This window comes from Rhipicephalus sanguineus, chromosome 8 (assembly GCF_013339695.2).
Source record: "Rhipicephalus sanguineus isolate Rsan-2018 chromosome 8, BIME_Rsan_1.4, whole genome shotgun sequence".
In the NCBI taxonomy this organism is placed as follows: Eukaryota; Metazoa; Arthropoda; class Arachnida; order Ixodida; family Ixodidae; genus Rhipicephalus; species Rhipicephalus sanguineus.
This window is the reverse complement of record NC_051183.1, coordinates 42972308-43044396: the sequence shown is the minus strand read 5'-3', so window position 1 is coordinate 43044396 and position 72089 is coordinate 42972308. Positions and strand designations below refer to the sequence as shown.

General features: G+C 45.7%; 1 long non-coding RNA gene across 1 annotated transcript; it reads left to right on the top strand.

Annotated features, from left to right (window-relative positions):
* The first annotated feature begins 14713 nt into the window (after nucleotides 1-14713).
* LOC119401786 (uncharacterized) lies at nucleotides 14714-52943 on the top strand. The gene is made up of 4 exons (XR_005185510.2): nucleotides 14714-14898; nucleotides 29339-29475; nucleotides 51128-51193; nucleotides 52807-52943. It is a non-coding gene; the product is annotated as an uncharacterized LOC119401786 (long non-coding RNA).
* The last annotated feature ends 19146 nt before the right edge of the window (nucleotides 52944-72089 follow it).

Here is a 72089-nt window from a genome sequence, read left to right as displayed (position 1 = left end):
TTTAATAATAAAAACGCAAGAAATGCAGATTGATAAGAAAACACAAAAGACATTTTATAGTGATTATGCACTCAGATTGACCCGCCCTGAGGCGATACTGAGTGCCTACATCCGGCCGCCTTGGCTGTGGTCGTTCAGCTGGTTCAGCGGTCCGGTGTATGACAATCAGTAGTTAAGCGACCGCTGCATGGTATTGGCAATGTGTTGTTTTTTCTTTAAGCTTCAGTTTTTTTCTTTTACAGTGGTGAACTGCGCTGTGTATGAATGCAATGGCCACTCGCAGAAAAGTGTGACGGACGAAAATGTGGCGGAGCTTGCTTTTTTTAACGTTCCGAAAGTGGCTACTGACCAGTGTGCGCGAACAAAGGAACAAAGCAAGAATATTTAGTAACTAGTCTGCGTGATCGCTGCTGTACACAACGCCACATAAATCAGGAAATGCGATGAGCTTGAACGTTTCTTCATCTAAAAGTCGGCACTTCAGTACTGCTACCGATGACGTTAAGCATAGTCATTAAATCTTTCGGGCAAAGCGACGGTTTGAAAACACATCAGTGCCCGAGGTCACGCCACCGCTTTAATGCACATTACGTGACGCTTTTGCAAACAAATAAGTGGGCGTAGCCTGTCAACGATGGCCAATCAGTTTCCGGCGGCGAGTGCTCTGAGGCGCGGTTCCTGTACGCAACCGCTGATAATTGTGAGCTTCCAACGCCTTGAATGATTTCAGCTGCTATGGAATTATGAAGGTCGCTGCGTGGACGAGGTAATACTTCATCATCAGCCTGTCTACGCCCACTGCAGGGCAAAGGCCTCTCCCATGTTCCGCCAATCAACCCGGTCCTGTGCTTTCTGCTGCTACGTTATACCTACAAACTTCTTAATCTTATCCACCCACCTAATTTTCTGTCTCCCCCTCACGCGCTTGCCATCTCTTGGAATCCAGTCAGTTACCCTTAATGACCACCGGTTATCCTGCCGACGTGCTACGTGCCCGGCCCATATCCATTTCTTCTTCTTGATTTCAACTATGATATCCTTAACCCCTGACCCACTCCCTGACCCTGACCCACTCTGCTCTTTTCCTGTCTCTTAAGGTTACGCCTAGCATTTTCCTTTCCATCGCTCGCGGCGTCGTCCTCAATTTAAGTTGAACCCTCTTTGTAAGTCTCCAGGTTTCTGCTCCGTAGGTAAGTACCGGTAAGATGCAGCTGTTATATGCCTCGCTCTTGAGGGATAGTGGTAGACTACCATTCATGATTTGATAGTGCTTGCCGAATGAGCCCCATCCCATCCTTATTGTTCTAGTTATTTCACTCTCGTGGTTCGGCTCCGCGTTTGCTACCTGTCCTAAGTAGACGTACTCCTTTACAACTTCAAGTGTCTCGCCCCCTATCGCAAAGCGTTGTTCTCTGCCAAGATTGTTCCACATTACTTTAGTTTCATGCATATTAATTTTCAGACCTACTCTTCTACTTTCCGTATCCAGTTCAGTAATCATGAGCTGTAATTCGTCTCCCGCGTTATTCATCAATGCAATGTCATCAGCAAATAGCAGGTTACTGAGATACTCTCCATTAAATCTTATCCCTAATTCTTCCCAATCTAGGGCCCTGAAAACCTCCTGTAAACACGCGGTGAATAGCATTGGAGAGATCGTGTCTCCCTGTCGTACGCCCTTCTTTATTGGGATTCTGTCGCTTTCTTTATGAAGGAATACAGTGGCTGTGGATGCGCCGTAGATGTCTTCCATTATGTTTATATAGGCTTCGTCGATGCCCTGATTCCGCAGTGCCCGCATGACTGCTGATGTCTCCACCGAATCGAATGCCTTCTCGTAATACTTAATATGTATGAAAACTACATGTGGCAAAACATTAGCATCGTACTTCACCTCTTCTTCCTTCAAGTCAACAGGTTCAGCAACGTCGCACGGGCACACCTATCTCTCGCGCGTACGAGCTTAGCCCACGCGCACGTGCTTAACCACGTGCTGAGCGGTCGATAATACAAGCAAGCCATTTGAACTCCTTACTAAGCCGTTTTATTGAGAAAACTATCAAAACAACACACAAAGCCAGGCACTTTCGTTGTAGCCGTGCGACGGCGTATGCTTCCGCGATGACCACGAAAATGGCGACTGCCACGCTTACCAATAAGCGCCTTTCAGATGACGTCAAGTGAATACCTCTTATAGGGACAGGATTTGCCTCAAGACTCGGAAACGTTTTGAATTTAGGAGGCTTGTATATTTGTACAGCTATGAAGGCTATGCTTCATGAGCAAGGGACGTATGTCCCTTCCTCATGTAGAAATATGCAGCTGAAGCATTTAGAGCGGAGTAGACGACTGCTGTATTTCGGTTGTGGCCATAATGACGGGGCATTGGAAAAAAAAAAAACCTGCTATGGCTAGAAAAATTTCTGCGTCGACGAGTTTCAAAGCGATATTTTCAAAATTATTGCTGCCGACACAGCGACACACGTATACTGCGCAGATAGTTAAAAAACAATGAAAAAATTTGCAGTGGCTGAGTACAGCTATGCCAGGATATACGTAGCGTTAGCCAAGTGTTCAGCTGACTATTCTTAGCTTTCCAGATTGTCTAGGATTATTAGCGTTCTGTTCATTCTTCGTACGCTGAACCGCTAATTGCCAGGCAACTACTTGGGTTTCCGATGAGATAAGCTTCTCGGCTCTTCTGCGCCGTCGAGCAGTATTTCGCTCTCCTCTATGGCGTTACCCACCTGCAAACGCCAGTCAGAGGCGCTATCAAGCAGCCCCAGCGCTGTGTCAGACGGCGACTGCACAGCGAAGGCGAATAGCTGCGCGCGCGCCGGCGCCACTGTGTCTATGGCTACGACGTCACTCCTCTCGAATGCGGCGCAGACCAGCAGCGGCGAGCCGCGCGCGGCGGTGGCGGAGTCTGCGAGCGCGCCGGCGCGAGCGTGTCTACCACAACTACGACGCCACTCCTCCCGAACGCACAGACCAGCAGCGGCGAGCCGCGTGCGGTGGTGTCGGAGAGCGCGTGAGATGCCAGCTCCGTGACCCAGCTGTGTGACATCACTGATCCTCCCGCATGCGCAACACGGCTCATCACCCTCCATGCGAAATCGCCTCCAGCTAGGCAAGTGTAGCTTGCGCTACAAAATAAAGCTACGTATAATCTGGTGGTTTGAACTGCCATCGGTGCAGTGACGAGTGACATGTTTTTCTCGCTCCTGATAGAGAGAGATAAAGCATTTAATGCTTGGCGTTTTTAACTCCTGACCTAACAAGAACGTAAAACAAAGCATCATGTAGAGTGAATTTACCTCCACGCCTCCTATCTTTAGCACAGAACACTGACCTTTTGTAATTGTCATCCTACTGTCTGGGCGGAGAAGTAGACGCAGCGACTTAACCACCGTTTCGTCTTGTCGTCATCGTCGTTGCATTCGATATTTATTAAAAAAGGTCATTCTCCCAAAGGGCAATGACGTCTCATTCACCTGAACGCAGCACTCTAATGGCTAGTGATTCAAGGGGCAGCGCTGATGTCCAATACTGTTGGGTGCGCAGCACTAAACTTACGATGGTTCGCACTGACGGATAACTTGTGTTTATCTGAGGTAGTACAGTAAAGTCTATCAGATGGCTTCGCGAACCCTAATGTCTCCAGATCCTGCTTGTTCTCGATATATATCGCCATGCCTTGCTTCGTCCCTGTAAGTCTCTCCAGATTTTCCGTTCGCCGTAAAACGCTAATAAATGGAATGTCCGAAAAAGCCACATTCATATGGTTCTGCACTCGTGTGGTTTGGTGACTCTGTCTCTGCCCAACTACACGATTAGACATGTGATGCCTACCTCGCCTCACGTGACAGATCTATGTCGTGATATATACATTTTTTTCAGTAAGACGAGCCATCACACGCCTTGTTATATTTGACAAGACTAATAAAATTTGACTGATTGATTGTTCCTTGGGGTTCCTGCTTCGGCGTACCCTCTTTGTCATGCGGAGAAGTGCAGTTCAGTATTGCATTGCATCCAAGACCAACGACCTATTCGGTCACTCCGTGTAGCCAATAGTGGTAAGGGACCCGACGATTGTCTGTCCACGAATGAGATACACATCGCTAGATGGTACTGACACGCGCTTTCGGTTTTCTTTTTATTGTGAAGAATATTAATTCATAAAAACTCTGACACGCTAGGCGCACTGAATTAATAATATGTGGGGTTTAACGTCCTAAAACAACCATATGATTGTGAGAGAGACCGTAGTGGAGGACTCCGGAAATATTGACCACCTGGGGTTCTTTAACTTGCATCTATATCTAAGTACGCGGGCCTCAAATATTTTCGCCTCCATCGAAAATAGTGCCACCGCAGCCGGCATTCGATCCCATGCCCTTCGGGTAAGCAGCCGAGCGCTATAACCCCTAAACCACCGTGGCGCGGCAGGCGCACTGAATTGAGGCCACGTCTGAATGCAATGGAATCTTCTTGAGTGTTTGCAAATGGCTCGATCAGATTGTACGAATGACGCCTGAGGTGAAGTTCATTACAGAATCAACCCATGCTCAGTGCCCTACATATAGAACGCTTTTTGATGCGCTCAAACATCACTGTTTCTTTAGCTGATGACTAGCGCCACCTACAGCACATCAAGCAGGCCTCATTCTCAACGTGTGCAAGCCTAGCCATTGCTCATTTTTCATGTTCCCACGTGCCGACCGCTTTCTCCGGGCAAACGCGTGCTCTTTGTGAAAGACGTCATGGTGAGGAAGAAGCGCACGCGAAATGCCGACCGCTTTCTCCGGGCAAACACGTGCTTTGTATGAAAGACGTCATGGAGAGGAAGAAGTGCAGTGTCGGTGTGCACGTGAAATGTTTCAAGGCTTACCACACCCGCACATAGCACCCCTAAAGCCCAGTGTCCTATACGTATAAGACGGCTTGGAAAACGGTGTTGCGTTTACCTGGCAGTAAATAAAGAACATGTGCTTTCTTTTTAGGGTAGAAGTACACTTTTTGTGAAAAAAATATTTGTTATGTTCTTTTTTTCTGAGTTTGGACATATATATGGGTTAACGTGAGCACCAGCGATAACGCTGCAATGTACGATCACGCATGTAAAACAGCCGACGTGTTTCCCCGACCATCAGATTATCAACGACCGAAGATCATGCAAGCCGCTACCTTTAAAAGGTTGGTCGCTTGTACAGGGATGTTAATTTGTCTTCTGGGAACAAGTCTGCCGAAAAAAGAGATTTGTCTTTCCGAGTCTGGCACTTAACTTCTTGACAGCATCAAGCGCATGAAAATAAAAAGGTGGCGCTATAAATTTATTTCATCCAATCATCAGTCCATATCGACCCAGACGTATGCGTCTTGTTCAACCGTCTGTTCAGTCGTGCTAGCGATGAAGGGAGAAGTGGACTGGCAAGTATGCATTCATATCCGAATGCTCTAATTCATGTTCAAATAAAGACGACCTTATGAAGAACTTGACAATCGCTTAGACCAAAGCGGCAGTAAACCATCCTTGCAGCACAGTTAGTTCATACTTGAATATTATACGTGCTTTTCTGTGTTCCCGTTCTTTTTTCTGCTTGCACAGCACATATAAAGTTCATACAAACCCTGTATATTCTGCTAATATAGCTGTAGTCTACACATGCTCTAAGCTGCACATGGCTGCTGTATCATGCTAAAGTATTTGCCTAATACTTAGTGCTAGGCTAATTACTTCCACTTAATGCCTTATTTTATCTGCTCCCTAGTTAAAATACCGCGGACATTGGGAGCATATATAAGCGATATAAAAAACAACACAAAAGCACAGAAGAGAGAAGGTGCGCACACAATAAACACAAGGCAAGCAAAAGCGAATCAATGCTCTGCAGTTTTTTTTAGCTGATAGACCTTTCACTTTGGAGTGCAACTGGCTGTTGATTTTTTTAGGGAAAGAGTTTATATGTCTTATAAGACGCGGAATGTGACCATATGGCGGCGTTGGCATTGTGAGACAAATTATGGTACTACTACTACTACTACTACTACTACTACTACTACTACTACTACTACTACTACTACTACTACTACTACTACGACTATTACTAATAATAATAATAATAAGAAGAAGAAGAAGAAGGAGGAGAAGGAGCAATAGCGTCACCATGATTACCAAGGAACAACCAACCCACCAACCATCAAACACGATGGCCTTGCAAAAAGCGCCGTGGGTTAGAAACACAAACGTGACGCACCTAGCGCCGATGGGGATAATGATGGGTTGCGACAAATACTCAAATAGACAGACAGATAGATCCGGAAAATTAGAATTAGACATTTAGTCATAAAGACAGAGAGAGGCAGAGAACGAGGAAGAAGCCTATATAAATAGAAAGCGATAGGTAACGTTGAATAACGAGTGATCATGCTAGATGAAGGTATACAAAGGCGTATAGCATAGTATGAACATAGCTAGCCATATAGACAAGGCGACATAGATACAGCTGATAGGAAAGAAATGATGATGGCTGATAAAGTCTAATATGATTGATATAGCTAATCATGGTGTAACACACATGAAAGGAAGGGAGCTATCGCAAACTAATTAAAATCAACGCGTAAAGGCTTTCACTTTCAAAGTCGTCTTAGGAATTGATAAGGATCACAAATGACTTTTTGTCGCCATATTTCCAGCGTTGTTTTCACAGAAGTTTTTGTTTCTTTCCTCCAATGGATTTATTTTCCTCCATCGGCAATAGCATATGCTTAAAAATAGCGACGCAATCAACGTTCCGTTCAATAGAAGAATAACACGGCGCTATGATCTCCAAATTCGTAATGTCAAACAAAATCACAGCTTTGGTGTTAGGCCCAGTACCTTCTCCTATATTGATGATATGGTTGGTTTTACTTCTATAACACTACGTTTAGTAAATCAAATGTACGGGTCGTGTCTTCTAATTGTCCCCAATAATTACAGAGGTCCAGTTTGTTCCAAAATAGTCTTAAGTGATGCACCTATACAGAACACGTATGGTGGTATAGGGCCGCATATTTATCACCACGTTTATTTTGACCGATGCCAGCTGTTTTGCAGGAATCCTTGACGCCCTCAGCACAAACATTGGCAACGGTGGTTGTATCGTACTAGAGGATGTGACGCGAGCAAATACAATGGCGACAGGGAAAGATGCCTTCTATCATACGTCAATATTGTATGAACGCTTAAAGGACGGAAAGTTTTGAATACCGAGATATCGAAATACATAAAATGTCACACATCAGGGGCGTAGTCTTTACTGGGGGTAATCAGTAGGGAATGTGCTCTGGCGTGCCCATAAGTAGAAACCGCAGCATATATTGAAGACCTTTTGAACTAGTATATGTCGGTTCCGTCGAAACGAACATTCTATGTTCAAGAATGCCGGTACTATTCGCCGCATATAATGCTGAAGACAGTGCAGCAGCGGTGGCGTGAACAGTTCAGTAGCCAGTATGCGCCAACGAAATCCCTGACCAGACGAAATACCTTAGGGAGAGAGCCATGGCGAGCTCCTAGCTCAGGTATAATCTAAGGTTGGTCGCGAGAACCCAGGACGTGGGCCGAGCTCAAGGCATCCCGAACTATGGGGGCTTCTTGGGGGAGAATAAAGCGGCTTATTCTTTACTCAGTCCTGGAAAGCTCTTCTTCAACATACCAGAGCACCGCAGCGTCATAGCGGTGAAACCGGTGTCTTTACTAGTGCGACCTTGGTGTTTCCCACTGACGTCAGCTAAGTACAGATTCCGGCGTCTGCCAGTGTCCCCAGCGAGTTGCAGTGCTACAAAAATGGACTAATTTTCCGCTGGCGGCGCTACAACCGCGCCGTATTTTACAATATATAAGGATCCTTTGTTCGTGATATCTTCGAGCCACTGGCGACAATTTGCGCACTGTAATATATGCCCCAACATAATGAGTTTGAGACATATTTAGCAATGCTTTGATGCTGGGCAAGCTTGTATTTTAACTTCTCACGCCGAATTGTGAGCGATTCTGTCAGTAGTCTCGCTGAGTATTTTCAACAGTGCTATGTGGGATTGGTTCCTAGAGAAAAAAACTATATGTTTTCACACAGGACCCATAAGACCGATTAAACGATTTATACAGGACCAATATTGTAGTATTTATGGCCCACATAACACCTCTACAAGACCCGTATGGTGGTATATAGGACCACATTGTATCACCATGTTTATTTGGACCCCTGCCAGCTGTTTGCAGGAAACCTTGACGCCCTCAGCACGAACTTTGGTAACGGTCATTGTCTTGTACTAGAAAGCGTGACGCGAAAAAAGCCGGACGTCAGGGGAAGATGCGTATTGTCATACGTCAACATCGATACAAACAGTTAAAGGGGAGAAAGCTTTGAATACACAACTATCGACATACATAAATTGTCACACATCACGTGCGTAGTTTAGGGGGGGGGGGGCACTAATATTCTTCCTATTAACACATGAATGAGAAATATTCTCCGGCGTTTCCATAGATGCCCTTTTGAATCGAGAAGAAAAATACTTGAACAGGCGGTGTCAGTGGAGCCAACGTTTCGAGAGTGGTCTTGCCTTTGTATACAGCGCGCTTAGTACCAGAAAGATATCATGCATGCTATTATGCTGTAGATTTCCGCCCACATACGATGAAAAAGTTTTCAGGGAAATGACGTACTTGTCCGAGTTACACAGCTTGTTCCAGGTTTACAGAAGTGTCACAAAGTATCTCCTCCATAGGTTTTGTGTACCCTCTCTAACTGCTAGAGAAGATGCGCTGCGTTTCTTTTCAAACTCTCAAGAGCACATTGACACATTCGTATCATAGTTATACTCTTAATATCCTAAATCCTCGGAGTATAACTCGGAGTATGTCCAGAAAGGCAACATGTCGACCTGGGAACGTCCTACCTTGGCGGAGCGAGACAGACGCCAGCGGAACGTGGAACGCCTGCGCGCGTTCGCGGCTGAAGCTAGGAACCTTTGCCTCCGGTGTTGCTGAAACGCAGTGTCGTATTGTATGCATAAGCACAGGCGTAGGTTACCCTATTACTTAGGGAGCGCACACCGTGCCATTTCTCTGCATAATTGACAACGATCTACTTCATCAACGACGCATAGCGAGAACCAGTGTGTATTATGTGCTTGTTGATGCTATCTTTACGCGGAAATCACAATATGCTGTGTTCAGGTATATGTTAAAAATCAAATACCGCAACGCTAAATCACGATCATGGGCGTTAGTCGTCGCGTTGGAGATGTGCCACTAGGCGTCAGCGTGGGTGCATCCACTTCAAGCGGTGCCATAGCTGCCGAAAACCAGAAGACGTTATACAAGCTCTCATACATCCCTACACAATATGCACTACTGTGAAGACACGTTTCACTTTCGTGTTATACCGATTCCTATGACGGAGGGATCAATCATGTTTTTTTAATACACTGTTTGCCATATCGTATACCTTTTATGGTATGCTTCTTTCTTTAGTTTGATATGGATAAAATGTTTTGTTATTGGAACCAATACCATTGTCCATGATTTAAGAGCTTTAGTGGCTAACTCATCTGCTTGGTTGCCATTAATAAGCCAAAACCTGATTTTGTGTGTTAGTTGCATAGAGTTTACCAATATCCTAATTTCATTAACTCCTACGATACATGCGTCATGTCAGATTAACGTCTGTGTTTCCAGTGCTGGCTCCACATTTATAGCAGTCTAATAAACATTACATTTGTATTCCTATGATTCACCAAGCTATATTGAAGCATTGGTAGACCCGGAGGAATACATCAACGAAAGTTATGTATGATATTCACATGATTGCAACACAAAGTGCAGTTAGTTTCGATAATACTGACGTATGTACTCTAACGTGAATGCTGACGTCACGTCGCAGCATAAGTTACCGTATAAACGTGCCTGGTAAGCCCACGATGTGCACACAGCTACCACAATTACAAAAACACATCGACCCACCCCGTAACGTTTGACTCAAAGCCATAAAGTACAGCATAGAAGTACTCGCCGACTGCTTCGCATGAAACCGATTCTGACAACGCGTGGGATCTGCCGAATTGTTTGCGTTGTTCATGCCATAAAAAGAGAGTCATATTCATCGAACCTTCTTACCCACCCACACCAATTTTGGTCAACATCAAGTTAAGGAGGCGATCACGGGAGCACCCAGACGCAGGCGGTTAGATAGATAGATAGATAGATAGATAGATAGATAGATAGATAGATAGATAGATAGATAGATAGATAGATAGATAGATAGATAGATAGATAGATAGATAGATAGATAGATAGATAGATAGATAGATAGATAGATAGATAGATAGATAGATAGATAGAAACGCACAAAGTGCCTTAGGTTAGCTAAAAATGTTTCGCATTTAATATCAACGAAAGAGAGTGAAATAAGTAGAGAGAGAAAAAAAAGGAAGAGGAAGCAAGCACCGGGTCGTCTAGCGATCAGACACCGCACCACCTGGACAAGCCGCGCATGCGCATTAGCTGAGCGACGTCCACCGACGGAGGGGTCGCGCACAATCTCCGTTCTATGGGGCATAGCCTGGCTGCGTACTCTCGAGGTGGAAGCCCCGCATCTCGAAGCTAGACGTGTCGGTCGACGGGGAGCACGAGCGGCGACGGGTCCGTGCTTCGCTGTGCCAAGCTTTCCGCGACTTAGTGCAAACTGCCCACAATTCTTTTACTTTTCATTTTTGCTTGCATGAATGTCATGAAAGTTTCTCGTTGCCGGTACATCGTCGTCATATGCGCAAATTTTGACGTCGCTACAGCGAATTAAGCATTTTTTGCCTGCTGCTTTGTTACTAAGTCTAGAAAATGCGCAAATGAGGTTCCCTTGCGTCTAGTACCTTTCAGACACTTGTTTATTGCATTTATATATATTTACACACGCTGCACATCTAATTTAGGCCTGTTACAGGAGTGGCAACAAGATACAATGATAGCGAGGCAACAAAGTAAATTCCAAGAGAATACTTTTATTTGTGGCAAACAAATACACAAAGAAAAATAACAATGATTAAAAACGATGCTCGGCAGCAGCAACTAAAATATTTAGTCGTAAGGAAAGAGCGTTAACTGGCAAAGCATTTCTTAGATCTATTATGAACGCAGAAAATAAATTTAAATCTATTACACTCGCAGTAGTAGATGGCGATGGAGCCCTACGCTCAGCCGCCTCGGTTAGGCTAGCAACGAGCGCCATAGCCGAGCAGGTCGCCATAGCTTTAGCGATGACCGACCCCTCGCACACTAGCGTCTTCACTGACTCTCGCGCCGCCATTCGGGCTTACGGAACCGGCAACATCGCGCGTGAAGCAGCCCACATCTTACAAACACGAAAGCACACGGGTTCGCACTGCCTCTCTTGGTTCCCTGCCCACATGGGCAAAGACGTCCATTCCCAACAACCCAACCTCAACGAAACGGCTCATGACCGAGCGCGAGAGCTCACCCGCCGCGACAATCAATCAGCCACCGACGAGCTGGGCCCAGACATACAGTTTAACGACCCCTTACTAACCTTCCACGAAATCACCTCTCACTACCGCAACAACAGATGCCAATACCCATTACCACACACAAAGTTCGAACGTGCGCAAGCGGTAGCCTTTCGCATGCTACAAACAAGATCGTACCTATCACGCGGCCGACTGAGCCATTACAACACAGAAATCACTCCCCAATGCCCAGATTGCAGAGAACTCTATTGTTCACTCTCGCACATGCTATGCCAATGTTGCGCGTTACCTCAGGGACCTCTCACCAGTGAGTCCGGCTGGGAAGAGGCACTCAGGAGCTCCGAGCTCCACCAACAACTGAAGGCAGTCCAGAGGGCCCAAGAACTGGCGGAACGCCATCACGTTCCCGCCCCGACTCGGGCGTCGCCTACGGTAGCGGCTGCTAGGGTGTCCCCCCTGGATCCCCCGGCGGCCTAAACTCCTCAGGACCGATGAACAAAGTTCTTGACTGACTGACTGACTGACTGACTGACTGACTGACTGACTGACTGACTGACTGACTGACTGACTGACTGACTGACTGACTGACTGACTGACTGACTGACTGACTGACTGACTGACTGACTGACTGACTGACTGACTGACTGACTGACTGACTGACTGACTGACTGACTGACTGACTGACTGACTGACTGACTGACTGACTGACTGACTGACTGACGACTGACTGACTGACTGACTGACTGACTGACTGACTGACCTGACTGACTGACTGACTGACTGACTGACTGACTGACTGCGACTGACTGACTGACTGACTGACTGACGCTGACTGACTGACTGACTGACTGACTGACTGACTGACTGACTGACTGACTGACTGACTGACTGACTGACTGACTGACTGACTGACTGACTGACTGACTGACTGACTGACTGACTGACTGACTGACTGACTGACTGACTGACTGACTGACTGACTGACTGACTGACTGACTGACTGACTGACTGACTGACTGACTGACTGACTGACTGACTGACTGACTGACTGACTGACTGACTGACTGACTGACTGACTGACTGACTGACTGACTGACTGACGACTGACTGACTGACTGACTGACTGACTTGACTGACTGACTGACTGACTGACTGACTGACTGACTGACTGACTGACTGACTGACTGACTGACTGACTGACTGACGACTGACTGACTGACTGACTGACTGACTGACTGACTGACTGACTGACTGACTGACTGACTGACTGACTGGACTGACTGACTGACTGGACTGACTGACTGACTGACTGACTGACTGACTGACTGACTGACTGACTGGACTGACTGACTGACTGACTGACTGACTGACTGACTGACTGACTGACGACTGACTGACTGACTGACTGACTGACTGACTGACTGATGACTGACTGACTGACTGACTGACTGACTGACTGACTGACTGACTGACTGACTGACGACTGACTGACTGACTGACTGACTGACTGACTGACTGACTGACTGACTGACTGACTGACTGACTGACTGACTGACTGACTGACTGACTGACTGATGACTGACTGACTGACTGACTGACTGACTGACTGACTGACTGACTGACTGACTGACTGACTGACTGACTGACTGACCTGACTTACTGACTGACTGACTGACTGACGACTGACTGACTGACTGACTGACTGACTTGACTGACTGACTGACTGACTGACTGGACTGACTGACTGACTGACTGACTGACTGACTGACTGACTGACTGACTGACTGACTGACTGACTGACCTGAACTGACTGCTGACTGACTGACTGACTGACTGACTGACTGACGCTGACTGACTGACTGACTGACTGACTGAGCTGACTGACTGACTGACTGACTGACTGACTGACTGACTGACTGACTGACTGACTGCTGACTGACTGACTGACTGACTGACTGACTGACTGACTGACTGACTGACTGACTGACTGACCTGACTGACTGACTGACTGACTGACGACTGACTGACTGACTGACTGACTGACTGACTGACTGACCTGACTGACTGACTGACTGACTGACTGACGACTGACTGACTGACTGACTGACTGACTGACTGACTGACTGACTGACTGACTGACTGACTGACTGACTGACTGACTGACTGACTGACTGACTGACTGACTGACTGACTACTGACTGACTGACTGACTGACTGACTGACTGACTGACTGACTGACTGACTGACTGACTGACTGACTGACTGACTGACTGACTGACTGACTGGTAATAGCGAAGAACGGTTTGATAATGAAGGCGTGGGAGCCATGAGTACAACTTTCGTTAGTAACTACGATGAGGTTATCCTCAGCAAGGATTTAGGAGGAGGTAAAATTTTATAAAAAAATTAATTCTATGTCTGATAACACGATGATAGCGGCCTAATATTAAGAAATTAAATAGCTAGTGTATGAGAAGCTGCGGCAGTAGTTTTGGGTAATGAAACGCGATTTCAAGAACGTCGAGTACGTATGTTTGGCGTACATGCCAACGAGATTCTAAATGCTGTTGGCACGAAAAGAAACTTTTTGCGCAACTATGCTACCTGCCAACAAAGTTCTTCCACAAAAGTTCATCCTCCCATGCGTTATGACTACTCAACGTTTTATGGCATTGCATGGTTCTGGTTAAGACGTTGTTTACTGTATTATTACCGACAAACATAAGCTAGTTTGATCCAATACCAGTGGCTCGTTCGGGTTCATGAAGATAATTTTTTCCTGATTCAACCGAAGAAGGGACCGTATGGATATTTACCGGGGCAATGACTCGAACAGTGTTCGAATGAAAGCAAAAAAAAACGTGAATCATTCGTAGCACCTCCTGGCATTCAGCTTAATGAGCGGAAGTACAGATGGGTCGAGAGAAAAAGCTTGCCGATAGCTGAGTAAAGCAGCTTACGCTCTAAAATGACGTTAGTTTTGGCATATGAAACCTTGTACAGGGGAAAGTTCAGCATCTTCGTCCTAAAAAGGGGATGAAGTGGAAGGTAAATGTTTCTGCAGGGCAGTTTCTTTTTGTTTGTTTGTTTTTTATTGCGTGTAGGTATAGCGTAGGCGTGCATTTGCTCTTTGAATTGTGCTTGCCCTACTATTTCAAACCGGAAAAGCGAGTGAAGCGTGCGAAGCCTGTGACGCGCAAGCCAGGAACAATAACAGGCCGTAGTGTATTTAAGTGGCATGTAATGTATCGAGTGTTCAAGTCAGCGCGATGATATGTAATGTTTTAATGATGAAAGATTTGACGAAAGCCCTTGTGTTATTGTACATATTGAAACTTCTGGGGATTAAGTGTTTAAGTGCAGAAGGTAAGTTCTCATCGCTTTATTGCATATTCACGCTATTGTTGTATGTTTTATAGTTGCATAAGGTTTAGATACACGGTTTTATACTCTCACAAACTTATTACAGAAAACACCGCTGTAGCTTTGTGCCCTTTAGTTTAATCTACTGCTTTCACTCTCTTTCATGCTGAATATGCATTCCTAGCAACAAGCACGCTGCACAAAGCAAAATAACACCCTTATGGGCAAATTATCTCGTAATTACATTTACTGCACCACTTCGTATTCTAAACATTTTATGTCTTCTCCCCCCTGCCCCTTGTGTTGTTGTCTTGTTTCGACATCTTCTTCTAGGTGTAGGTCGCTCGGCGTGCTTCATTACCCCCAGTTTGGTTTGCATCTCTCCTTGGATGATACTTGAATATATTTCCAATGGCAGCGAATTCCACGGTGTCATTAGGACCCATGTACCATATGGCCTTCAAGTGTGCTCGTTGACTTGCTGTCTTTAAACGCGAAATGGGCCCTTGTAGGCCGCGTTGACACTCGGTCCTCTTTTCACCAGCACTAAGTCAGCTACGTCGAGTTCTGGTAATGCTGTATTTTGTCGCTTGTCGAAATTTCTCTTCATTCCTTCATGGTACCATATTACACTTTTTATTGATCTTGCGGCTTCTTGGAGATCAATGTTCTTGTCAATGCCAAGGCTTACGTCCGCAGGCGGATATGCTGGTCTCCCAGTTGCAGCAAATAGAGGAGTATATCCCAGTCCGGCTCCTACTTGCTCTGCAAGTAGGAGAAATCGACGCTTTTCAAAGAAATACTGATCACTGGTCCAGACCTGTAGCGGTAGAAAATGGCATAATACTATCACTCAAGCGAGCTCCCACGGAATGATGAGACGAAGCGCTCCTTCCATGTGCTCCATGCATCACATTCATGTCCTATGACACGCAACTCGTACCATTTTCATGTGATGCCCCCTAAAAACGGGAGCATTTGTTTCACTAGTTGTTCATCGGTGTCCCAGTGGTTCTGTTTACAGGCGTATTCTAAGAAAGTAATCCATCCCTCTGGAGTGCCCGACGAACTATCAAACAATTCTGGTTTCGCAAGCTCAGTAGGATGGCTGTCTCTCAGGCTCAACGCCGATAAAAGTGTTTGAATCATTTGATTTTTTTTTTGAAAAATTGTTTCTGCTGAGCTTGAATCACCTGCGGAACAACGGAGAGGTCTGCATGGGAAGTTGGCTCCGATGCAGCTGGCTTCTCTAGTTTGGGTGTCACAAGGCGGTTGAAAAGGGAGACTTGAAGGTTTCTCTTCACAGACTTTTTTCCAAGAGTTCGTCGAGCGACATAGACGCCTTCTCGCGAACTATTGAGATGAGCTCACCTGTCATCGATGGAAGATCGACTGGCGGATCTCCAGGGAGTGCGTACTTCGTGAAGACCAGGCTGTCTGTGGATGGCTGAATGAAGAAGGTAACCCACATCATGGATTGTCAAAGCCGACTGCGCCAAAATATATAATAAAACCTCACTTATTAACTGAACACAAGAGACTCCACCTTGTTCTATCGAACTTCGTTAGTATCTTCTCCCCCTGCCCCTTGTCTTGTTGTCTTTTTCGACTTCTTCTTCTAAGTGTAGGCCGCTTGGCTTGCTTCATTTCGCAAATATTAGAAAAAAAGACTAATAAATGAGGGTTCTCAGTCTGACGCGTTCTCAAACCTTTGCCCGGGTCTATGCGAGAAAAGCAGGCACAGCCTCCCGTTTCATCCATGATGTAATCCGTGCACAGGTGCCAGCTACCGTCTTCCTTTGGAGCAATGGTAATAGGTGAGGCAAATGGAGACACTGAGGGGGCGAATCACATTGGCATCTAACATCTTTTGAAGTTCTTCCTTTAACAATGCTTTCTTCTCTCGCCTCAAGTTATATGGTTTTTTTCAGAACTGTTTTGTCATAAAGCTGAAATGAAACCTCGAAATTTATAGTCGCCCGTGGATACCCTCTTAACAAATGCAGTTCGGGGTACTGTTGTGGAATTACACTGCTTTTGTTCGGCATCCGTAGGTGGTCCTCTTTGTGTCCCGGCTCCGCTTGTCAGCTTCTTTATCAGCAGACACTTCATCGTTCAAATAAATATTCAATCTCAACCGCTTCATATCTGGACGAGAAAGGAGAAAGTCGTACACCACTGCGTCTAAAACTAGTGCAAGAACTGCAGTTTTAGACTGGTACGTCACTTTCAGACGTACCCACTCACAATACTCTTTCCCGCTTCCATCGTATCCACGTACAAGAACAGACCTTCCGCAGAATACATCTTGATTATTAGCATTGCTTTTCTTAAGGATAGATACAGATACAGACGCCCCACTGTCTATCAGTGCTCGTATGCGTTGTCTATTCACCTCCAGGTATATATGCTACAAGCATCGAGAAGTCAAACAAACAGTCTCGTTTTGTATCTTAGGGTCAGAGTGAGAACCCTCATTTATTACTTTTATTCTAATATTTTCGAAATGCGTCCTTCAGTCATAGACTCCATATCGGTGGTGTGCAACGACTCTCAGTGACTTGCGGCTTGCGAAGAGTTTGGCGGCTGCGCACGAAACTCCATTTCCTGACGGTCCTGTCCCTTGAACATCTCGAAGCGACTTTTCTGTCCTCTCCGTCCAATGACAGGCCATATCTTGGAGTGACTGCCGCAATGTCTCCAGAGTTTTCGGTGCTCTAGCGCTCTCTGCTTCCTCCGTAAATCCTGGGTCCGTGTGGTGCTTTGAAGAGGGGCAATCTCAGAGCATGTGCTTAAAATCGCTCATCGCACCACCGTCGGGAGACAGAGGGGAAACTTCCGCGTACCTACTGAAGACGGAGAGTGTGGGATACAAAGTGAAAATAAAAATCCTGCTGGTGTATTTTGTCACCGAGTACACCATATGCAAGAATCACAAAAATAAAAATGGCAGCGTATTCGAAGCAGTGTTACCTACCAATTTTTAGAAATAACCTACGTCATGGTCAAAATTACCCTACTTTACCCTAAACGTTTTTTTTATTACCCAACATTTTACTCTACGCCCACGGTACCGGCTATACTTCCAAATACGGTCCAGACAACAAATCACTGCACAACACGCGGACGTGCTGTGGCGCTGAAGTCGGCAGTTTGAAAATTGCACTAATGGCATCTTCTTCAAATCACGCCGGTGCCCACCTGGGCGCCCCAGTGTGCCATTTCGTCCAATCACCGTAGTGCCTGGGCAGCCCAGTGCACACCTTTGCGATTTGTCGAGGATGGCATAGGAACCATGAAGGGCAGCAGATGGGAAGCGAAAGCGCTCCTGTATTTGTATGGAAAGAGCGTTGACTTACAGTTGAGAAAAAGCCATAAGAAGAAGACTCATGAGCAAGTTTACAGCTGGAAGTGTAAGCAATATGTTCAAAAAGAACGTTAAGCAAGCGGTCAGAGAAGCGGAAGAGATTTATTGGATAGCAGCAATGGAAAGAAAACCGGCTTGAAGTAACTATAAAAAGGGCAAAGACGAAATAAGCATGCGTACATTTTATCATCATTCAAGGGGAAACGCTTTGCTGTTGAAGCCTGGTCAGCTTGCCTTATAACGCGTAGTTTTAAAGCAACATTCGCTAAAGAAGGAAAATTCACATGCGTGGGGAGTGTAAGGAAACGATGGAAAAAGCTTTAATTGAATGCGAAGATATACATTCGCGAGCATGTTAGGCCACTAGCCTACAAGAAGCCTTGGGGTTTAGATACAACACGGGAGGGGTAAATAGCCGGTTATAAGTAAAATATGACTGGATGACCAGTGGCGGTAAAGCAGGCAGAAAGCAAAAACTAGGAGAACTAAGGTTAATCTGCATCAAAGCGCACACAGTTGGTCTGTGAATTTAAAAGGTTTTTTATAGGAAGTGAACCTTGATACGACTATACAAGATTAGGCCCTAATTTATTGAGAATAATATTTATAATAATAATAATAATAATAATAATAATAATAATAATAATAATAATAATAATAATAATAATAATAATAATAATAATAATAATAATAAGAAGAAGAAGAACCACTCTTCAGCTTGGTGCAACGCAGGTCATAGACTCGCTATAAAGGAAATGCTAATATAATTATCCATACCCTATCGTCGAAAAATCTCGCATGGTCCCTATTCGCCTAAGATGACTCGAAGGTGAACGCCACGTTTTTCTTCAGTCGATTGTATTGATCCCTTAGAATAACAGAGCTGAGCAAGTTGGTAAGTATTCATGCTAAAGAGACAGTGCGTGCAAACACGGACACAAGAAAGAAGTTAAGGTACTACAAACGCCGACTAACAACTGCAAAGGCACATAACGGCGTAAAGGAAAGATGGCACGAAAACTTATCTGTGCATGCCTAGGCAGTAGGTGAACCTATCAATCCAGCACGCGTAGGCGTCTACGTGAATAATAACTGTTAAGGCATTTGAATTCTTCTTTATGCAAGTTCATTGACGGTTTACTCACGCATGCGCTACCGCTATTATCGATGTACGGTGCCTCCGTCATACTGATTTCCCCGCCCTCGAAACATTTCTGCACTTAGCGTGGTTTTTACTACCTCTGGGATCGGAGGCATTGCAAGCATTCGGCAGCTCGGCAGCATCCGGAATCGGCTCGCCTATGACTTAGCGACAATGTCCTTTGATGACGTCATCATGTGGCTTCACCTTACGTGATGTCACAGTGACGTCACTATGACTTCATGATGAGGTCATAAACTATGGCGATCTGAGACATCGCCATGAAGTCATTAGTTGACGTCGTTATATGATGATGATTTTATGCATCACTCGTGCGAACGCTGGCGGTCACTTTTACGTATCTAAGTCTTTGGCCCACATAACTCAAACCGACCGCCGTAGCTAAATTTAAAAGCCCCTCCCAGCAAAGAACGAATGGGAGACGGTGGAGAGGGAAAAAAACCAGCTATGGAAAAATAAATATGCCAGCACAGAGATGTGTGACTTATTATCTTTCTTCTCTGCATTGTGCTGGTTACATGTGAATTAAAACAGTTCCAGTTTTATTCACAGAAACATTTAGTTTTCAGGTCTCTATACGAATGTCCCCACGGAAATGTCACGTCCCTCATGTACATTTTCCGCTGATCGATGACGAGCGAAAAGTGGAAATTACCCTACGCCTGAAAAGAATGTCGCATTCCCGCCCTTCTTCCCCACGCTGCCTGAAAAATTCCGAACGTACCCTACAAATATGGTAATTACCTTGCGGTTGCAATACGGATTCAAAGCAGGCGACGTATTCGAGTAATTAGGTGGCGCCAAAGCACTGCACGTCTGGTTAATTACATGCTTGAAAACTTCCAGCGCCTGCGATTTCATAACGCTTTTCTACGTGTACTGGCCTTATAAATATACTCAAATTAATAAAGTGTGCAATAAGAATCTTCTGCTACCACGAAATCGTTCTTAATTAATGTGCGCAGGGTACGGATGGAGTTTAAAATAGCAATTTCCGTCGGGATTCTTTTTTTTTAAAATACAGCTATTTCATATATCATGCAAAAGGAATCAAAACTCTGCTTGATACGAACAAACCCGTCGCTGCGTCAGCAAACAGGATCTGAGCGAACGCTCAGCAGGGTTGCCAATGGTGGCTACTTTTCGCCAAATTGGCGAATTTGAGAGGCCCATGGCGACCTAAAATTATGAATGGCGACATGGCGAATTTTTGGCGATTTTCGGCTTAGGTCTCCACTGAGTTATACATCCTAAGCTCAGTGTCTTCGCAACGAATGAGCGGCAACATTCACTGTATTTTTCTTGGTTTTATACCTAAGGGTGTTGCTATCGCGGAACGATTCTATTTTTTATTCCAATGCTTTTCGTGCTTTTCGCGCTTGGCCATTGGTCAGAACGACGGTCCGTCCGCATTATCAACGCGATCAGCCACCGCGAGTGGTGGATGATAAGAATAGCATAGAATATGGCATTGGAATCGGGAATAGCATCGTTCCGCGATTGCACCCTAAGAGTAGAATGTACACATTACGCGTCATTCCGTATGTCCGTCCTGTAACTCGTGTGTATCTCCTCAATTCGGCAGGAAGTACGGGAACGTCCCCCAGAGACATTCTAGCAAAATGCAAACCGCGAGGGGGCAGTGTTTGACTATAAGTTAATAGCTTTCGGCGCTTTAAGCTTCTCTAAAGTTTCGCTTCTGAAGGGGCTAGGCGACGGGTTGGCCGCGTGTTCCGACCATTTGTTCCGCCAAGGCTCCAACTGTTCTGAATAGCTTGGCGACTTATTCACTGTTGCAGTACCCCCAATTCAGCTGGTAAAGACTGTTTTGGAATCAGCGAAGAGAGAAGGATACGCGGCTATCTGTGCAATAAAAAAATATTTATTGAGGCGTATTCCACTGTTCTCGGTGAGCGTGTGCAATGACAACAATCGCTATACAACATTTTACATTGCCTACCTGTTCATTAATAACGCATCGGATTGACGCGTGTAGATATAAGTGACTGTAAGAAAGGGTCGGAGCGTCCGGTATCATATTAGTTCCCACTGAAAAGGTGTAAGACTCACTAATGATCGGTTCCTGTAAGACTTCTGTCGTGTTACCTTCAATAAACCTTTTATAATCCTTTTAATTCTTATAGGGGTACGTAAAGCTGTCTACAAACAACGCTTTCAAGGTTTTCGCCCGAGGTTTACGACACATTTACCTTTGAAACGAGCGGACAGGGATGAAAGGATATCATGAGCGTTTCATTCATTCACCCTTGCGCCACCACGCATATCTATCTTGCGGCTAGTCGGAGAAGCAGCACCTTGCACTCCCATGGTGAAGCGGGCGATACGACTGCCATTGAGAAACGTCAATATAATTTAAGGGTCTTGGATGGTACTGTATTCTATTGGGCTATACGTGAGAGGAATTTTTTATTACTAGGTATGACGCACATATCTAGAATGGAGACTTTTTTGGCGAGGTTAATTTGTAAACAAAATGGCGACTTTTGGCGACTTTTTGCTCTTCATTTGGCGACATTTACTCGAAAGTGAGTGGCAACCCTGACGCTCAGTGATCACACCACTCCTATTTAAAGGGCCCCTAAACCACGCACAGGTCGAAATTTAGTTTTTACGTTGCAGTTTGCAGGAGGCCACAGCGAACGCAAGCGGAGTTACACGCATTCGCTTTTTATGGGCGAAGCTCCTTAAGGCGGCACCCGTTCGTCCCTCGTAGTCGTAGTAGTAGTGCGTAACCAGTCGTAACGCTAGTACCAGATCTTGACCTCCAAGGTGGTGCTGGTGGGAGATTTTTTCTGTGCGTTGTTGAACAATAAAAAATTCGCAGTGTGCGCGTTAACTAAAAGCCGAATTCTTCTGTCTCTCATTCCCCATTAGCAGCCATTGGCATGTTTCAGTAGGAAACGTTAGTAGAACTAGAAGTGTAAGTGTTAGCTAAAAGCCGACTTCTTCTGTCTCTCATTCCCATTAGCAGCCATTGTTTACCTCCAAGGTAGTGCCTGGTGAGATTTCTCCTGTGCGTGATTAAACAATAAAAATTTTGTTCAAAACGCCGTTAATTGATGAAATAAACCAACGAAAGACGACAGATGTTTTCTAAAAGCAAAACGAAAGAACGCCAGATGTTTCTAAAGCAAAACGAAGAGACGCCAGCTGCTTAACGAAAGACGCCAGATGTTTTCTAAAGCAATGGTTTTCTAAACAATGAAAATTCACAGCGTACATGTAAAATTAAAGTGAGCTGCAAGTCGTCATAACTCATCGAACCTTTAGTATAAACGCGCCCGATCTCACGTCGGTGATGATGTACAGGGCAGAATTCACGGAAGATTCACGGTTTACCGATGAACCTCCGCAGCTTCCCCACTCATCATCATTCACTCCATGGATATGCTGTGATTTTTTTAGGGGCGTAACTCCTCTTATACCCTTGTCACACGGGTAGTCTAACCACAGTTAAGTACGACGGCCGTTAAGTCTAACGGCTGTTGTACCTTGTCACACGACAACCCTAACCGCAGTTAATCCGCTAACAACCATTTTCCTAAACTGAGGTAGGCAACCCCTGTTAGCGCCGTAAACTGACAACATGGCGGCCCCCATGTCGGACGCGAGCATCTCGGCTCCTAGCGAAATATCGAGCCAAAAGCGTGTCAACTGGTCCGCTGCGACGACGGAGACGTTGATACGCGTTTGGGAAGATAAATTACCGGCTTTGAGGTGCAAGTTTGTCCGTGCTGCAAAATTGTAGTGTGCGTTTCACGAGATTGATACACGGCTGCGTTCGCTCATTGAACAGGGCTTCACGCTATTTGATAGACGCGCATCAAAACACGCTGCTGACGCGTCCGTAATCGAGCGTGAAACCCTGTAAAAGGTGGTGTGTAGCACTAACGCATCCATGTATCAACTAAAGAACGCTTGGAAGCGCTGCAAACGTGTGACAGAGCCTCTGTCTGGTTTACGGTAACTGTGGTTACGTCCGCTAACTGCGGTTGGGCATAACAGCAATTAAGCTTACCCGTGTGACAAGGGTATAAGTCTAACCTTGTCCCATGTCAGGCGTAACCGCGGCAGTATCTCCCGAACAATATAATAGATGGCGCTGTCCCATAGAGATGCATGCAAACTGCAGTTGGGTGACGATATACTAGATGGTCCCATAGAGATAGAAAAATAAAGAAAACCAAAATAAACAAAAAGTAAAAGTAAAAAAAAGAAAAAAAGATATAAAAAACATAAAAATAAAAAAATATGAAAAATAAAAAAATATATAAAAATTTAAAAAATAGAAAAATAAACAAGAAGGAAAACGAAACAGGAAAAAAAATCAAAGCGGCGTATCGCTTTGATTACTGCTGGGCGAAACCACTGAACATTTCACGGTGTACATATGATTGCTTCAGGAGCTTCGCCCAAGCCCTTCATCATTCACCCGTGGATATGCTGCAATTTTTTTAGCTCTTTCCTTCCTTACGCTGCGTTCGTCGGCTCGTCTGTCCACCCACGGCCGCTAATGGTCCACCTCTCCGAGTGCTCTTCCTCAGCGTGCGAGGTGAAAACGCAAGGAACGCACGCACCTTCTAGCAGAAAACAAGTTTTAGGGGCGAAGCTCCTTAAGGCGGCACCCGTTCGTCCCTCGTAGTCGTCGTGGTCGTAGTAGTGAGTAACAAGTCTTACGCTTTGACCTCCAAGGTGGTGCCGGTGGGAGATTTCTCCTGTGCGTTGTTGAACAATAAAAAATTCGCAGCGTGCGCGTTAACTAAAAGCCGAATTCTTCTGTCTCTCATTCCCCATTAGCAGCCATTGGCATGTTCCAGTAGGAAACGTTAGTAGAAGTAGAAGTGTAAGTGTTAGCTAAAAGCCGACTTCTTCTGTCTCTTATTGCCATTAGCAGCCATTGTTTACCTCCAAGGTAGTGCCTGGTGAGATTTCTCCTGTGCGTGATTAAACAATAAAAATTTTGTTCAAAACGCCGTTGATTGATGAAATAAACCAACGAAAGACGCCAGATGTTTTGTAAAAGCAGAACGAAAGAACGCCAGATGTTTTTCTTAAAGTGTAGTAGTAGTAGTTATATCACTGGTAGGTCTCTTCGTATACCTCCCATAGGGACGCGTAATTCAAACGTTCTGCGACTCTTGCGCCGAGAGCGCCAAAAAAGCCGTTGAGTTAGGGCCCTGGCGAGTGGAAGCGCTGTAATGGCGGCGATGACGCAGCGGTTACGTAACGATTGCGTTTTTACGTCGTCGGGGCAACAGTAACAACGGCCGCTCGCTTCTTCTCGCCCCCCCCTTCCCCCTCGCACTCCTCGCGGCGTTTTCCTTTTTTTTTTTTTTCGGGCGCGCTTGCTTTTTCTCCTCTCCCATGTCGGGCGCCGTTTTTTTTGCCTTCTTTCTTGGCGGCTCCTTTTTCTTCGTTCATGCCGCGCTCCGTTTTTTTTTTTTCGTGTGCGTGGCGCGTTTTTTTTTTTTTTTCGCGTGCGCGCGTACTGTGCTTTGTCACGCATTTATGTTTTTCTGTCCGCTCGTGGTGCGCAGTGCGTTTGAATGCACGCAGCCTGCATGATCCAGAGCATAAGGGATGACTTCCACCCACAACATATCTGTGACTTCGTTTTATTGCTCCGTTTCCAAAACTCAAGATTTGCACATAATGGGGCACGATACAAGTTCCGGAGAAGAAGAGAATTAAAGAATGCACAGTGTGTCCATGATTAAACAGCACACAAGTTCATTGTAAAGTTCAGAAATTGGAAATTAAAAATCGAACACACTGAAAATGCAGGCCCTTTAACGTATACACATATAAGTAACACGATGTGTTTAGTACAATACTGACCAAAGTGCACAAGAGCTGCTGATGTGACAGAGTCATGAAATTCAAAGAAATGTAGGCGAAATGTAAGTGCATGACAAAAACAATAAAGATGCGCAAAATACCTAAATATGGAATAATATTGCAATGAACCACTTATTAACCACTGTACTAATACGAAACACAAAACAACTAGATATATATAAGCAGTACATCGCACTAAAAAGGGAAATACACATTATTTGGCACTTGACCACTACTTGACAGTTAGGTGGCGGCAACGGCATGAAGGCGATGGTCCGTTTATGCAGCAGCACATATAACATTCGAAGAAACGCATATTACCCAATGGCCAGGTGAAATAAGTCTACTACACAGCTTTTCTTTCACCGCGAATACAATGCATAGCTGTAAGATAACGTCACTGAAGTGAGAATGTCATGCCCTGTACACTGAGCACTTCATTGAGATAAACGCATACAATAAAATTCTGCATATTGGACACTTGCAATACTCAAGGCTCACCAGAAAAAAACAACTCTCATGTCTACACATGAAGGTTCTTCGAACGGTTTTTCAATAGGTAATTACAGAGGTAATACATAAACACAAAGAGTACTTTTTCAGCTGTAAGTACATATATTGAACATAACATTCACGCACCGAAAGAAAGCACTGGGGGCAGAGTAGAAAGCTGGTGCACTTGAGGTTGCGGATCGAGACTTCGCAGAGAGCAGATTCTATAGTTATTAACCCTTCCTTGGGCAAACGCGTCACTTGTGGCCTTCTCCATAATTCAGAAAACGTTTACGTCCTGCAGAAAAGCAGTTGCAAACCGAATTCAAACGACAAAAATTACGCAGTCATATCACGCAAACGTAGTTTCGTCGTCTCGGTATAGTGCAAGTTGAGATACACAGACTCAGAAACGCGTATTTAAACGAAGGCGAGTGATAAACAGGCCAAAAAATGCAAAAAGCACTTCCAAGGAAGCAGTCATGTCAGAAACGCAGAAGTTAAACTATGAGTCTAAAGTGCTTTATTTTCGTTACTTCTTGGTACAACGATGCAAAATCGTGCTCTTCACGATTCAGTCACGTTTAAAAACAACTGTTGTCCAACTGCGATGAAGCTATATATGTGTGGCTGCGAACGCAAACCGCATACTCACCTATAGTTTTTTCGATCAGGGAAGAATCTTGCGGAACTCGGTCTTGAAGTATCCGTGCACCGCTGCATGATGTACGAATGGCGTGTGCCGTTAACCATCACGGCGGCAAGAGAGCAATCCACGGAAACACCGCAAAAACTGCACACGCCGGCCAACGGTCGCTTCATGTAACGGAACATCACGAAACTTCACATCAAGGCCGGCGACTACGACGGGCTCCGATGTGGCGGCGGCAAGCACGGCTGACCATAACGACCGCTCCAATAAGTCTCAAAAGCGAACAATGATCCGCCAACCTCAACGAGAGACTTGCAGGTGTCCCCCAAGCATAGCCTGCCTGCACGGACAGCCTGGTGCCCGCGCTCAACGCTCGCTTCATGCTACAACGGAACTTTCGAGAAATTCAAAACTAGCGTTGCGGCGCGCGCGCGGCCTCGGCGGCCGGCGCGGGGCGCACGGCTTTGCCGGCACGGCGGCGGGCTGCCATTGGCTGCTTTCATTTTGACTCGCCATCGACTCGAGCGCCAATTTCGCCTTCAGTTATCGCACTTCTGGTTGGAAGCTCAGTTAGGCTCAGATTCAAGATGGTGGTGATGACGTAACGATGACGTAATTCTTTGGGACGCTTGTGCGGCAGTGTTTCCGACCGTTGTATGTAGCCACCTCGCCCGATCGTCAACGGGCGAGGTGGACCGGCAACGGCGCGAGGACCCTGCCGTACGAGAGTTAAATCACACTAAAAGACATACTTTGCGGGCGATACACTCTAGTGAGCTTTCAACTTTTCGTCTTAATGTACATGATAAAGAAATTATTTCTACGAAAAACGCAAGGCACACCTTGAGCAATATGTTTGGTTTTGGGACGCTAAAAATGGAACCATGAGGCGATGCGAAGCCGGAGCACTTGCACGATCGCGTTCCGTTGGCTTTCGTTGGGCATGCTACCGACCTCGCGTCGTGGAACGCGCGTCCTGTCTTCCCTCTAGCCTTGCCTTTAATTCGCACAGTGCGAGCGGGGAATGCGGTCGCTCTTGGCGCTCTTTCGCTCGGGAGCGGACTTCTTCCTTGCATTTCACCGATCACAAGTGATAATGAAGGGACCACGTAAACCAACAGTACAATAAAAGTTTGATGTTTAATATATACACGATGTTTCACACTTTTTATATTATGTACTGGGCGCATTTCACGGAAGAGTTTCACGGTTTACAGATGATTCCCTCCGTAGCTTCGCCCCACTCATCATCATTCACCCCGTGGATATGCTGTGATTTTTCAGGGATGCATATACTAGCGACAATATTTTTGTTCGCGCGCTGACAGCGTCCGTTTCTCACAACGTCGCGTAATAGGAGAAGTGACGCACGACGGCCGTTGCAGATAGCGGAAAGGCATCGTAGAGGTGCAAGCCAGCGCCTGTTTATGGTTTTTGGGCATTTTAAAACAAAGAATAATCAAAATGTACATTGACATCTGATGAAGAATAGCTGAATTTATAAAAAAAGCTTGCAGTAACTACAATGTGCACCTAGATGTTTTATGCGAAGCAAAAATACTGAATTATGGTGTTGTTGATTGAGAAAATTTTCAAAGAAATTTTCCACTTGGTTCTTCTCAAGAGCGACCATTTAGGAAACCTTTTGAGGGCAGAATACCATGATGAAATTTCCCTGACTGATGGTAAATGCCAAACGTGATTGGGAACGCCAGCATTGATTCCGACGCCCGGTTGCGCATACAAAACACAGCAGCGCGATTTCGAAACATATGTCATTTTGTGCACTGTAGGAGAAAAGAAGCTATGAGCCAAATAGTGATCTAATGAAGCGCCCATTTGTAAAAGCCTGTGAGCTATATCAGCTGCTTTAGCATTGCTTTTTTGGGGCCTAGTTTGTGCCTGATTGAGTAAACCGCTGGGCGGGAATATTTTGTGAAATGGGAGAGCACAAAAGAAAGGTAAATACCTTATAAGCGCTTGTCCCGTGTGTAACCTTGTTCTGTGCCGTGCGCTGTATGCGCTTTAACATTCCGTGAATAAAAACTTGGCCGACGCTTGAGCTTCGCATTGAAGACTACAACACGATAGCCTTATCGGGTCCCGTGGGCATCGTCTTTTCAGCTGCCAGCCTGCCTTCGGTTCTCGGTGCATGCATCAACGGTGCCGCAAGGAAACGAACGTTTGTGCACGTAACATTGGCCGTTTCAAACTATTCTACAACGCCTACTGCAAGTGCTATTGCGCAGTGCCCACAACGAAATAATTCTTCCTTTTGCGAATCAGTGAACGGCCCAGTACGCGTCCGTAAGGCAACACGCGAACCTAGGCAGCCGCCCACTTTGTTCATGCTTTTGCTGATAATGTCGATTAAAGATGCCTTAGGGCTTTGTAACGGGTGAGCCTTTTAAACACCCAATCATTGTGGAATTTCCAAGTTTTGTCGCCTGGCGCGATTCTACGCTTCTGCCACGCAGTATTATACATGCGTTAAGGAGAGTGCTCCCCCTACATGACATTCATACACTGTTTTTCTTTTCGACGCCGACACCGGACTTTCTGCGAAACGAGCTCCTTAACGTCATTGCGTTCAAAGCCGAATCGCCGGTATAATATATACTTCAACGGCCTCCTGAAACAAATTTTTAATTCCATGTCAGAAATGTTCATTTTCGAGCATTTCAGATAATGATGTTGCTTGGATGTCGGGGACAAAATTACGCGATGAAAACAATCACAAGTTCGAGTGATAGCCAATCTATTTTCGTGTTATTTAAGAGGAATTGAACGCTGGCCTTCTTTATCGACGCGCGAAAGGGATATTGATGAGTTGATCTGTGCGCATGGTGCTGTGTACATAGAGAGCCCTGATTTGGAATAACGGTAGAAAATAGTCACTTTGTCATTTCAGGAAACACTGCTACAAATGCAGTCAATGTGGATGTCTACGCCCTCTACGATTTCGGTCCGAATCAGCTCTATGAATTTCAGCAGGGCCAAGATGTTGAGTTTAATGCAAGAACCTATTTCTATGCCCTATTTATGAAGGTAAAATGGTGCGACCATTTATTAGTATATAGAGGAAGTGCTACTTATTTCACCAGTGCGCACAGTATATCAGTTGCAAGTATTTGATGGTAGTATGGTATGCGTGCTTTGTAACTTTACTGTCCAAACTGCACATTCCTATACTCTAATTTGTTAACAAACATGAGTACGTGTTAACATACGGCGCGCATGCCGCCTTCACAAGAAGAGCTCGCAGGCGACGCGGGAGCTCGGTCCAATAAAGCAAATAAAAAAAAAAACTGCATGAAATATTAGCCTTGAAAGAAGGGCGTGTTTTTTGTGTCTCATGCTTGCTAACCATATTGGTGACCCGGACCATGAACACCCGCTCCTTCCGACGGCGTCTCGATCACCCAACACGGCGTCGCTATTCCTCATTCCATACCAGTGGCACATTACGCTGCCAAGATGCCGCTGTAGAGCCATCAGAATCTCGACATCTGGTTTCCTCAGGTAGAGGCAGGCCGTCAGGCCGCGCCCAGAACCTTCCGCCAGACTCGCTACGCCAACCTATTAGTCGCCTTCTCAGGTGACGTTCCTCTCCAGGTACGTGATCTCTTAACAGCACCTTAAGCTCCGCTGCCCTATCACACCTTCAAGTCCCTTATCCTTAAAATCATGAGAAACATAAGATATCTAAGTGGTGCTAGCAAACTTACATCAATAAAACATTACCTTAAAACAAGTAGGAGATCCGTCCAAAAGCCGACTAATTAGGCTTAATGGGAGCCGGTCTACAACATAACTGCCTATGCTCCCCTTCTAAATACAAAGCGAAAATAGTCTTCCTTCCCTGCATTTCAAAACAGAAAGCCATATAAAAAGCAGCGACTGACAATATTTTGCGCAAAATAACTAAAAAAAACATGTTTATTACATTTTTAAAAATGTCGAACAATGAATACTGTAAAAAAAAATAACAGCAAAAATAGAAATGTATGCTTTGAAATTTTGGACGGCAAAATGAAGAGGCGCTAAGATTTCCGGATGAAATACTGTAAATAAATCTTTGACCAACATTTTCTTCTCCAGAGAAATCTTCAACTTCAGAATTAACAATAGCAGAGTAACAAAAAAGCACGTCATTTATCAACCCGTTTTAGTGTTTCTTAGTTTAGCTAGGTGGCGTAGCGTGTAAGCTGTACGCGAAAGAGCCCCATTCTCGGTCAAAGGTAAAAGGAAGACGCCGACCAAATAAAGTATTTTAAAATAAAATACGTCGCGGCTCCTGTAGGGGGGGTGTGGCTCTTCCAAATCCTAGATTTATTGCTAATAATCATAGTGTAGAACGAATAGATCCTGAACTTGGCCCCCGTATGGTACCTGAAACGTCTTGTATTATAAAGTTCTTTATGTATTTGGTCGGCGCCTTGCTTTTACTTTGCAGCAAGAGCATTTCCGACCTGACAAGTTTTCGTCTAGCTCTTGATTTCACTACACCGTTCTGTTACGAATGTCATGCATCTCCTTTATCATAAGACGCTACGCCAGTACTCATTCGCAGAATTTCCGGTGTTGGAGTCGTTGGTTGTGAGCGAAAAATCATCGTCTTGTCCGCGACTGAAAAATCGAGGAAAAATGCAAATAAAATATATAATAAAATGCCGTCGTTCGGATGAGAATCTAACCCATGCCATCTGTAAGGCAAGCAGGTGTTCAACAACAGGAGCCTCGCTATTGCTCGAAATTTCTTAGGGAAAAGAACCCTATATGAATGTCATCTAGTGAAAGGAGTCTCCTTAACGCATGTAATATTGCTTTGCAGAAGCGTACAATTGCGCCAGGCGTCAAAGCATGTAGATTGCACAAACGGTGGGTGTTTTAAAGGCGCATCGATTACAAAGCGCTCAGACATGCTTAATCATCATCAGCTGCCAAAGCATCAACAAATTGAGCAGCTGCATAGGTTCGCGTTTTGCTCTACGGACGCGTAGTGGGCCCTTTGCTGATTCACTAAAGGAAGAATTTTGGCGTAGTGGGCGCTTAACAACTGCACTTGCAGTAGGCATTCTAGGATAGCTTGAAACGGCCAATGTTACGCGCACAGTCGTTCGTTTCCTAACGGCACGGTTGAAGCATGCACCGAGAACCGAAGCCAGGCTAACAATTGAGAAGGCGATGCGCACGGGCCCTATTACTCTATCGCGATGTACTCTTGAAGGCGAAGCTCAAGGGTCCTCCAACATTTTTGTACTCCCAGTCCTGTATCAGCTGTTCATGGCTTACAGTATTCATAAATAAAAAAATAAATTAATAAACGAATAACTACATCAATAAAGTAAAAGTAATATCGTTTACTTGAATAAAGTGCAAAGAGAAATAGCTATCGTTTTAGCGAGATACATTTTCTTTTTATTTTCCGGTTACTTAAATCGCGAGTGCTTATCTGTCACAGCGCCATTGTTAGTGAGTTCGTTTGGGGAGCCATATATGTTTATACAGGTGCTGAGAAGGGGTGCAATAAAAGTCAACTAGCTTTATTTTATTTTACAGAATAACGCACGCCTATTTAGAGGCCCTAGCAGGAGTGGATACAGGTACATTCAACTGATGCATTATACATAACATACAGTTAGATCCACAAAAGAAGCCAAGCATTGTACCAAAAAAAAGGCGGAATGTATATACATACGTAGGCATCAAAACGCCAAACACTGTTCCACGCTCCTGTAGCCAGTGTTAGGCAGTATTAAAAGACCACAGAGTCACGCTATTATTAACCAGTATTAACCATGCACTTGTTAAGAGACGGTGTCATTTGGGTCAAAGTGCGCTGCTCACAGTGAAAGACATTGATTCAAAGTTGAAAAACCACACCGGCACAAACTCCGGATACCCGCACTTAAACGTTGAACTTGTTCCACATTACCTCAAATTAAATAATACTGGAACATGTGGGGCTAACAAAGACAAGATGCGTAAGAATAAACCGTACATACACGGCAGGTTTTGATAAATATGCGATCACGAAACTCATACTGTACCGGTGGAGGCGCATAAACCTAAAGAGTCCTTCATAAATGTACGCCAGATGGATTACGAGAACACTGTTCTAATAATGAGGCGGATGCTCCACATCGTGGCGATCGATTTTATGCGGAGAAGCAGTTGCCAAGTAGCAGCCCATGTCGGATTTTAAAGGGTTCCTTACCAGGTGACATAACAAATTTCAGTTGGACACTGGAAGTTTTGGCGCGCCCAAAAAAGAGCATTATGCCACAGGAATTTTTCTATTCGGTCCATTAGAAGCTGAACTAATTAATGCTTTGAGGCGGCGCGAAACCATGATGCGAGGAAGCGAGCTTGAAACCCTTGCCGCTCTGCCCGTGTAGCCTTCGCAAGCCAAACCCCTTCCCTGCCCTCTTCGGCACGCGAACGGGAGGATCACATGACGCACACGCATGAATACGTCATGTGCACACAATGTCACGAGCACCACTAGAGCAGCACTAGAGCACCACCCGCCGCAGCAACCGTGCCCGCACCCACCGCAGCAGCCGTGCCCGCACCCGCCGCAGCAGCCGTGCCCTCGGCGCCCGCGACGGCGGACGAGAGCCCTCGGCGCCGCGACGGCGGACGAGAGCCCTCTGCGCCCGCGACGGCGGACGAGAGCCCTCGGCGCCCGCGACGGCGGACGAGCCCTCGGCGCCCGCGACGGCAGGACGAGCCCTCGGCGCCCGCGACGGCAGACGAGCCCTCGGCGCCCGCGACGGCAGACGAGCCCTCGGCGCCCGCGACGGCAGACGAGCCCGGCGCACCCGCGGCGGCAGGCGAACCCGCAGCAGCAGACGAACCCGCACCATGGCCAGTCGGAACTGTTCCCCAGCCGATAACAACCGGCTACACATGTGGCGGGGCCACCCTCTCGCGCCAGTCAGCTGTGATGCGTCCAACGCACGATTGTTGGCGTTGCGTCGACCACTGCATTTTGACCACCCTCACCACCGGCAACACCAACGCATCCCTCTGCTTGGCTCGCTGCCGCGAGCCACGCACAATCATCGTGGTCCTCGCCCGCTGCATGGTTCGCAGTGCCGTCCACCGGAACTGGTGGAACTCCTTACGCCTCCCGGACTTCTACAAGCCCTGAGGGCTCTCCACTCCGCAGGGGGGTGATGTGGCGACACAGTCTGCGCAGCCACCACGCAGCCTACCCCTCGCTATCATTTCGCTCGGCGTGACACGGCTGCACGATGCGCACCACAATCCGATAAGCCACAGCGCCGAGCAGAATCAGTCCGAGGCATACGTCACCGGCGGCGCCTACAAAACTCGGCTGCAAGCTACCAAGATCCTCCTTGTTTATCTAACAGCGAGCGCAGCATCGGCATGTTCGCCCCGCTGCTACTAACACGTTAATAAACGCTATTATGTTTCATGTTGGGATGCTACGTTCCTTCGGCACAGCATCCCACAAGCGCATGACGTGCCCGAACCAGCCCGAACCCCCGAGACGCGAGCGGTGTTGTGGTGGCGTTCTTTGCGCTTCATCTCTGCAAGTTATGACGAATGCTACCCTCGCCGATCACTTCGCTTCCAACCTATTACTGAGCACAAAAGCTGCGACAGTTGTACGGGCGCGAGACTGGTGGTGTACTGCACGAGCATCTAGTTAGACGCGGGAGGATAAATGAGCCTGATGAGTGCTGGAACACGGTAAGGAAATTAGTTGTGCGAGCAAAGTGCGAGAAACGAAGGTAGAATAGTCTCGCATCTCACTGCAATTCGCAGTAAACATTAAAAAAGAAAACGCACACATTCCGGTTCTGTGTCTTAAAAAGTCACAGTTTCGCCGCAAGGGCGAAGCAATGAATGCGATAGCAAGAAAAGCGGCCCGTGATGGGGCAAGGTTCTCCCTGCGTAAATATTAGAAGAAGCGAGCGAGCTGGCCGACGACTTTTAAATGCGCCCGTTGCGCTCCTCGCGCCATCTCGCTGGTAATGAAGGAACGCTTATAAGCGCCTGCCGTCACTTGGTCCTGCCAGTGTTAAGGGTGTGTATATAACGCTCGCCATTAGCTACCTGAAGGGTCTACACTTTGTGGCGTAGCGGTTAGCGCCACGCGCTGCGGGTCGAGAGGTCGCTGATTCGACTCCACGTTTCGGAAGCATTTTTCTGAATTATTTTTCCTTGGGACTTTTATATATATATACATACTTATACATATACGGAGCATGACGGCGGTGACGGCGACGGCAAAACCAGCCGATATTGTCCATATAATTGCTATTGCAATTAAAATGCGAAGCATTTCTTAGGGAACCTATGGCACTTTGAGCGTTTCTATCTACGTATCTATGTATCTAGCCGCCTACGTCTGGGTGCTCTCGTGATCGCCTCCTTAACTTGGTGTAGACCGAAATTGGCATGGGAGGGTAAGTGAATTTGACGAATACGACTGGCTGGTCATGACATGAATAACGGGACAATCCTGTCGCGTACGTCGTCAAATCCTTTCCTTCAGACACGTGTGGCACATGCCTGTTTACCACGGGCCGCGGTGTACGGGTATGCGCCACAGCTGGTTGGCAGTTTACATCTACCGAGGAACGGCGAGAAGCGACATTGTTAATTTAAATGCGAGAGTGTTAACAAAAACCGACATCGGCAGCGTTGACACGACGAATGGAAAGAATGAAAATTAGGATAGCAGCAGGAATCGAACCCAAGCATTATGCGTGGCAATCAGGTATTCTACCACAGATCCACGCCAGGTCTATAAACTGGTTTCTAAAGACAGCCTAAGCAGGTATAATATCGGTGCAATATCGATTGTAGATGTGGTACTGGCTGTCTAATTTTAAAAGAAAGCAATAAACACTATATATGTACTCTTACGATACAGGTGTCATATCAGATTAACGTCGGTGGTTCCAGTGTTGGCTCCGCTTTTATAGCAGACTAATGAACATTACATTTGTATTCCTATGACTCAGCAAGGTATATTAGGCATTGCTCGACCCCGGAGGAAGACATTAACTAAAGTTACGTATGATATTCCCATGATTACACCATAAAGTGCACTTTGTTTTGATAACAATGACGTATAGGGAACCAGCTCTCGAGTTTCCGCGGTGCGGGCAGCGCCGCCCTGGTGGTCAAAGCGCGCATATCACAGCCGCTCCCGCGGACGACAGCGGCGACTGGTAGAGGCGATGTGGGCGCGGATCGCCGAGACAAAACAAAAGTACGCTGGCACTACTGTTGCGTATTCAAGTGCCACAACACGTAGAAAGGAAGGAGGATGTATCCTTCTACGTTTTTTTTTCCTTTTAAGCCACATGAATAAAAACGGAGGCGGCGTTGCATCCAGGCAGTCAGTCTGAGCAGCATGTATGTTCTGCTTTTGCTCTCTTCTCATGTGGCGTCGGGTTGGTTTCGAAACCGAATTGCGCGTATTTCCTAGATTTATTCGATAGGGAAGACGGCTAGCAGTGGAAACCAGGGCCAAAGAGCAGAATTTAACCGCTGTTTTGGCGCGTATAAAACGAGCATATTATGCAGCATATACGGCATGTGTTTCAATTGTCTCATCTGACCACCACCACCAAGCACATTCTGATGCCACCATGTGAAGTGAATGATACGATAGGCAAGCAGTCTGCATTATTTTCAAACAGGTACTCAGAAGGAATTCTGACTTATCTACAAGATGCGTGCGGGTGAACGTTCGCCTAAGCCGCTGAACTATTACAAAAAATATGCACACGATGGATACTCGATGCTGAGATGCCTCCGTTTAATTTATTTGTGCTACACACATAGTATAATATAATTCTGAGAGTTTTACGTCCCAAAACCACGATATGATTATAACAGACGCCGTAGTGGAGGGCTCCGGAAATGTCGAACACCTGGGGTTCCTTAACGTGCCCATAAATCTGAGTACACGGGCCTCAAACTTATTCGCCTCTATCGAAAATGCGGCCGCCGCGGCCGAGAATTCGATCCCGCGACCTTCGGGTCAGGAGTCGGGCACCATAACCACTATAGACCATCGTGGCGGGTTTTGCTGCAGACAGGGTTCTTATTAGGAATAAAGCAGCGGACTACTCGAAGCTTAAGTCTCTGCTGTCAGCCGATGCGGTAAAGCTTCTTTCTGCATTGACTGCCGTGGCGAACTGACATCGGAATTTATGTCTCGCCAGAGAAGTTTCAAATGTCTTGTATTTCTGGTCGTCGCATAATTCGCCTAACGTAGTCTTTTTTATTCCGCTTGCCTGTGTCTGCTTAGAATAAAGGTGTTTGATCAACATCGATAATGGCGAGAGTTTGACGTGCCAAACATGGTATGATTATGACGTACGCCGTAGTGTTGGAATCAGCATTAATTTTGACCGCTGGGGGTTTTTAATGTGCACAAAAATCGCAGTACACGGGTGTTCTTTGTATTTAGCCCCCGTCGAAATGCGGCAGCCGCGGCCGGGATTCTATCCCGCGCACTCGAGCATAGCAGCGCGACACCATACGTGCTGTGCTACCACGGTGGTTTGCTTTATCAACGTCCGCGCGCATACATGCTGTGGACTCGGCATACATACCACGGCAGAAAAAAAAATGACGCAACTACCCCTTGCCTCTATTTTTTTTTCATTTTTACTGCAGAATTGGGCAGTGTGGTATCGACGCAGCACGCACTTAACAATGGAGGCTTGTAAGCCAGCACAAACTTGACACAAATCCCAGCACGCAGCCAGAAAATGATGACGATGGAGACGCCATCGCGGCATAGCACTGTCTCTTTGACACCGTATGCATAGACGTAGTCCGCTTTGTAGACCGTATCTCTGTTTTTCAGTGTTTTTGCTGTGAAAGTCGCCGTCAGACGAACTTATTTTTTTCTAAACCATAGTGCAGCATTTCTGACGCAATGGCTGTTCGAACTGTTCCCACCAATATCGCGGGAACGGCGCACGCGCGTGCGCTCACCGCGATACACTGCAGCCCGCCGTCTGGGCGCGAGCGGCTGTGGTATATTGCGACTCCCCGCCAGGGGCCCTTTTTCGGCGCGCCACCTATCCAGCGCTGGTCTCCTATATGTACTCTAACGTGAGGGCTGATGTTACGTCGCAGCATAAGTTACCCTTTAAACGCCAGTGTTGGCATTGTAGACGTGTCTGGTAAGCCCACGATATGCACACAGTTAGTACACTTACACAAACACCTCAATCCATCTCGTAGCGTTGGGCTGAAAGATATAAAATACAGCATAGAAGGTATTCGCTGACATAGCATAGAAGGTATCGCAGTGTCGCGTGCTATTGTTGGCAACGTCCGAGCACAGTCGTCTACGTAGAGGACCGATGTCACAGCACTACCGTCTACGTAGGGCCATTTTATCGTGTACGTCATCCCCTCAATCTCTGGGCGAGTGCCCGCAAAAAGAAGGGCAAGCTGCGTTCAGCTTTAAATTTGACCCATTTCCGCGGAACCTAGCTTTGCAACTTTTTGGCAGGCGTGATCGTGAACGCCCAGTGTATGCATTGCGCTCATCAGCTAAAAATTCTCAAACCTGGTGAGGGGCCCTTTAAAGCGCAGCTCTTAGGCTCCCGTTCCTGCATTGTTCGCCGTTGCCTTCGACGTTGGTGGCGTAATCGCGCGAACTAGTCCGTGCCACAGAAATTAGGCAAGCCCCACTACCCTGTCCAACGGAAACGAAGTATGTGCCACAGAATTTCATATAAAAGTTGTAATGTTTCTGTTCTATAACCTCCCTTATTCTGAAGTATTATAACATTTGATAAAGCCACTCAATTCTTGGCCAATCTCCCACAATGTGTGTGAGCAAGAATTTGAACAAGAATTGGGCAAGCACAGAAGAAGACGTGCGTTGGTCGAAGGCGCTCTTTTGCCAGCGTCGGCGAAACCACTGAACTTGTTCAGTGGCTTCAGCGCGAAACGAATGATGACATGTTTAACCACATCGAAGTAGCCCAGATGTCAGTTCGTCTAGGGCAGAGACAACATTTTCATCGCCACAACCTGCACACTATTGTGCGAGGATCTGCATATCATAAGTAACTGTCGTAGGCATATTCGCGCACCGCTTGACTATATCTCATAGGTGGACAGTCGAGGTCGAAACTCTAGAGAACACGGGAGATTGCAGGAGAGAGGGCCGCGCTCCCTCTTACGGCTACTTGCGAAGCTCGCGACGCGCACTGCGCGCGTCCTTCTGTGCCTCCCAGCCTGTTAGTTCGCTCGCTTAAAGTGCGCGCGCAACCGAATGCCAGAAAACGCGCAAGGTGCCAATTTAATACAGTCACCACGGAAGCACCGAGCCTGAGAGGAAACTTTTCTACTTGAGAAAAACTTCATCCTGCTGTATGGTCGAGGACTAATTTTTCCCGAGCTTGCCAGAATCTCATTTTTTATTCCACGCGCATTGCCTTGTAGCTTTGTACTACGAACTGGTGACGCCAAGTTCCTTGTTTCATTGCGCATGTCAATGGGCGCAGGATACTTCCACCGAGCACGACAACAAATTGCAGCATGCATGAGTTCCGCGAATAAAAGCTGCTTGGTAATCTTATCATATATGCGCATCTGAGAAAAAAAAAACACCATCTCCCGATAAACGGAACTATGTGTGGATGCGAAGCAGTGGGAAAATGGTTAGCTTGAGCGGGAGATGGTATAATTTTATTGAGAGTACGAATGAGAATGTATGAGAGACAACGCCGCTCGACGTTGACGTTTAGATTCGGCTTCGCGTTGCCACGCCGCCTCGAGATCCGGCTTCCCGAGCCCCGAGTTCAGGGTCCGCTTGCCGCCGTTTACGTTTCCTTTCGGCTACGCGAGCCCAAAGTTCGGGATCGCCGCTCCCGTTCGGACCGAGCGCTCATCGCGGCGCTGCACAGGAGAAAGAATTAGGCGCGCGCGCTCTGTCATTTTCATACCGCGGGACTACCGTGGCACCCCCAGTGGAGTATGCAGCTGTCGCACCACCTATCGTACGCGCCGCTCCGTAGAGTAGATGATTCCTAGAGGGGAGAGGAGGGGGCGTAGGAGAGGGGAGAGAGAGAGGAGGGGACGCGCATGCGCAGTGGTGGGTGGACAACGCGGAACGCGGTAGTGAGGGACAAAGACCCGCCATAAGCGGCTCCGCATCTAAAAAACTGACGCAAAGCATGTTTCCCGCGCCGCGGAGTGTCTAGCAAGGCGAAAAGTGTGGCACACCGAGCGCTGCCAGTGCAAGCTACGTATTTTCGTCGTGATACCGCTGCTCGGTGCTTGCGTGGCGACTGCAGAATTGGCAACTTGCGCTCTCCCTGGCGTGCTCGGAACAGGGGAGTGCTCGGAACGAGCTTCGAAAAGTGAAGCCCAAACAGGGTCGATCCGCTTGTGGCGCTGCGATCGGTAGTCTACAATGTTTCGTCGTTTAAGAGTTGCGCGCGGCTCAGCCGAAGTGGTACAGGGATAGAATGCCCGTTTACCAAGCAAAAGGCCCGGGTTCAAATCGCAGCTGTAGATGGTGGGTTTTTATTCTTAGTGTCAGCTTTTATAGCTGTCTTGGTGTTCCTTTGTTTTTTTTAAAAACTAGCTTCAGTTGCTACGTGCTGCTTCAAAAAGTAACGCAAAATGTGAAGCAAAATAGAAAAAAATTCACAGTGAGCGAATTTATATGTAGCGCCACCACGCTGGATTCAACAAATACGTAAGTATGGCCTCCGAGATTTTTGCGAATTCGAGACCCGAAACGAGATTTCACATTTTACGTGACTTTTTGTAGCAATACGTAGCAACAAAAGCTAGTTTTAAGGAACAAAAGAAAACCAGTACAGAAATAACACTAAGAAGAAAAGCCCACCATCTACAGCTGCGAATTGAACCCGGACTTTGGCGGAGCCGCGTGCCACTCGTGAACGACGACACATTGCAGACTACCGATCGCAGCGCCACAAGCAGTTTGACCCTGTTTGGGCTTCACATTCTGTACGTCGGTGCAGCGGCCGTTGCGAGCACTCCCCTGTTCGAGTACACTCTAGTTCTGGTGCGCGCGCACTTGGAGGGAACGAACACCAGGCTGGCAGGTAAACAAGGACGTGCGTGTGCATTGCGCGCTCTCGAACTTCGCAAGCAGCTGTCTGAAGGCGCCACGCCGCTTTTTGCCATGCGCTCCCGTGTTCTCTAGAACGTTGATCACGACTGTCCACATGTAATGTTTATTACACTGATATCAAAGCGTATAACCAACACGGCAGACACCATTGGAGTTGTCCTGACGCTTGTATAGGCTTTCTTTACGAAGCAGCTTGAAGCACTGGCGTGACTGTGTGGTACCTTTACAGCCATGCAGATGGCTGGGTTCAATTCCCGCTTGTGCAGTGATTTTGGTTGGGCTGCTATAATCCCCTCTGGGGTGTTGTAAGTATGCGTGACCCCCCAAAAGTTCACTATAAGGCAACAATTTGAATTTTTGTACTCCCATGCACATCCATAAACGAGGCGCTGCATCTTTCTGTTGAAAAGGTCTGCACTGAGAGAGCACTCGCAAGGATCATGGCTGCCATCACATACTCATGACGAAGGTAGCGGTTGTATGTTTACATGAAAACTAAAGGCGCGTTTCACGTGTAGTGGCCCTACACGTACTTTAACATTGAGTTTAAATATGTTGTAGGCTATAAAATTCATTATTGCTTTGTAGATTATGCGTGTTCAATTTCAAAATTTGTCTTGTTGTTTTCTTGTACAAGAGACAAGAAACAAAAGGATGTTGGGGCTCAAGGCATATAGCCTGACAGAGGACCCGACACCTTTTTACACAGTTCATAGAGCAAAATAAATAAAAAATGCAGCTTTCGCGGCATCCAGACCATCATAAACAAAAGAAGCAATAGAGAAAAAAATATCTGACAGAAAATGTGATGTTACATTGAATCTGATTGACTATACAAATCTTTTACATAACATAGTAAATAACAATATCTCAGGAAAAAATTAGACTAGAACATTAGAGAGATGTGATACATAACATTTTTATAGTTTATACAATACATGCAGCACAAAAATTCTCACGCCTGACTACTATCATTGCTAGCATCAGTATTTTTTATGATCCATCAAACAGTATGTTTTCCTGCATTAGCACTTCTTTAACTTGTACCTTGAAAGATTTTCTGTGCAATCAAAATCAAGCTTATGTTCCAATTTGTTTAATGTGCAAGTTGTTTGATAGGTAAAAGTTAGTTTACCATAATTTGTTCGTGTTCGTTGCGGATGGCGTAGGTCTTGGTGGATAGGATAAGTGTGTTGTCTGGCTCCTTCGTTGTGCTCATACAATTTGTTCTGTATATGGTTTGTAATATTTTCATATAATAAACTTGATCAGCACGAAGCATCTGATATCTTTCAAATAAAGGTGCTGTCTTCAACTTTGCGTAATTTCCTTGGTGTTTGCAGTAGAGGCGGGAGAACTCTTTTTATAGAAGTACAAGTTTCTTGTAATTAGTTTTAGTAGTTGCTCCCCACACCAGAGCTCCATAGCACATCTTAGAATAAAAGAGGCAATTGTATACCTGTTGTTTCAGCCATAGGGGAATGAGTTTAGAAATTCTGTGCATAATACCAATACTTCCTTCACACAGATCTATTTCACAAGTTATCTCGCCTTCATCAAACATTTTTGTAGGTACTCCTTTAAGATATCTGAGACGTGGGTTGATGTAGGCTGTGAATCACCTGTGGCGCCTACCACGGGCCACGGTAAGCGGGCATGTGCCACACGTGAGTGGTGGAAATGACTTCATGACGTACGCGACAGGGAGCTCACGTTTTTTATATCATCATCCGGTATTCCCACAACGCGTGGGATCTGCTGAATTTTTTCACCCTATAGACAAACCGTTCCTCTTCCTTTTACCGATAGCCAATGCACGAACTCGGCGTTTCTGCCTGGTTAAATGCGATCGACATCGGTTCAAACTGCGCATAAAGCTGATGTAGACTGTAGTTCCTGCACCCAGCCATGCAGCATTGCTTCCATTCCACCACTCCATTACGCAGACATAGCGGCAACATCCAGTGCGAAACAACAAAGTTTGTATTCCATAAGGCTCGACCGAAAAATACGATAGAAAAGATAGGACGAGCGCTTGCTGACAACACAAACGCTTTTGTTTGAAAATTACATTTAGATGTTTCACAGTTAGCTGATATCAAGTGAAGAGCGCCAAGCACAAAAATATACGTAATTAACGTTAACTTCTCAACGCAGCAGTGTATTTCGTGTACCGTTGATACTCAGTATTTTCGGCATATGCAGTTTACTAAGTTACTGAGCTCAGTGTGTTCAATCCTGTCCGCGGCGGTCGAATTTTGATGGAGGCGAAATTTGGAGGCTCGCGTGCCGTTAATAACAGGAGACGGTACAAATTTCCGGAGCTCTCCACTATAGCGTGCCTTGTAATCATATCGTGGTTTTGGCACGTGAAACCTAACAAAATAATAATAATAATAATAATAATAATAATAATAATAATAATAATAATAATAATAATAATAATAATAATAATAATAATAATAATAATAATATTATTATTATTATTATTATTATTATTATTATTATTATTATTATTATTATTATAGTCCCGCACCATGGCTCCCAGTCGGGATGCATGCTTGCTATGCTCCTGCCCGTTTTTCGGTAAGCAGCAGTTTTTCCGCTGTGAAAGTTGCTCTAAACGCGTTCATGCGAAATGTGTAACCTGGCCTGATGAAGAGCTGCAACTCCTGAAGTCTGGATCGCGCTCATTTTGCTGCAATTTATGTGATCTGAGCCGTGCTTCTGGTAAGCCTAGCGAAAGCAACTCGTCGGGGTGCAGCGGTGAGCATTGCAGTTCTCAAACCGGTTCCCTCTCCACGTGTACCCCTCCGGGTGACGAACTCGCCGGGCTGCGCCGCCTCCTCCTCGACGCATTGGAGGGAATCTCGTTCCTCAGCGACGAGGTATCCCAACTACGCGAAGACAACGAGCGGCTCCGTAAGGATCATTCCCGCGGTGTTGAACAACAAGCTCGCGTGGTCGCCTCCCTTCGTGCAGAGGTCCGCTTCCTGCGTGAGGAGCTGACGCGCCGCACGGCCGCCGTGGCAGTGAAGGCACCTGTGAAACCCCCAGCGCATGTGACCGTTGACCCGTCTGTGACCTCCAAGCAACCTGCGTTCTCCGAACAACCCCTCTCCAAAATTCTTTCATCTTCGACTTCGCCGCCAGCTGACGTAGACACGTCGGAGCGTGTCAGTGTGATGCCTGTGACAGCCTCTTCTGCAGCGGTGACTGAGGGTGAAAGAAAGAAGAAACCCGCCTCGTTTGGAGTTATGAAAACATCCACTATATCTGTAGCTCAACGGCCACAAAGGCCACAATGGCCAAAGGCCATTTTTGTTACGAAGCTGAGCCCGGACACCACTACTGCTGACATTAAGAAACATATTGCTTCATTGGATCTGTCTCCCATCTCCTGCCGGCGACTTCAAACAAAGTTCCAGTCATATTCTTCATTCTATATTGAAGTTGACGAGGAAACACTACAACGCCTGAATGACCCTTCGATGTGGCCCCTCGGATGCCTCTTCAAGCCATTTCGTGGGGAGCTGCGCGATGACATGCTTCATCCCTCTGAGATAGTGACTGGAATCCAAAGTGCCGTGTGACGTAGACATATTCTACCAAAATGCTCGGGGTCTGCGTACCAAGACACTCGAGTTTTTCTCTAATGTTCTTTCGTCTGCTTTTCCTATTATTGCTATCTCTGAAACCTGGCTAGGCGCTGAAATTCCCTCATCGGACTTTTTTCCCCCGACCTACACCACCTTCCGCCGTGACCGAGATTTCAGTGAAACCAAACAGAAAGGCGGTGGCGTGCTGATTGCCATTGACAATTCACTGAAATCCGTTAGACGGAAAGACCTAGAAACTATCGAAGAATCGATCTGGCTAGAAATCAACCTTGAGCGCCGTGAAAAATTGTTGATTGGATGCTTCTATTTACCGCCCAGCATTTCCCCTGCCTCGTTTCACGATGTCATGTCTTCTATTGAACTTGTGATATCTTCTCATAGTGGGCACAGAATTATTGTTCTTGGGGATTTCAATGCACCTGGAATTGACTGGAGCACGCTTACCTTTTCTCATTACAATCATTTCACAGAGAAAAAGTGCAGCCTGCTCTTGGACTTTCTGGCGTTTAATTCCCTAGTGCAACGTAATTCAGTCGTCAATTCCAGTGGCAACGTCTTAGACCTGTGTGTGTCAAACGATCAACCCCTTGAAGTTTCCCGCTCCAACATCTCTCTTGTACGTCCGGACAAATTCCACCCACCACTTAACGTAAGATTATCTGCATCAGCCGAAACAACGAGCTACAGCAGTTACGTAAACAAATCTCCAAGATTTGCGTTCAAGCGAGGTGATTACACGGGCCTCTATCATCACTTGTCCACCGTTGACTGGTCACAGGTTACTGACAAACCGAATGTTGATGACCAGGTTGATCAGTTTGCGGAGCTTGTACTGAGCAGCATGCGTAATTTTATTCCCCAATACACACATAAACAACGTAAATATCCCCACTGGTTCTCATCTGAACTTATCAGTGCACTGAAGCATAAAGATCGCGCACACAGGAAATCTAAATGTTCTCCATCGAGCGAGTGGAAGGAAGAGTTCAGCTTTTTTCGAACTCTCGCTAAACGCCTATATAAACGGGATCATAGTTCGTATATTGAATTCTTAGAAAAAAGCGCTTCTGACAGGCCAGCTGAGTTTTGGAAGTATGTACGTAAACGGTCCAGCAAAAGCGGAGAGTCTTTCAGACTACTAGACTCAAATGGGGTAGAAGTGCATGCCGTCGCTGACTGTTTTGCCGCACATTTCTCATCCGTTTATAAGGCCTCAGACTCTAGCACTGATATCAGACAGCCTAAGGCAGTTCGCTCACCCAGTGCTTTGTCGCTGGATGAAAATCTTATCTGCGAATGCATTAAGTGCTTAAAACCATCCTTATCATGTGGCCCAGATGGCATCCCCTCCGCCATACTAAAAGCTTATAGTAGTATATTTGTCCCAGTACTGACTACGATATTTAATAACTGCCTGGACACTTCCACATTTCCTAGCATGTGGAAAACTGCTCGTGTTTTCCCAGTATTTAAGTCGGGCTCTAAAACAGATGTTTCTAATTATCGCCCGATTTCTCTACTATGTGCCACATCAAAGATCTTCGAGCTGGCTCTTCACAAAATATTGTCTTTTAGTGTTAAAAGCTCATTGATTCCTAATCAACATGGTTTTCTCGCTGGCCGCTCAACTACCACAAATCTTGCTAGTTTCATGACGCAGATCTCCACACCTATTTCTCAGAGAGGACAGGTTGACGTACTCTACTGTGACCTGAGCAAGGCTTTTGACGTAGTCAGCCACACACTGATTATGGTTAAACTTGCGCAATTTGATGTTGACTTGTCGGTTGTGAATCTCCTGCAGAGCTATCTGCTCAATAGATATTGTTATGTAGCGGTAAATGGCCAAACGTCTTCTTTGTATAAAATGACTAGTGGGGTCCCTCAAGGGTCAGTATTAGGCCCACTCCTATTTTTAATTTACGTTAATGATGTTTCTTTTGCCATTCGTAATTCTTCTTTCCTCTTGTATGCCGATGACATCAAGATTTTTAAGGAAATTCGTTCAGTTAACGACTGTCGCTTTCTGCAGTCAGATTTGCGCTCTTTTTCCGAATGGTGCAACGCTAATAACCTTTCTCTGAATGCCTCGAAGACAAAATTCATGTCTATCACTCGCAAAACATCTAGCGTGTCATTTCAATACTCTGTCAATTCTGTGTCCTTATGCAAGGTTTATGAAATCAGTGATCTTGGTGTTGTTGTTGATAGCACGTTAAACTTTTCTGCTCACGCTAAGCGTGTTGCTTTGCGGGGTCTTCGCACCCTAGGCTGTGTTTGCAGATTGTCTAGAGAATTCCGTTCTCCTATGCCCTTCCGAAAATTGTACACCGCGCTATGTCTTCCTCAACTGGAGTATGCGTCCGTGATATGGAATGGCATTGCTCAATCCAGCGGTAACACCATTGAACGAGTCCAGAAAAAATTCCTTAGCATATATAACCATCGCTTTGCTAAAAAATCTCGTTCAAATACTGCTGAATTATTATCATTGCCATCACTTCACTGCCGACGAAATCGTTCCGATCTGTTGTTTCTTTACAAGCTAGTCCACGGTATCATATCCTGCCCTGTACTTCTCAATTGTGTTAATTTTCGAATTCCGCGTAAGTTAACCAGAGAGAACAGACCGTTTCATGTACCCGCCTGCTTCTTCCAACACTCTACCGTTCACAGAATACAAAGTCTCTATAATGTTAATTTTCTTGATCTTGACATTTTTCATAGTCCACAATCATTGTTTTTATCCGAGCTTTGTACTGTCTTGACATAGTATGGCACAATGTACAAAGTCTTCCCTTCTCCGCCTTTCCGCATAGTTGTATATATGCAATCTAATTTTTCATTCCCCTTCAATATTTCTCGTGTTGTCTTATTTTACTCCTCCCCTTTTGTGTTCATTTCTCTTTGTCTACGTGTATTTGCTCTTTTTATTTCTGAAGACTGTCTGTATTGTATAGTTTATTTTTATTGTTTTTTTTTTGCGTGCGCCTGCACAAAGACCTTACGGTTGTTCCTGGGCACGTTAAATAAATGATTGATTGATTGATTGATTGATTGATTGATTGATTATTATTATTGTTGTTGTTGTTGTTGTTGTTGTTGTTGTTGTTGTTGTTGTTGTTATTATTAATATCAGAAACGATGAGGCCAGTATGAAACTATGTGACTGGTTGGAGGAAGACATTTCCTTCCATTTATTTAATCAGCGCAAATCTCGTGCATTAGTTAAACCAGTGATGGGAGTAGGTAGGTGAATTTGCCAAGTGTTTTTAACGATAGGATGGCTCGGAGAACCATTTGAGTTGAAATTCCGTTAAGAACGATCATCGTAATTGCATCTCGCCGCTGAGGCGCGGGAGTTGGCCGTGAGTGATGCGGACGTACGGTGAAAAACTTAGGTTTATTTACAATAGGTGCAATATTAGAATATGGTGAAAAAACTGCAGATACACATAGTTTCGGCCGGCAGCATATCGTACGCTGCGGACCACGGCCAGGAGAAGACGACCCGTCTTTCGATGGTTGTGCTTCTTATAAAGATTTACAATACGTCACTTCTAGCCAATCAAGAAGTGGGGCGAGTGATGTCATGCTCATCCAATCGGCAGTCCCAAACAAGTGGCGTCACTTTCGGCCAGTGAGAGACCTAGGGCCGTGTTGCTGGTGGACTGAACTCCTTGCGGCGTTGATCCAAAGAGCCCGCGCCTAGACATGTAATGCCTCCTTGCATCATGTTGCATCACGGCGAGGCCATCGTCCCCGGGTCGATGAACGTGGAACATGAACCACCTCGGCTCCGGCGCGAAGGCGTCGCCTACAGGATGACTCACACTCCCATGCCAGAGAGGGAATACCGCACTTAACCGCTGAAAAGCTGAATGCTGAAGCGACCCTAATGCAAGACTTAAGGGTCTGGTAGTAGCACATAAGGGTGCGGTAGTGACCGATTCTTCGGTAAACATGGGCAAACTGGGTAAAATTTGATAAAGAGATACCACCGGCGTGACACGTTCGACTCCAGCATGCCGCAGCAAGCGTTTGGCGCCCACACGCCAGTCCGTGCGACGTCACTACGCGGGAGCGGCAACGGGGGAGCTGAAGCCGCTGATGTTACCCGTGAACATAGATGCTACATTGATTTCAACGACCTGCGCAGCAGTAGTAGAGGGGAGACGCAACGCGAAGGAACGAAGGGTTCTTACGCCGTTGTGCACCAAGTGTCACTACAGTCCAGATCAGTGTAGCTTCTGTGAGCAAGGCTTGAGCCCAAGGATGTGTAAGTGATGTCATGTGTTCGACGCCAGTGAGCCTACTACTCCCCTTGCTGTGCACCTCACTAAGGAACGTCAAGAAGACCAACCGGTGACGCAAGTACCCTGTCCTGTGATGATGTACGTAAGGCAAACGCTGTGCAACCCGGCGTTCAGCTCAAGAAACCGGAGCGAGGAACGGGAGAGAGTGTGCGGCCAGGAGGATGTGCCGTGAACACACGAGATGTTCGCGGTTCTTCCGCGAATTTTAGGTTATGACACAGCTTAATGTCCACTCTACCATTTACAACGCTTAGCCTAGCCCATTCTTTCCTTTTTATATACGTTTTCCGCGTACCTCTGCTCTGGTTCAATTCCTTGGTTTAACGTTGTGCCTGGTTGAGATCCGCTCCGCTAGGTGCCGTAACGATTCCAGCAGTGTAACTGATGATTATACAAATTTCTAATAGTTACATGACTCCAGTTTTGATTTATGACATAGCTTTCCTATCGTAAATTCGCCCATCTTCCATTAGCATATCCGCAATTAGGATGCACTGTTGACCATCATAATGGTAGATATTGTAGTGGACATCATCGAGCTAAGGTGGATGTTGCTTTGTGCGTCGCTGTATGCACCATTGATCCTGCTTAAGCCCTACCCCCACCTGTCTTTCAATCCCCGTTCGGGCGCAGATTAATAGCCCGAACGGGGATTGAAAGACAGCAGCTCTTCACATCAACAGCTGCACACCGTAAGCGTCTACTCTGTGCCGGAGGACACACCTACCGTTACACCAAGAGTAGGGCACACCTATTGCTGGTGTCATTAGCTGCTCTGTTTCAGTACCTGCTCAGCGTAGTCAACAGGACGCAGAGGCAAAGGTTTCTCACTTGCTCGGGGGTGGACACATCACCACCCAGCATGCTTACACCATGTCCACTACAATATGCATCATTATGCTGCATAATGGTACATATTGTAGTGGAGGTGGTGTAAGTATGCTGGGTGGTGATGTGCATATTGCACAATATGCACCATTGTGCAGGACGATGGCCAAATTTTCAATAGGGTAATGTCCACTCTATTATACACAACTGTTAGCTTTATCCACACGATCCCTTTTTTCTATATTTTCATTTTCGGACGACTCGCACCGGCGCTACACAGCGTCTACTGGAATAATGCACAGTCACTCGATGGTCGTGCAATAAAAATATGTCGGCGCACTCTATAACGAAGTGAGGAAATGCATGTTCCTGACTGCTGTATGGAGTAAGTCACAATATTTTTTGTGCGATTTAATTGCTTAATTAGGCAAGATTAATTAACCAACTTCTAAAGCAACGAAGGTGAGCAAGGATTTCCAATTATAAATATGTAAATCGGTTTGAAACGCGTCCGCTTAGGCAGTATATAACGTCCCTTCTATTACATATTGGCGTGTTTTTTTTTTTTTTGCTTTTCTGCAGGTGCCTGCGAAACATCCAACAAAATGCCACCTGATATGGCCACTTGCGCGCCGTTATTGCAGTGTACCATAACATTTCGCGCGCAAACGACCGTAACATTTGTCTGTGTGTGCTGCCGCTTAACAGGCGGCAGTGCAGCGACGATTGTGGCAGCAGTGCGATGCCGCACCCGCTGCTTTCGGCAGCACAAGTGGTAACAGCTGCTTCTGCTTAATGCTGTCATGAACTACAGCGAGGGAAGCCTATTACACGCAGAACGTCAGGGAGTACTGCAATCACAATACACGAGCAGGCATGTAACGTGGTATTTTTTAGATGCGAAAGCATCTTATCCTCGGGGCAATGTCCGTTCTGCGGCGTCTCCACCCATACTGCGCATGCGACAACTCTCCTCTCTCTCCTAGCGCTCACGCGAGGAGAGGGGGGAAGTTGGCACTCTCCTTCGCAATGGCTCCATGGACGCTCGCGAAGCCGAGCGTAAACGGCAACGCCGGCAAGCGAATCTCGAAGCTTCGAGGATGCGAAAGCGCGCGTTCGCTGTGCTTCCGTCATTCTCTCTTTTGCAACGGTGTGCGGAACGCCATGAACGAAGTCAACGTCGGCGCTAGTTGCAGCGGAAGCGCCACCACCGCGGAGCAGAGAAAGACTCGGGAAGCCTAATGAAAACGTCAGCGTCGGCAAGCGGTAATTCAAACGCCTCGACAACCACCGTCTCAAAAGTCACATAAGAAAAACGGAAACTCGATGCGCGCATCCCACCATGGTTGCCCGTAGGGGAAGATAAAGTTTTGTATTTCGTGGGCAGCTGCAAATATGCAGAAAAGCACGAACTTCCCATAGATAGAAAGGTCGAAACTGCCCAATCTACTTTTCGCAAGCCGTGCTACAACCTACTTATGCGAATTGCTGGGCCATCCTCGATGCGTCGAAAGGTGATGAATTATTCTTGCCTCATCATGCAATTAAGGTGAAAACAAGCAAGATTGTGACTTACTCCATGCAATAGTAAGCAACATATATATATATATATATATATATATATATATATATATATATATATATATATATACATATTAGGAAAAAGGTGTACGCTTGTCGACGTTTCGATCGGAGACCGATTTTATATATATATATATATATATATATATATATATATATATATATATATATATATATATATATATACCAAATATAGCATTCACAATCGGAGTATTTTCTTCCAGGTGCAAGAACAATTTTATAACCTTTCTGTCGAGATAACGCTAACACTAAAAGACGCGTCTGCTGCGGTAAGACTTCTGTTTTATTTTCTACTGATAAAACATTAAATGAATTGCGAAAGTCAGCGAAGGTACCTAATGCATATAACAATCTGGACATGCTGTTTGCATATTACTCTGGCACTGATGTACGCCATTCAGCCATCAAGATCACTGTTGTTTCATAGATACATATAAGTAAATGCACCAGGTCACCAAGTCAACCCTTGCAAATTAGTAGCTATTCGTAAAGCGATTTGCCGATCCACCCAACGCTGTTATCACCGCGAAATATTGAATCGCAATGTGTGTCATTTCTCGCTGCGCAAGCCGGGAATTTAAAGGAACATCACTTTTGAAAAGTCCAGATCTATCTTAAAAATTCGTTGCCCAAACGACTTTGTGAAGGCAGATGACCAGCGAAGCTGTGAACCACTCGTATTCATTATTTCATTCATTTATTTATCGATATATTCATTTATGTTTTTAATTTAGTGTACGCGCTATTTATTAAATTGCACATCGAGTTACGTAGGTCACAAGTGCAGTGATACGGTTATTTATTCATTTACACTTTGATTTATTTAGTCAGGTAATTTTTAGCGTCGTATCAATTACATAGACACCCTCGACGGTTGGTTGCCGTCAGCTTAGGCGTCGGCGTCGATTCCGTGCTCCGTATAAAAATCCAAATCGGCAACAACACCCCCCGCACTGTACGTTCTATCCGCGAGTAAAAGCTAGCTAGCGCTGGCGAAGAACGCGGCTGAAGCAGAGATGAAGCGAGCCGGACATCTCTATCGGGAGGAGGGCGCACGTGATAACATCAACCCGCGTGCGAGGCCTGCCATCGATTGCTCCTCAAGCAGAGAGGAAACGCCCAGGACGTCTTTCGTCAGGCGAAGGAGCATGAAGAGATTTCTGGGGAGGGGACGGAGCGAGGTCTGCATCGCTCCAGCAGCAACTGCGAACTGTGATCATAAGGGCGCGGTTGCGAGCGCTGGCGCAAACTATCTCGGAAGAAATCAGCAAACGGTTCGTATACATTTCTACGTGCTGTGATCTCACCGCTTTGCCTTTGTATGAAAGACTGCACACTTTCTTTTCTTAATGTGAGGGTAAAAGCCTTTCATGATGATGCTAATTTTCTGTTGAGTAGACAACTACTCATAGTTACGACTCACCTAGTTATATACAGCTTGGCTGTCAAAACGAGTGCGCATTACTTCAAGAAATACGACTTATATTGAACATTTAGGGGCAAAGCCCCTTAGGGGCTTGGCTTGTCGGTTTGTAATGTCATCAGGGTGTGTCATGCAGAGACGGTGTATCATAAAAGCGTATGCGGCACAAAAGTCGGGAACTGAAACCGAGCATGTAGCGAAGAATAAGAAGAAGATTAAAGGGAAAGAGAAGAAGCACCTTAAGGTAAGCTGCAATCCGACGGAGTTCTCCGATGACGTTAGTGGAGTGGAAACACCCTTGCCTACATGCGCGGTTTCAGGCTTAGTACCACTAGTTCCTCATCAAAGAAATTTCTCTCAAAACACGGCATGTTTCGCGCATCCCTGGGTTTCACGTCAGGGGAGGTGAAACACCTTTGCCTACATGCTTCCCACCTCCCCAGTTTTTATTTCTTTCAGAATAAGACCTCGTTGGTGTATAAAGAAAAAACAGACGAGAAAGATGTAGTCGATCGGGAACAAACACTGAAAAATGTCGAAGATTACTGGAGAAAAAGAAATCTGAATGGTCATGATGTCGTATACCTTTTTGTCTCGTAAGTGAAGTATCATACATACTTTCATTCCGCTACTAGCGAAAATCCATCGGTCATTCTAGCCCATCACAACAGTGGTCTAATAACTAAAGCATCTGAAGCCAACAAAGGATAAACCCAAAACGCTATTAATGCAGCTATGATATACGTGACTAAGATTCCATGTATTTTTTGTCTGCGTCAACAAAGGAGGTGAGTGCGGACATAACCCGGATATAGTCCAATACGAGGCCAATCCGCGGCTTATAGTTGAAGGAGAGTTCAGGCCCTTTGACAATGAATAATAATAATAATAATAATAATAATAATAATAATAATAATAATAATAATAATAATAATAATATAATAATAATAATAATAATAATAATAATAATAATAATAATAATTTATTCAACGTGCCCAGCCACACCCGCAAGGTATTCGCGCTGGTGCACGCTAACACAGACTGATAAGCAATACATAAGAGGAAAGTACGAATACATAAGGCCCGTGTACTTAGATTTAGGTTCATTTAAAGAACGTCACGTGGTCGAAATTTCCGTGTCCCTCCACTATGGCGTCCCTCATAATCATATCGTGATTTTGGGACGCTGAACCCGAGCTATTATAATGAAACTACGAATAAAAAAGCGAGAAGTTACAAATACACTAAGTCAGGATCACTAGGTGAAAATCCAGTAACGCAAGACAAGCAATAGAGAATGACAGTTTTTAATAGAAATCACATACAACGATGAATATGGTTGAAAGACGATGAAGAACAGGATTTGTGTAATGTGGGGAACTACGTTAAAACAGTGCATGGCACAGTCACAGCGAAAGCTAGAGGAGCGGCCTTTCCAGATCCCGTTGTAATCGCTCTTGTGCGACTATAATAAATACAGTTACAAGGTACCTAGTATGCCAGAACTCATCGTAATTTAGCGAAGTAAGGAAGCACCTACTATGTCATTATTAATCATTCTTCGAAGAAGCGAGATACTTTATCTACATCGGTAAGGCATTATGTGTACTTTGTTGATGCTGTGGCTAATGCGGATGAGGCTCAGCTCTGTGTTATGGGTGGGAAGCTTTAAACTACCGACTCTTTACGCATTTCGCATTGTGTGCATTTTGCTCTACATCATCATCATCATTTCTTTTTCCCTATGCTTTTTACCTTGTGTTCTCATTGGAGGCGGCCAGGAAGAACACAGGGGCGCGCTCGCGCTCATCAGGACAGCTGGTAGTTTGGGCGTGGCTTCCGACTAGTAGAGGTGTCTGTTTTGGTTAGGCTCCACGTGCTCTCCGAGGGCTCCATCCGACCGGTGGCCCTGAGCTTACAACATTGAAGATTTGGAATTTACGGACGAAGACGCGTCTAACATTGGGGCAGAGATTTACGCTAAGCACGACAGCAAACCAGGGTCTGAAATTCCCCCCAAAAACGCATAAGGCGAGCTGCCTTGCTCCCGTCAACTACTGCACCCAGCTCTTCTGTCCTACTCGCCACGAAGGCTACAAAAATGCACATGGGTAAATAATTACAAGTCTAAAATTTTAGAAATCATGTGGGAATGGGGCGAGCGCGAAGCATTTCCGCTGGAGATGAAGGTAGTGTTCACACCACTTGATATTTTGTCGGCAGTCGTGATCTTGACTATAGCGGTCTCCGACGCACTCGTGCTAGAAAGTACCCATTACACGCAACAAACTGAAATTGTTTTCAGAACAAAGAAACGAAGAAACCACTTGTTGCCAGCAATCAGAAAGGATTGGTCAACCCTGACTAACCTTGTTCTGCCTTTTAATGACAGTGTGATGCCTCTTCATCGCTTTGAGTAGCTTCGAAGTACTCTGCATTTTGCAGACAACGAGTTTGAGCACAGTAGAGAGGAGTGCAACTTTGACACAGCCTACAAACTGCGGCCTCTCACAGTGTATTGCAAGGGTCAGATGTGGCTGTTGCAAGCGCGAATTGCGCCAGTCTAGTATTAAACACTACGCGATAAGTTTGCGCAAAGTCTGTGCAGTGCCCTTGTGCTTTACGGCTGCAAGAAATTGTTTTCTAGGCTTCCATGCGGCAACAAAGTATCGACCACTACTTTAGCGTGTCGGTACCCTTAAGGTACATAGGGACGTATGTGTCCCAGACTGTAACTTTTTTCTTATAAATACAGTTACCTTTTTAACTGTTTTTTTGTACTTTGTAAGGCCAACACAAGCAAAATACATCGCTGTATTATGTTGCCAGTCTGTAGTTTTCTTGTGTACCTCAGGAGGTTAAACTTACAAGATACGACTTCATATTTTGTGTCGCCGGGGACAGGAAGAATGACTGAAATATGTAAAATTTGAGATCATGGAAGTTGTGACCTGCTACATTCAAGTGCTGTGCCACATCTTTCGGTAATTTGCTCACCGTGTCCAAGCGATGCCCGCTTAGTGGAATATTAGCAGGCTGTCCTGTTTCGACAATGCACTGTTCGTTACAATAGGAATATTCGATCATGAAGTTAACGCTTGAAGTAGTGCGGGTAAAATTAGGTTTTATGTGAAGGACGTAATCACTTCCGGTGCTGTGCCGGAAGTGATTTCGCCCATCATAATAATATATACAACTTTCTAGTGAAACTGTCACGACCACACTTCTCAACGTCAATAGCGATGCTAATATTCTTGCAGCCTAAATCCACACTACAGAGCTCACCTGAACCCCCATGATGGGACGTTAGCATACAAAACAAATATAACCGCTTATTGCGCTGCTGCACATTACAAGAACTGTTCCATACACAAAAACAAGAAAAAATAAGCAGGCCCAGCACACACCTTTGCGACATTTCCGAATAAATAGAGTATACATGAACAGTGTATATTTAGAGCTACCTTATGTTTTCTTGAACTCAAGAATCGACTCCATTGGAACACAGTTTTTTCAATGCTTAAATTTCTTAACTTCAGCAGTAAGACTGCGTGTGACATCGTGTCGAAAGCTTTCTGAAACTTTCGAAAGAACCAGTTTGTTTTCAACTCTTATATAATCCACATGCTATGTAGTGATACAGCTCCATTAATTGTATCGTAAATGAGAAAGTTCTTCGAAATACCTGCTGTTTATCAAGGAAGAATCGAAGTGAATTGAATTGTCGCATCAAAAGAGAATCTATAATGTGTTCATTTAATGTTCAAGGGCAGTGTAGGGATGAAATTACGCAGTAATTCTATAATTTTTACCCTATGCCACCCTTAAAACAGGTACTGCCCCAGCATCATGCCGTACCTCGAAAAGGGGCCGCTCTCCGAGAGACTTTTTGTTCTCGAAAAGGGTGCCAATTGCGCCGACTGAGCGTGAGGAAGTTTCACTTCGAAAAAAAATTAAAACATTCACAGGGAATGCGTAGAACTTCCTAAGAATGTGAACGCTAATGCCTAGTTGGGCCGAGATTGGTGTGGTATGAAGGTATATTTACCCGCGTTGAGGTATACGCACCGTGTAATGGAGTTTTCAAAAAGCGACAGCAGCACCAGAACACGCAGCCTAGCGAGCAGCAGGAGCCACACTGTGCATGTCCCCGACTAGAAGCGAAGGTTACTTGCTCGCTTCTCCAATTCTAGACCATGCAGCAAGCGCGCTGATGCGCCTTTTCAATCGAAGGTAACATTGACTGACCTGTGAAGCTTGTGCTCCAAAAAACCCTCCTCAGCCAAAAAAAAAAACCTCTTCACTGACAGCTGGTCCACACCAAAGAATTAAAAAATAAACATAAGTAAGCCTTCTCTCCGGGGCTGGAGAAACTGTGGTCCCCCCGGTCCGAAAGCGAGTGCCTTGACTACAGGGCCATGCGACCATACTTGCCCAAGTACACTCAACTGAAGCATACGAATACGTTATACCGATGGTGTAAAAAACAAGTGGAAAGCAGTTTGCACGCTTCATGGAAATACTTCGTGTAGCAGAACTGAAAGTGATCTTCTGGAAAAAGCGTAAGGTCGATATGAGGCATTGCATATATGAGGAAAATTCCGACTGTGAGAAAACTGAATTCCTGAAAAATGATTTTTTACTCATGCGACGCCGCCAAAACGAAGTGGACGAACTGCACGCGCAGCTGTCGCATGCATTGTTCGGGGCGCATTTGCTGTACCACGACCATAAAACACCTACTTTAAGGCTTTTTGCTGAGAATAGGCGGCCCTTTTAGGACGAGGTATGAGGACAAAGCCTATGTTCTCACCAGAGATTTAGTAAATTACTTACCTTCGGAAACACCAGTGTTCACGCTGCCGACGCGACACGCCGGATTTTCAATATTCATAAGTAGTTTAACGCTTTCCGGTTGTAATAGTGTTACTCCCCCTCCCCCACTTTGAAGAATTCAGCACCTATTCATCCCCACTAACGCAGGACACCGGCTTTTGTACTCATAAGCCATAAAAGACTCATAAATCAGTTAGATGGAATCGAATCTGTGAAACCTCCTGCCGTTTCTTTAAAACTTGGTGTGCGTTAGATGTGATGCTGTATGCGATGTTGATATGCAGATCGGGCGGGCAAGTCAGATTTAAATAAAATGTTAGGTGGTCACCAACGTATATTAAAGAAATTAAAGCCAGTTCAACACCTGCGAAATCTGAGCTAACAGCGGAGCTGGCAAGCAAGCGCCCCCACTTGAGGACGCAGATTGAGTTCTTTCTTCATGTTTTATGTTCTTGTTCTCTTTCTTTCCTAATCTCTTTGTACACTGCCCTATCCCCTTCGTTCCTTCCTCCTAACCTTCACATCGTTCCTCCTTACTCTCACTTCTCTTTCCCACCTCTTTGATATACTAAAGTATGCATGGTTATGCAACGCTAGGAGCTGCTTGACACATACCCACTTTCTGTGGCGCAAACTCGATGAGTTTTATGTCTACAACGGCCTTCCTCTGAGCTGAAACACTTCCACTGTTAACATTCGATAATCATGCCCTCTTCTATATAGAAGGCCCTGCTGTATTTGGTCCTCCGTTTAACTTCTCCGAATGCGTTTGTTTTACCATATAGCTATTCTAATTTGCCAAATCACTGATGCACAAACAAGGTATTGTTAGCCGAAGTTGATAGATGAACAAACCCTGGATAGACCTATTAGCCGTATGCTGTAAGCTTTTACATGCCTTGCGAATAAGCTTCGGTCGTCAGTGTTACCTTGTTCATTTATCACGAAATAACTATTGTATATAAATTCGCAACACTTCCCCTGGCGAGTGACGTCACTTTTCTCATTTGTTACAATAGTTGTGCGAGCACAGACACATTAGCCTTTTGTTGCGGGTTCGAAACGTTTTCTATTTTCGATCCTAAAGTGGGCATTTTTATCGAAAGTAAAGCTGAGCGATGTTATGAAATTGTGCGATGACACGAAGGGACATTATAGCCGCTAGAAGTCATCTTAATGATTGCGGTGGATACGTGTTCCAGGCTTTAAAAATGTGTTACTTTCAGAAATATTTGCAGTCTGATGATATCAGCGCTTTCCTTCATAATACACCTATATACTTTAACGTAAGTCTCGCAAAGTAGGTCGTTCGAACCATGCAGAATTTGTGCTGACTTTCTCTGTTATATATCAGTAGTAATTCCAGAAAGAACAGAGAAAGTGGCTTTACATAATGAACTCCCGTTAATACTTTTTCGACAGAAACCGAACGACTAAGAAAGGAACCGAATCTGAAATCGATGAAGGTGCCGCAGGTATGTAACGAAAAATTTATTATTCAGACAGTAATAAAACAAACCTTGTAACATTTTTAGCAGTGCCCGGCGACCCATCTTGAAAACTTACACGATTTAAAAAGAAATTGCTTCTTATGTCAGCTCGCTACCTTTCAGCATTTATGTAGCTTTAAACTACAAATGCCTGCCTTAATATCTTGGAGGCGGACATTGAGTAGCCTGATAAATCTCCGACATTTTGGCGATCATCATTCAAACCTTCTGCTAAAGAATAAATAAGAAAATGATTGTTAACGATGGATCACTGTTGTGGTTCACTGGCTCACTAGTGACGCGACGGTTCACTAGTGATGGCTCATCCTTTTCGTGGACAAATCGGTCGAGTTGTTCCCCTACTGAAGGAATACAGAGCACACATATGAACATGAGCTTGTGTCAGTGACACATCGATTGTTCTCTTTCAATCTGAGTTGTCCTTCTTTAATGAACTACTCCCGTGATGTCATGTTTGGGGTAACTTGTCCACACCACTGCGCATGTGTGGAAGTTACCTGTTTTTCAGCCTACGCTGGCAATAAACAGTTGGTAGTTTGGCGCTCTTCTGTCTCTTTCCTCCGGCCCTTTTTCATGTTTCTAGCTTCGCGCCAGTTACGATATGTTCAGCAAAATATGCATATATATATATATATATATATATATATATATATATATATATATATATATATATATATATATATATATATATATATATATATAAAGAGGAAGGCACAGTGAAAAACAACATTTTTCCGAGCAATCCAAAGATGACATTATGACATTGCGTTCGGGTTTAAGTACATATTCTCGCAATAGAGACACAGATGCACACACCGTCGCGATTCGTTGGAACGGGTTAAGGGGAGGGGCCAGAACAACAACAACCGCAGAAAAAGAAAAGAAAGAGAGAGGGGGAGACATACATACTGACATACGCAGTGTCGCAATTTGTTAGAACTTGACAAGAGGCGGGGTCAGAACACACAAACAAACAAGAAATAAATAGCAAATATACAGGGCGAAAGAAACATGGCTACCTGTGTGGTTCAGGAAAAAGAAAGAGAGAGAGAGAGAGAAGTTAACGAGTAAGAAAGGCAAGAACGCGATTACCGCGCTTTAGCGCGGTAATCGCGCTAAAGCGCGATTAAGGGGATATCCGTACACTTCGGGATGAAAGAGAAATATGGTCACGAACGCCGGATGTCAACGCAGAGCGCGTGTGTCTTTGTTGAGCCTGTTATCTTGTAAAAGCGCGCCGAAAGTCGTTAAGTGCGTGCCCTTCCGCGCACCTGAGGGAGGGGGTTCGGTTGTCAATGTCAATGTATTGAACAAATTACAACTCCTTTGCAGGTACCCATAGGGTTCAGTGCTATCAACAGCCCGCTATAATTTAACGGACATCGCATGAAAGCCGATATAACCAACTTTTTCGTGACGTTATGGCACAGACGGGGTTTCCTTCGAGCGTGCGCTCCAACGCTATCGCATTAAAACATTCAGGCGCCTAGTCACCACCACGTATCTTACAAGGGCTCTAAAGAGAAACAATTCATCGGCCTAGATCAATAAATTGTGCTCTGAGAACTCTAATGTCCTCAATTTCGCCACGTACGTTTATTACTAGAGGATAAAATTAAGTTCAAAGTTTAATTTTTACATTTCGAGCAGGAATCTCCCGCCGTGATATCACGGATTTCAAGTGTATTTATCGTATTTCGGCGGCATTGGCTCAACTCAATTACCCCGAACTTCGTATTTTAAGTATATGGCCCCCTCAGAAGACAATGCACTTCATTTTTACTGATTAGGAACTACGTAGTCCCTAGTAGGCGCCGTCAAAACATGCGACGTCACGGCTAATGGTGCGGAAACTTCAAGGCGGCGTGGCCACCCATATTTTGTTTTTGCGCGTTTTTTCGCTTACTAAGCGTCTTCTCGCAGCAAGCGTGGTGATTTTGGTATCGTGAAAGAGTACTTTACTAATATGAGAAAACTCCTTTTGCTCTTTAATGTCCCTTTAATATTGACCATGCTGTACTCCGCGCACATGCACGCAATAGCGGACTCAAGAGTCGGATAGGGCTCTCGCATACCTGATGACAATAGGGACAGCATTGGTTTAGTGTCCCTGTAAATGATCCCACAGAAAAACCACTGTTGTATTTTCTCTTTCACCGTTTAAGTGACACATTGCAGTGATAGTCTGCTCACAACTTTCTTACTCGGCCCGTTCGCTCATCGCTCCATTCGTTCTTAGAGCCTTTGCGGATCGGCAACTTGGCCTATCGCCATGTGACCGCCTACCTGACCTGCATCACCCGGACATGCATTCTCCAATGCATGGACGGCGTGAGAGGCTCCAGATCTCTCCAGCCCTCGGGTCACCCCCACGATCTTTTCACTAGGGAGGTGCGACTTAGAGGTCAATAGAATGCCGCGGTAGAATTTGGCATCGTGAAGTTCATATTCGTACTATCCAAAAAATACCTTCCTCGATTTTCAGAACTTTCCGTTTTAACGCAATAGTTCAAGCATGGTCGTAACTTCGTAAAATCGAGCTTCGATTGTACGAAGTTACGAAGTTAACGCCTAACGAAACATCAGTGAACTCTACGGAGGGATGTTTCACAATCATGATATGAAATATCCATTGAATATAAAAGGAAGAATGAATTTTTTATTGAATACTCATTCGCTTTGTAGCAGGTGCTATTTCGGTGCAATGATACGCCGTAACCCTGCAACTGTAACACGTTCATTAAATGCTGTAGATACTCCACGTGAAGTGACGCCAAGAAGCCACTCTGGTTTAATATAACCCTAATACCTAATGACAAATCTGAAACAATGCTGCTAAGTCTACGTGATATGTGTACTCCACCACTGAAAGATATCTCTTTTTGAGATGCTAAATAACTGAAAAAAAAAATAACTGCTGTTCTATTAACCCGCAGTGACTGCAACCAATGGAACGCTTTGTAGCAGTAATCCTAATGCTGCTGTGGTGCGGCACATGTTTGTGAATGAAAAGTTTCATCAGAGACCAGCAAAGGCATTGGCTTATATGTACGTAATAGTTTTCACTTCCTTTGTTATTGATATATATATATATATATATATATATATATATATATATATATACCCCTAAAACAGTACCCACTAGAAACACCCTTTTTTCCCATGATATTCTTGCCTCTGTTCTGGAATGTTTTTTGAACTCATTCCTCATTGCTATACGGATTAGCCTGCCAGCGGTTATATAAGCTACGGCAAAAATCAGTGTTTCTAATAAAGAGACTTTCTAACATCTCCAAGAAATAAAAGCCTTGTGTGTTTTGATACCCCTGGGGAAAGCAAAGTGTTAGATAATTATGCAATTCCAACTACATAAAAGCCTACCTAATAAAACGAACCTCAGCTGTACACTAACTTACGCATACCAAAGCTGTGCGAAAAGGAACTATTCGCATGTTTTGTATAACTGGTACCAAAAAAATTATGCTATAGCACTGAAAGTGGAAGCTGTAGGAATTGCGGAGCAGTGATTCACCTGTCCTTCAGCGAAGAACTCAAACAGCGTGTGTTGAGGGGCTAGTTCGCATTAATTTATTGTGTAAACTCAAACCGCGCTTGGGCCGGGACTCCAAAGTACAAGTAGACAGGACGAACGCAGCCTCTGAGCGTCACTGAAGGATCTGCGACGCTCGCGTTCAAGGGCAAGCGCGCCTTGGCGTTCCAACCGCGCAGCCTGCTAGGCCTCCATGGCGGGAAAGGAATCCTTTATTTGTGATGCTGTGGCGCCCTATTCTCTCCTTCTCTCTGTCGTCATCTCTCTCACATCACTCCTTCTCACCCTCATTTCACTTTTCCGTTCAATTGCTATACTATACTATGCACGGCTGGGCTATGTTCTGCCCTCTCCCCTCCTCCCCAGCCTCACTTCAATTTCCCACTTCTTGCTATAATTGACTATGCTAACATGGTTTTGCCTGCTTGACACCAAGAGACGACATTAGATGACAGCACACGATGGCAGCATACTCCCTGCCTCCTTTCGTTCCTCCTCACTTAGACCTCCCATTCCCGCCCCTTTCCTATAGATGGTTATGCTATAGGTGGCTGTGCTATACCTGGCTCTGTCTGCCTAAATGCATACATGAGTCTGCTATGCGTTACCCTCTCACCTCCTCCTTTCCTTCTTTCTCACCCTCACTTACGTTTCCCACCTGCTTGCTATCCATGGTTTTGCCTGTGTGGCGCCATACATCACAATGCTGTGCTTAGCCATCTCCCTTCCTCGTTCCCATCCTACTCACGCTCACATCGCTCCTCCTCACCCTAGCTTCTCTTCCCAGCTCCCATGCTATATATGACTATGCTTTACATGGTTTTGCCTGCCTAACGCCATACATGGCAATGCTACGCTGCACCCTTTCCTCTCCTCTTTTCTCTTCTCCTCAGCGTCTCTTCTCTTTACCGCGCCTTTGTTGTACATGGCTAGCTTAATAATGCTCTGCTTGACTAACACCATATGGCTATGCGATGTTTCACCCTCTATCCTAGTCCTTTCTGTCCCCCTCAGCCTCTCCTCATTTTCCAAGCCTTGGTATACGTGGCTATGCTATACCTGTTCTCTCTGCCTAACGCAATACATGTCTATTCTATGGTTTACCCTCTCTCTTTCTCTTTTTCATCCTCCTCACCCGCACATCACACCTCTATCTCACTTCCTATTCCCGCCACTTTGCTACACATGGCTATATTAAGATTGTTTTGCATGCGTGCCGCCAAGCGGCGACATCAAATGACAGCTTACGATGGCCTCGCAGTATATTCCTCCTCCCCCCTCCTTCAACTTTCCCCTTTTCCTAACCCTCACATCGCTCCTCCTCAGCCTCACTTCCCTTTCACATCCACTTTTCATATATGGCTATGCTATACGTGGTTTTGCCTGCTTTACGCCAAGTGACAGCATACGACGATTGCATACGACAGCCCGGGCCCCTAATGTGATCTGCACTTACAATATGCACTTGACATTCGTTCGATGATGCTCACAGCTTCTTGACTTTGACGCACAGATGTGATGTAAATCGCAGAAGTGCGCAGCCAGATGCGAACAAGAGTGGATGTTTCTTCATTAAGAATGCAAAAGACCCCTAAGTGTTGCTAAGAAGACTTCCAAGAGACTTGAAGAGATGACCTGTGGTAGATAAGGCATTTTTGTCTTTTGTCTCGGTAAGGTATGGCAGTGCACATTATTTGCGAAGCTGCCAACATTCATATCGTAATAACAGCTGCTGCGCTGTTTACAAGGCTAATAGCCTGAGAACAAATTATTAGCCTCACAATACGTTGTTTTGAAATAATCGCCTAATTTTATGCATATTTTTATATATGTTCTCGCTACCTCTTTTATTTGCATCATACGAATATTTCCGGACACTCAGAACCAAAGTGCACTTAGTTTGATGGCACGCGTGTTCTGAAATGAGCTCTGTCATCGCGGAATTAAGTTGTATATGCCTTGTGTACTCCCCGGCTAGAATTGACAAATTGCATTCAGTATGATAACGTAAATATAGAGATACATATTATTCATTTTTAGTAATTATAGGTTACCCTGTTTGCTCTTTCTAGAAATTATTTCTGCATTTATAGGTAATTCAATCGAAGGGCTTAGGTTATTTCATCTTTAAATGACTAAGTTTCCTTGCGCTGCTCGCAGAGACGCTTATCGTGATACCGCATAGAGCAACTGATGTCATTTTCTCCCTCTATACTCCAGATCTCTATTTTGTGGTGATTCATGATATTTACAAATTTTGGCTACACATCCTGTCCTTTGCCACTAACATGCGATTGAGGCACTGTAGCAGACTTGACAGTTGACGATGATATTCACGTTAAGCAAAAACATAGGTAAGGGTATATACCACATTAAGGAGCGTAAAATGTTTTCCCTTATTTTTCGCTCCAGACGCCATGGTCAGCAATTATTTACTTGCCAGTACAATTTTCAAAACAGTTGTGATACATTCAGCCGTGTGAAGAACATTCATTTTATCTCCTTTTCTCCACACAGGTTAGGTGCCCTGCCCTTTCGTTTTTTCGCTTCTCTCAATAAAACCGAATTCATGAAAGAGATAAAAACAGTGCTAGAGTAAGTATTGCAGATATATGTTTATTCCTCCATCACGCTTTTTCGCATGCACCTATAAACATGTTCACTTGGGGCTATTAATGCTAAAAACGTTTTATGGAACATCTACTGCTGCGCTCTCGCTCTGCTGCGCATGGACACGCTCCAATTTCTTAGGGCAGCATAGTGACTGCCGTTGCTTAACAGCGCTGCTGCTAAGATGTAATCAAGGAAATAAAATTTCGGTCGTCAGGTGCAATACAGCACGAGAACATTCATTGAAATGACATTCTTCCATGAATTCTCAATCTGTCACGTCGAATTGCTGTGCTTTCCAATGCGTGTTTACGTGTACAAAAAAATGCTTAAAATGAGCATCGTGAGGCTAAACGTGGGCCCGCAAATGCAATTAGCTCCTGTGGAACTTCAGAAATTTTCTTCGTATAAGGCTCTAAGAGAGTTCTCCAGGAATGACGCTGTAACACTTAGCACGTTTATTTCGCTATATATGTTAAGTAGAATGTTCAGAAATACAAAAAGTGAGTGACAAGTTATCTGAAACTAAATAATTAGAACAGCTAGAATAATCAACCACTTAAATAATTTGTTACTTGCCAAAGCATCGCTCAACCAAACAGCGCTCCATGGCTGAGGAAACGCTGTGATTGTGCTGATGTTTCGGCACGTAATGGAACTTGATGAGGTAAAAACCTTGCGTTTGAAACGCAACATGCTTGAGACTTTATCTGTACAGAGGCGTGATACATATCAAAACGTAAGCCCGCAGGCAACTCATGAAATCTTGAAGTCATACGCAATAAAACGGTGGTGATTACTGATGATTATTGAGAATAATCGCTACAAGGTAAACAGTCAGTGCCCTATATGAAATATCGTGCACGCTGCCGACACTTGTTCTGCATACTGCGCGTATCCAACCTGGTAATACAAGATCACAAGGAAATGTTCGAAACCAAATAACTAAAATTAACGGACTCTCAGTAGCAGCGCCGCTCTCCCAGAAAAAAAGTCCAACAGGACAACCCACTAGATAGGATTACCCATTACAGAGTACCAACGCTTCGCTACAATTATCCCGGGTACAAACATGAAGCTGCCTAGCGAGCTAACAGCTTGACACTATGAGCGGGTCATGCCAGACCTTGAGGCGCTCCACGATGACAATGTCGCGCGCTCGCCGGCGCATGCCCGAAGATGGTTCAATGGGTTCAATCAGGTAAGTGACCGGGGATGTGCGTTCGATGACATGGCAGGAGCCTTCGTGTTAGGGCAGTTGTTTTGAAGAGAAGTCATTTGCAGTGGCTGAGACCAAGAGCCATACGAGTGGTCCAGCAAGGAACGTGTGCGCAGAAATGGTGGTGTCACCGCGATTGCTCTTCTACCGCTCGTGGTCATGCGTAGTAATGGTCTTCGCAAGCCCGCGACACTCTTCAGCAATTCTGGCTGCGACAGAAAGAGACGTACACTCTGATCGATCCGCCTTTTTTGGAAGGAATGTGCCGATTTTGTGCGACGGGTGCCTGCCGTAGAATAAGAAAAAAGGATGAAAAACTAGTTGTGCTCTGAGGGGCGGCATTGTAGGCGTAAGTGACAAAGGGAAGAATGGCATTCCAATTTGTGTGATCGGTGGCGACGTACAGTGGTCAACTCTCATGTCTATAACGCCGGAGCGTCGTGCTCGGAACTGCATGAGCGACATCTACAGCTTGAAACGGGCCACATCAGAGCGTGCGCAGTGTCACTGATGCGCTCGCCATGTAATTTCCGTCCTTGTTATCGTCGCGGCCGCGACAACTGATTTCGCCGTCAGAAGCGCTGTCAACCGTATAACGCCTAAGAAAAGAGGAGTGCAATCACCGGGTCGGCGTGTACTATACTGCGCACTTATTCTCGGTTCGCAGTATCATATCATACCGACAATGCGTCGGACAATGGATAAACTTATAAGTGGACGCAAATATGCTGCTGGGACAATGTGACCGCGAACGGCAAATGAACACGCAGCATAGCTTTCATCGCGCGCTGACAACGGTTCCCTTCGCTTCGTTTCCTTCTTTTCTATTTTTTATTTTTTTGTTTTTGTGATAAACTGGTGACAGCGCTTCCAACGGCCAAAGCAGTTGTTGCATTCGCGGTGACAACCAACGATCGAAAAAGCAAGGTAGGCGCATCAGTGGGGCTGCGCATGCTCAGAGGTGCCCCGTTATCAACTGCAGATGTCGCTCGTGCAGTTCGCAGCACGACGCTCCGTCGTTATAGATATGAGAGTTGACCACTGTACATGAAGATCATGTCGCCGAGCGTACGGTTAAAGTGTTCGGTTAGGCCAGTGGCCTGCGCGTTGTAAGCAGTAGTTTTTGCTGTGAGCAATGCTGCACTCTTAGAGAATGGCTTCGATGGCTTCCGACCAGAAAACGCGGCGTCGATCGCTGAGCAGCTCCTGAGGTGGACCGTGACGCAGTATGATTCGGTGGAACAGGAAAGAGGCAACATCGCGCGCTGCAGCCACTGGGTGGGCGGCAGTATGGGCGTATCGCGCGAGGTGATCTACAGCGACGATGGCCCGGTGGTTACCAACCGACATCAGAGGAAGTGGCCTATGCAAGTCTATGCCAACGTGCCTAAGCGGCCAGTCTAGCATGGTAAAAGTTGCAGACCTGCTAGCGACAGGCGCGTTGAAGTTTTGCGGCGCTGACGTTTGATGCAGAAGGGAACGAACTTCTGGACGTAGCGGTACATCCCTCTCCAAAAGTACCGGTGGCGAATGCGGTGGTAAGCTTTCGACGCCCCAGAGTGCGCACACTGCGTATCAGCGAGGAAGGACTCGCATACGTCAGAAAGCCAACTGCGGGGTATCAATAGTAGCCACTGGCGGCCTTCGGCGTTGTAATTACGTCGGCGAAGGAGGTCATCGCGAATGCCGAAATGGTGGGCTTGACGACGCAACGCATGAAAGGATGGTGTTGCCGATGGATCGGTGACCAAGTCTATCAACGAGGCGATTCATTGATCTTTGCGCTGTTCGTAGCGATTGTTGGGAATGTTGATGAAAGCAACGGCACAGTGAGACACTGCGCAGTGAGCAGAGGGTGTCTGCGTCAGAATGCTGGAGTGCGTTGCGGTGCAGCAAGTGAATATCGTAGTGTTGTAGCCGAAGTGCCCAGCGGGCGAGGCAAATGAGTGATTCATCAATGACGACAACCAACATAGTGCTTCATGGTCTTTGACAACATCAAATGCGCGACAAGGTGAATGAGGTCGGAACTTAGTAAGGGCCCGGATTATCGCCAGGAATTCTTACTCTATGAAAGTGTAATTCGCGTCGGCTTTAGTAAGCGTACGACTTGCATATGTGGCGACACACTGCGCAGAAACCGGCGCAGCGTCCGCCTCGTCACTAGCTAGCCCGGCGTGATACGGCTGCATGCTGCACTACGCCTCCGATAAGAAACAGTGTCACCGCAGCGTCACCGGAGGCTTACGTCACCGACGGTGGCTATAAACCCAAGCTGCCAAACTCGGGAAGTTATGATTGCTTCGCTAACCGTTCGAGCGCGGCGTCGGTATACTCGCCCCGCTGCTGCTACTACGCTAATAAACAGTCGTTATGTTTTATGTTGCGATGAGTCCTTCCATCGACACGGCATCCCACATATATGCCACGACATATTCAGGAAACGCTTGTTCGCGCTGATCAAGGGCAGCGCCGAGGCAAACACCGCTAACATCTGTGTGTACCTGTGTAGGAGCCGTAGGTTCGTAGCGGCGTAGTATGGGAGTAGACGTTAGCAAACGACGGAGCTTTGCGAAAGCGTCGTCGCACTCTGATGACCACGAATTGAGGGGCCCGTTACTTGCAAGGAGCTTCGTCAGCGGCGATATGACAGTCGCGATGTTTCGAATGAAGCGCCGTAAGAAGGAACACACTCCTACGACACTGCGCAGTTCTTTGACAGACGTAGGTTTGTGGAACTCGGTCATGGCCAGAAGCATGGCTGGATCGGGGAGGATTCCGCCCTTGGACAGGACGTAGCCTAGTATTGTCAGCTGGCGTGCTAAAAATTGGCACTTCCTTGATTCATTTGTAGACCGGCGTTGCTCAAACGTGTCAAAACATGCCACAGGTGTTGAAGATGCGTGGAGAAGCCCGTAGCAAAAACGACGACGTCGTCTCCATGTAGCAAATCACGTGTACCATTTCAGCTTGCGCAGAACGATATCCATCATGCGCTCAAAGGTGAAGGGCGCATTACACAGTCCAAGCAGTATAACGTTGAATTGGTACAAGCCATCGGGCGTGACAAAGGCGGTCTTGGGTCGAGCGTCATCAGCCATGGGTTCTTGGCAATACCCCGACCGCAAATTGAGAGACGGAAAGAATTATGTTCCTTGCAAGGTGTCCATCGCGTCGTCTATTCGCGGTAGTGGATAAACGTCCTTGCGATTGACCTTGTTGAGTCGTCGGTAGTCGACACAGAATCCTACAGAATTGTCCTTCTTCGCAACAAGTAAGACAGGAGGCGTCCATGGGCTGTGCGAGAGTCGAATAAAATCGCGTCGAAGCATGTCGTCGACTTGCTTGTTGATTGAATGGAGTTCTGTTGGAGACATGCGATATGGACGTTGCCGCAGTGGCGGTGGGACGCCAGTGTCGATGCGATGCGTAACAGCGAACGTGCGGCCGAGAGGGGTTACAGCGACATTGAAAGAATGAAACTCTTCCAACAGGCACAAAGGCTGGGAACGCTGGACTGGCGTGAGGTTGTTAGCACTCGAGAAATGAAATACATCGCGTGTGATGGATCAGACGTGAAAACAATAATGAACGTTCTAGAACTGGGACAGTGCGTGTCATCGAGTTCGTCCATAACTTGTGCGTCCTCGAGTGGTTCCACTCTGCCGATAAATCCCCCTCACACCAAAGTAACAATGTAAGGGGGTGGAGAAATTCGCGTATCATCTGTTCCCGGTTCCAGGGGAGAGCGAGCATGCCAGACCAGGCATCGGAACAAGTTCGTTCCATGCATTGAAGGGGTGGTCTATTCTCTACCCTTGTCCTGTGGCAAAAGGTACATCGGCCAGACAGGCCGGTGTTTAAATGAGCGGCTGAAAGAGCACGCTCACAATGTCTCCTCAACGGTTTCGGGGCACCTCGGCATTCATTGCCGAGACTGCGGCTCTTCCCCCGACTTCCAGCATTGTGGAGTGGTCAAGCGTCACAGGGAACAGATGATACGCGAAATTCACGAGGCTGCGGAAATGGCTAGGCTGGGCGATGCGTTTGTCAGCAGGCCTTCGATTGCCTTACCACAAAAAGAAATCGATTTTCTTCAGAACGCTTGCACACGTGAGGCTCATGGCGATGATTATGTTCCATAGGTTTTCACTGTTTTTATCTTTGTATTGTTATTCCTATATTTGTCAGATATTGTACAAGTATATATTGCGCGGTACTAGCAAATAAATCTTGTTGTAAGTCAGCGCCGCCGTCTGTGTCCTTCTTTCTCTTGTCCGCCGTTTTTTAGCGCTGTTTTTTATGTGAAGTATGTCGTACCAACTCGCCCAAGCAACCACTTTAGTTACTAAATAGATTAAACCTCACGGTTCCTTTGAATAGAATACTTACGTTACCATGACGATGAGAACTGCAGACGTAACCAAGAAAGCATACCTCAAGCTTGGTGGTGCAACACTATACTGCGTACGTGACTGCCGCATTGTTTTCAATTTTGAGACCTTTTGCGCACCTGAATTCCGGAGAGTTTCTTGGAGGCAAGTGTTGACAGCAGACCTGGAGCCTCAAGGGTGCCATGCTACCGGTGGTACATTACATAACAATGCACGCACTGAAGCAAAAGCTTCATATGCAGGCTGGGAATCAAATCAATTATGACAGTAACTAGCCAGAGTCGAACACGGTACGTACTCATAAAGCTAGTGCAGCAATTACTCGTTAGAGTAGAAATAATGCAAGAACAAAGTTTCATGTTTTTGAACCAACATAAATTTCTTGCGTGATTCGTGTTGAACAGTTATCCAAGGCATCACACATCAGCCCTAATGAAGCAGACTAACACAATAATAAGCGTACTTCACCGACTCTCTAGCTGCCTAGCACAACAAGGGGATGATCAGTCTTGTAACTATTACAAGCCCGTAACGGACTCATAAAACAAAAAATCACTTATTCGGCGCTAATACTCCATCGCTCATCACGCAATACCCAGAAGTATTACAACGTTCCCTGGCAAGAGGGCTGAGAGTGCGTTGGCAGTTCGGCAGGCAACCTCGAGTTTGCTGGCAATCACTGATCCTCTCGACGGTCATTTTCAGTCGTATGAACGGTTGAAATTTCCCGACTTGGTTTACCGCATTCTAACACGAGAAGCACCCACTGAATCTCGCACTTCGAGAAGAAAATAAGTGCAAAATTAGGGGTATTGATAGAGATCATTAAATATTATCGCAGAGCTTTGATTCATGCCAGGTGGATATTAGTTACCCTCTTTGCATCCTAGCAAGAGCAAGAATAAAATTATTGGTCGAGGGGTGATATCCAAGTGAGAGAAGTTCATGATAGCCGCAGAGGAACGGAAAGTGCTTCAAATTTACACGTTTTATCTGCAGTACATTCACGCGTGTACAGATGGTTCGGGTCATAGATATTTTTCTACTCCTGCTTTACTGATATCGCGATTGACACGGGCATAAATATTTAAATTATCCCGCGTGCTATCTCCAACCACTCTAGAACTGTTTGTAGTTTTATGTGCGCTGCGTTGTACTACATCAGTAGAAAATGCGCAAAAATGTGCCAATTTATGCAATTCTCAAGCCGCTCTCGAATCACTACAAAACAAACTCTTAAACTTCATGTTACGATATGACAGTCTCAATAAACACGGAAAAGTAAGCGCGATGGGCCACATTATTGCATTTCAATGAATACAAGGTCATTGCAACATTCCAGGTAACACTTGAGGGAACGCAGCTTTTAATAGGGCGCCCACTATCGTAGAGACCATTAATCCTTCTCTTTCACGCAATAAAATTCGTTTCCTGCTCATACAGATATCCTGTCTAAGCCTAAGTAGGAATAACGGGCTTAATGAATAATTTAAACATTCGGAGTTGTTTCTTATAGACCACTGAATAAAGCTAACAATTCCGGAACGTCTTAGCGAAAACAGAAGATTTCAAACATTAAAACACTGTCTATAGCTTGGTACAGTATTCATGAGACACTTCCT